The 71360-nt window shown below is 39.9% G+C and overlaps 8 non-coding genes across 8 annotated transcripts; all 8 read right to left on the bottom strand.

The window, feature by feature from the left end:
* Positions 1-32102: 32102 nt before the first annotated feature.
* trnar-ccu (transfer RNA arginine (anticodon CCU)) lies at positions 32103-32175 on the bottom strand. Its single transcript has one exon. It is a non-coding gene; the product is annotated as a tRNA-Arg (tRNA).
* Positions 32176-37151: 4976 nt separating this feature from the next.
* Positions 37152-37224, bottom strand: trnar-ccu (transfer RNA arginine (anticodon CCU)). The gene has a single exon. It is a non-coding gene; the product is annotated as a tRNA-Arg (tRNA).
* A 4976-nt stretch (positions 37225-42200) lies between these two features.
* trnar-ccu (transfer RNA arginine (anticodon CCU)) lies at positions 42201-42273 on the bottom strand. Its single transcript has one exon. It is a non-coding gene; the product is annotated as a tRNA-Arg (tRNA).
* A 7017-nt stretch (positions 42274-49290) lies between these two features.
* On the bottom strand, positions 49291-49362 carry trnal-caa (transfer RNA leucine (anticodon CAA)). The gene has a single exon. It is a non-coding gene; the product is annotated as a tRNA-Leu (tRNA).
* A 1219-nt stretch (positions 49363-50581) lies between these two features.
* On the bottom strand, positions 50582-50654 carry trnar-ccu (transfer RNA arginine (anticodon CCU)). Its single transcript has one exon. It is a non-coding gene; the product is annotated as a tRNA-Arg (tRNA).
* A 1131-nt stretch (positions 50655-51785) lies between these two features.
* On the bottom strand, positions 51786-51858 carry trnar-ccu (transfer RNA arginine (anticodon CCU)). The gene has a single exon. It is a non-coding gene; the product is annotated as a tRNA-Arg (tRNA).
* An 8645-nt stretch (positions 51859-60503) lies between these two features.
* trnar-ccu (transfer RNA arginine (anticodon CCU)) lies at positions 60504-60576 on the bottom strand. Its single transcript has one exon. It is a non-coding gene; the product is annotated as a tRNA-Arg (tRNA).
* A 7333-nt stretch (positions 60577-67909) lies between these two features.
* On the bottom strand, positions 67910-67981 carry trnal-caa (transfer RNA leucine (anticodon CAA)). The gene has a single exon. It is a non-coding gene; the product is annotated as a tRNA-Leu (tRNA).
* Positions 67982-71360: the final 3379 nt, after the last annotated feature.

The following is a 71360-nucleotide window of genomic DNA, read 5'->3' as shown; positions in this document are numbered from 1 at the left end:
ACTAGCTTCTCTTCATTGGCTTCCCATAAAATCTAGAATAGAGTTCAAAACCCTCCTCCTTACATACAAAGCTCTTAATGGTCAAGCTCCATCATATTTAAAAGATCTCATAGTCCTGTATCGCCCAATTAGACCACTTTGATCCCAAAATACTGGCCTACTTGTGGTTCCCAGAGTTTGCAAAAGTAGAATGGGAGGCAGAGCCTTTAGCTATCAAGCTCCTCTCCTGTGGAACCAGCTTCCAATCCAAATTCGGGGAGCAGACACCCTCTCTACTTTTAAGACTAGGCTTAAAACTTTCCTTTTTGATAAAGCTTATAGTTAAAAATCCTCACTCAACGCCAGTGCCTTATCCATTAGGCCACTGGGGCATCTCAAACACCTTTACTCATCAGTTCTTCCACCAAACAGTTGCTTCCTAGACAGAGCATAATGTGAGACATGCCATGTTGGCTTTGGGTAACACAATAATGGCCCCAAATGCAGTAGATATAGTGAGTAGAAGGGAAATTTTTAAAAGTGCAAAGAAAAAGATGTGAAACACGTAGAAACTAGATTGCCATGCTGATATGAAACTGGCATTGTACCCCAGATTGGACTCGAACCCTTTGGGTAGCACAATAATGACAATAAAAGCAGTTAGTATAGTAAGATGGAGGAAAGCATTTGAAAGAGCAGAGAAAAGAATGTGAAATATACAAAAATTGCATTCCCAAGCTGATATGCATCTGGAATTGTACAGTAGGTGAATATGTACTTTCTGTATCTGGTTCACTTTACTAAAAGGTTGTAAAGGCCCTAAGTCAGCTTACAAAACACAGTTAGCAGAGGATGGTTTCGATCCATCGACCTCTGGGTTATGGGCCCAGCACGCTTCCGCTGCGCCACTCTGCTGTCAACCACTCCAGATGGGACTCGAACCCTTTGGGTAACACAATAATGACAATAAAAGCAGTTAGTATAGTAAGATGGAGGAAAGCATTTGAAAGAGCAGAGAAAAGAATGTGAAATATACAAAAATTGCATTCCCAAGCTCATATGCATCTGGAATTGTACAGTAGGTGAATATGTACTTTCTGTATCTGGTTCACTTTACTAAAAGGTTGTAAAGGCCCTAAGTCAGCTTACAAAACACAGTTAGCAGAGGATGGTTTCGATCCATCGACCTCTGGGTTATGGGCCCAGCACGCTTCCGCTGCGCCACTCTGCTTTGAACCACACCAGATTGGACTCGAACCCTTTGGGTAATACAACTGCTCATACTGAACCAAAACCCAAAACTTTCAAATGTGGATTATTAAATATCAGATCTCTCTCTTCTAAATCTTTGTTAGTAAATGACTTGATAAATGATCATCAAATTGGTTTATTTTGTCTCACTGAAACGCGGTTGCAGCAGGAAGAATATGTCAGTTTAAATGAGTCAACCCCCCAAAGTCATATTAATTATCATGTTCCTAGATGCACAGGCCGAGGTGGAGGAGTAGCAGCAATATTTCACTCTAGCTTATCAATAATTCCTAGACCTAAACATAGTTATACCTCATTTGAGAGTCTTACTCTTAGCCTTTCACACCCAAACTGGAAAACTCAAAAACCACTATTATTTGTTATCGTGTACCGTCCTCCAGTCCCTTATTCAGAGTTTTTGATTGAATTTTCTGATTTTCTATCTGATTTAGTGCTTAGTACAGATAAAGTCATTATAGTGGGTGACTTTAACATTCATGTAGATGCTGACAGTAACTGTCTGAGCACTGCGTTTAAGTCATTATTAGATTCAATTGGTTTTTCCCAAAATGTAAATAAACCCACTCATTGTTTTAGTCACACGTTAGACCTTGTCCTTACATATGGCATTGAAACTGATAATTTAATAGTATTTCCTCATAATTCTCTTCTGTCTGACCATTTTCTAATAACATTTGAATTTACAATAACGGACTATACAGCAGTTAGGAAAAAATTCCACTACAGCAGATGTTTATCTGAAAATGCTGTGAATACATTTAAAGAAATTATTTCTTCATCTTTTTCACCACCATGTGTCAATACTATGGTGAGTAGCCATCTTACTCCTGTGCAAATTGATTATTTAGTTGACGATTCTGCCGCCTCACTGCATACTAGATACAGTTGCCCCTTTGAAATAGAAGGCAGTGAATCAGAGGAGCCGACCTCCATGGTACAATTCACAAATGCACAGCTTAAAGCAGACAACACGAAAGTTAGAGAGGAAGTGGCGTTCCACTAATTTAGAAGAATCCCGGTTAGCCTGGAAAAACAGTTTAAAAACATACAAAAAAGCTCTCCGTGATGCCAGAACAGCATATTATTCCGCATTAATAGAGGAAAACAAGAACAACCCCCGGTTTCTGTTCAGCACTGTAGCCAGGCTGACTAAGAGCCATAGTTCTGTTGAGCCTAGTATTCCCTTAACTTTGAGCAGCAATGACTTTATGACTTTCTTTACTAGTAAAATTGTAGCCATTAGGGAAAAGATTCACCAGATCCTCCCTACAAATATTACGGCTAGATCTTCATGTACAACAGCTATAGAATCCTCAATAAGGCCCCAATCCATCTTAGACTGCTTTTCACCCATAGATCTCACTGAGCTAAGTTCAACTACCGCCTCCTCAAAACTAACAACATGTCTTTTAGACCCTGTTCCAACCAAATTGCTTAAAGATGTTCTACCTTTAATAGACACTTTCATATTAGATTTGATTAACCTATCTTTAGAAACTGGCTATGTACCAAAGGCCTATAAAGTTGCTGTAATCAAACCATTACTTAAAAAACCTTGTCTTGATCCAGGTGATTTAGCCAACTATAGACCAATATCAAATCTCCCGTTTATTTCTAAAATCCTTGAAAAAGTAGTTGCAAAACAATTATGTGATCACCTTTACAGGAATAATTTGTATGAAGACTTTCAGTCAGGATTTAGAGCTCATCACAGTACAGAAACAGCACTGGTAAAAGTCTCCAATGATCTTCTCCTGGCTTCAGATAATGGACTTGTGTCTGTACTCGTCTTACTAGACCTTAGTGCCGCATTTGACACCATTGACCACAACATTTTATTACAGAGACTAGAACATGGATTTGGGATTAAAGGAACCACATTATATTGGTTTAAATCTTATCTGTCAGACAGATTCCAACTTGTTCATGTTAATGATGACTCTTCTTTATGCACCAAAGTCAGCTATGGAGTTCCACAGGGCTCTGTGTTAGGACCAATACTTTTTAATCTCTACATGTCACCTTTAGGCAAAATCATTAGGAAACATTCCATAAACTTCCACTGATATGCAGATGATACCCAGCTCTATTTATCTGTGAAACCAGAAGATACTAACCAATTAGTCAAATTTGAAGCATGTCTAAAAGACATAAAGAACTGGATGTCCTACAATTTCCTACTTCTAAATTCAGACAAAACTGAAATCATCCTCTTTGGGCCTAAAAACATGAGAAATATGCTGTCTAACAATATAGTTACTCTAGATGACATAACTTTGGCCTCTAGTACTACGGTGAGGAACCTTGGAGTTATCTTTGACCAAGATTTGGCGTTTACGTCACATAAAAGACAAATGTCTAGAACAGCCTTCTTCCACCTACGGAACATTGCTAAAATTAGAAGCATCCTGTCTCAAAGTGATGCCGAAAAACTGGTCCATGCATTTGTTACTTCTAGGTTGGACTACTGTAATTGCCTACTTCTGGGGTGTCCTAATAACTCTCTAAAAAGCCTTCAATTAATCCAAAATGCTGCAGCAAGAGTGCTGACTGGATTAGGAAAGAGAGATCATATTTCACCTTCACTAGCTTCTCTTCATTGGCTTCCCATAAAATCTAGAATAGAGTTCAAAACCCTCCTCCTTACATACAAAGCTCTTAATGGTCAAGCTCCATCATATTTAAAAGATCTCATAGTCCTGTATCGCCCAATTAGACCACTTTGATCCCAAAATACTGGCCTACTTGTGGTTCCCAGAGTTTGCAAAAGTAGAATGGGAGGCAGAGCCTTTAGCTATCAAGCTCCTCTCCTGTGGAACCAGCTTCCAATCCAAATTCGGGGAGCAGACACCCTCTCTACTTTTAAGACTAGGCTTAAAACTTTCCTTTTTGATAAAGCTTATAGTTAAAAATCCTCACTCAACGCCAGTGCCTTTTCCATTAGGCCACTGGGGCATCTCAAACACCTTTACTCATCAGTTCTTCCACCAAACAGTTGCTTCCTAGACAGAGCATAATGTGAGACATGCCATGTTGGCTTTGGGTAACACAATAATGGCCCCAAATGCAGTAGATATAGTGAGTAGAAGGGAAATTTTTAAAAGTGCAAAGAAAAAGATGTGAAACACGTAGAAACTAGATTGCCATGCTGATATGAAACTGGCATTGTACCCCAGATTGGACTCGAACCCTTTGGGTAGCACAATAATGACAATAAAAGCAGTTAGTATAGTAAGATGGAGGAAAGCATTTGAAAGAGCAGAGAAAAGAATGTGAAATATACAAAAATTGCATTCCCAAGCTGATATGCATCTGGAATTGTACAGTAGGTGAATATGTACTTTCTGTATCTGGTTCACTTTACTAAAAGGTTGTAAAGGCCCTAAGTCAGCTTACAAAACACAGTTAGCAGAGGATGGTTTCGATCCATCGACCTCTGGGTTATGGGCCCAGCACACTTCTGCTGCGCCACTCTGCTGTCAACCACCCCAGATGGGACTCTAACCCTTTGGGTAACACAATAATCACAATAAAAGCAGTTAGTATAGTAAGATGGAGGAAAGCATTTGAAAGAGCAGAGAAAAGAATGTGAAATATACAAAAATTGCATTCCCAAGCTGATATGCATCTGGAATTGTACAGTAGGTGAATATGTACTTTCTGTATCTGGTTCACTTTACTAAAAGGTTGTAAAGGCCCTAAGTCAGCTTACAAAACACAGTTAGCAGAGGATGGTTTCGATCCATCGACCTCTGGGTTATGGGCCCAGCACGCTTCCGCTGCGCCACTCTGCTGTCAACCACTCCAGATGGGACTCGAACCCTTTGGGTAACACAATAATGACAATAAACGCAGTTAGTATAGTAAGATGGAGGAAAGCATTTGAAAGAGCAGAGAAAAGAATGTGAAATATACAAAAATTGCATTCCCAAGCTCATATGCATCTGGAATTGTACAGTAGGTGAATATGTACTTTCTGTATCTGGTTCACTTTACTAAAAGGTTGTAAAGGCCCTAAGTCAGCTTACAAAACACAGTTAGCAGAGGATGGTTTCGATCCATCGACCTCTGGGTTATGGGCCCAGCACGCTTCCGCTGCGCCACTCTGCTTTGAACCACACCAGATTGGACTCGAACCCTTTGGGTAATACAACTGCTCATACTGAACCAAAACCCAAAACTTTCAAATGTGGATTATTAAATATCAGATCTCTCTCTTCTAAATCTTTGTTAGTAAATGACTTGATAAATGATCATCAAATTGGTTTATTTTGTCTCACTGAAACGTGGTTGCAGCAGGAAGAATATGTCAGTTTAAATGAGTCAACCCCCCAAAGTCATATTAATTATCATGTTCCTAGATGCACAGGCCGAGGTGGAGGAGTAGCAGCAATATTTCACTCTAGCTTATCAATAATTCCTAGACCTAAACATAGTTATACCTCATTTGAGAGTCTTACTCTTAGCCTTTCACACCCAAACTGGAAAACTCAAAAACCACTATTATTTGTTATCGTGTACCGTCCTCCAGTCCCTTATTCAGAGTTTTTGATTGAATTTTCTGATTTTCTATCTGATTTAGTGCTTAGTACAGATAAAGTCATTATAGTGGGTGACTTTAACATTCATGTAGATGCTGACAGTAACTGTCTGAGCACTGCGTTTAATTCATTATTAGATTCAATTGGTTTTTCCCAAAATGTAAATAAACCCACTCATTGTTTTAGTCACACGTTAGACCTTGTCCTTACATATGGCATTGAAACTGATAATTTAATAGTATTTCCTCATAATTCTCTTCTGTCTGACCATTTTCTAATAACATTTGAATTTACAATAACGGACTATACAGCAGTTAGGAAAAAATTCCACTACAGCAGATGTTTATCTGAAAATGCTGTGAATACATTTAAAGAAATTATTTCTTCATCTTTTTCACCACCATGTGTCAATACTATGGTGAGTAGCCATCTTACTCCTGTGCAAATTGATTATTTAGTTGACGATTCTGCCGCCTCACTGCATACTAGATACAGTTGCCCCTTTGAAATAGAAGGCAGTGAATCAGAGGAGCCGACCTCCATGGTACAATTCACAAATGCACAGCTTAAAGCAGACAACACGAAAGTTAGAGAGGAAGTGGCGTTCCACTAATTTAGAAGAATCCCGGTTAGCCTGGAAAAACAGTTTAAAAACATACAAAAAAGCTCTCCGTGATGCCAGAACAGCATATTATTCCGCATTAATAGAGGAAAACAAGAACAACCCCCGGTTTCTGTTCAGCACTGTAGCCAGGCTGACTAAGAGCCATAGTTCTGTTGAGCCTAGTATTCCCTTAACTTTGAGCAGCAATGACTTTATGACTTTCTTTACTAGTAAAATTGTAGCCATTAGGGAAAAGATTCACCAGATCCTCCCTACAAATATTACGGCTAGATCTTCATGTACAACAGCTATAGAATCCTCAATAAGGCCCCAATCCATCTTAGACTGCTTTTCACCCATAGATCTCACTGAGCTAAGTTCAACTACCGCCTCCTCAAAACTAACAACATGTCTTTTAGACCCTGTTCCAACCAAATTGCTTAAAGATGTTCTACCTTTAATAGACACTTTCATATTAGATTTGATTAACCTATCTTTAGAAACTGGCTATGTACCAAAGGCCTATAAAGTTGCTGTAATCAAACCATTACTTAAAAAACCTTGTCTTGATCCAGGTGATTTAGCCAACTATAGACCAATATCAAATCTCCCGTTTATTTCTAAAATCCTTGAAAAAGTAGTTGCAAAACAATTATGTGATCACCTTTACAGGAATAATTTGTATGAAGACTTTCAGTCAGGATTTAGAGCTCATCACAGTACAGAAACAGCACTGGTAAAAGTCTCCAATGATCTTCTCCTGGCTTCAGATAATGGACTTGTGTCTGTACTCGTCTTACTAGACCTTAGTGCCGCATTTGACACCATTGACCACAACATTTTATTACAGAGACTAGAACATGGATTTGGGATTAAAGGAACCACATTACATTGGTTTAAATCTTATCTGTCAGACAGATTCCAACTTGTTCATGTTAATGATGACTCTTCTTTATGCACCAAAGTCAGCTATGGAGTTCCACAGGGCTCTGTGTTAGGACCAATACTTTTTAATCTCTACATGTCACCTTTAGGCAAAATCATTAGGAAACATTCCATAAACTTCCACTGATATGCAGATGATACCCAGCTCTATTTATCTGTGAAACCAGAAGATACTAACCAATTAGTCAAATTTGAAGCATGTCTAAAAGACATAAAGAACTGGATGTCCTACAATTTCCTACTTCTAAATTCAGACAAAACTGAAATCATCCTCTTTGGGCCTAAAAACATGAGAAATATGCTGTCTAACAATATAGTTACTCTAGATGACATAACTTTGGCCTCTAGTACTACGGTGAGGAACCTTGGAGTTATCTTTGACCAAGATTTGGCGTTTACGTCACATAAAAGACAAATGTCTAGAACAGCCTTCTTCCACCTACGGAACATTGCTAAAATTAGAAGCATCCTGTCTCAAAGTGATGCCGAAAAACTGGTCCATGCATTTGTTACTTCTAGGTTGGACTACTGTAATTGCCTACTTCTGGGGTGTCCTAATAACTCTCTAAAAAGCCTTCAATTAATCCAAAATGCTGCAGCAAGAGTGCTGACTGGATTAGGAAAGAGAGATCATATTTCACCTTCACTAGCTTCTCTTCATTGGCTTCCCATAAAATCTAGAATAGAGTTCAAAACCCTCCTCCTTACATACAAAGCTCTTAATGGTCAAGCTCCATCATATTTAAAAGATCTCATAGTCCTGTATCGCCCAATTAGACCACTTTGATCCCAAAATACTGGCCTACTTGTGGTTCCCAGAGTTTGCAAAAGTAGAATGGGAGGCAGAGCCTTTAGCTATCAAGCTCCTCTCCTGTGGAACCAGCTTCCAATCCAAATTCGGGGAGCAGACACCCTCTCTACTTTTAAGACTAGGCTTAAAACTTTCCTTTTTGATAAAGCTTATAGTTAAAAATCCTCACTCAACGCCAGTGCCTTTTCCATTAGGCCACTGGGGCATCTCAAACACCTTTACTCATCAGTTCTTCCACCAAACAGTTGCTTCCTAGACAGAGCATAATGTGAGACATGCCATGTTGGCTTTGGGTAACACAATAATGGCCCCAAATGCAGTAGATATAGTGAGTAGAAGGGAAATTTTTAAAAGTGCAAAGAAAAAGATGTGAAACACGTAGAAACTAGATTGCCATGCTGATATGAAACTGGCATTGTACCCCAGATTGGACTCGAACCCTTTGGGTAGCACAATAATGACAATAAAAGCAGTTAGTATAGTAAGATGGAGGAAAGCATTTGAAAGAGCAGAGAAAAGAATGTGAAATATACAAAAATTGCATTCCCAAGCTGATATGCATCTGGAATTGTACAGTAGGTGAATATGTACTTTCTGTATCTGGTTCACTTTACTAAAAGGTTGTAAAGGCCCTAAGTCAGCTTACAAAACACAGTTAGCAGAGGATGGTTTCGATCCATCGACCTCTGGGTTATGGGCCCAGCACGCTTCCGCTGCGCCACTCTGCTGTCAACCACCCCAGATGGGACTCTAACCCTTTGGGTAACACAATAATGACAATAAAAGCAGTTAGTATAGTAAGATGGAGGAAAGCATTTGAAAGAGCAGAGAAAAGAATGTGAAATATACAAAAATTGCATTCCCAAGCTGATATGCATCTGGAATTGTACAGTAGGTGAATATGTACTTTCTGTATCTGGTTCACTTTACTAAAAGATTGTAAAGGCCCTAAGTCAGCTTACAAAACACAGTTAGCAGAGGATGGTTTCGATCCATCGACCTCTGGGTTATGGGCCCAGCACGCTTCCGCTGCGCCACTCTGCTGTCAACCACTCCAGATGGGACTCGAACCCTTTGGGTAACACAATAATGACAATAAACGCAGTTAGTATAGTAAGATGGAGGAAAGCATTTGAAAGAGCAGAGAAAAGAATGTGAAATATACAAAAATTGCATTCCCAAGCTCATATGCATCTGGAATTGTACAGTAGGTGAATATGTACTTTCTGTATCTGGTTCACTTTACTAAAAGGTTGTAAAGGCCCTAAGTCAGCTTACAAAACACAGTTAGCAGAGGATGGTTTCGATCCATCGACCTCTGGGTTATGGGCCCAGCACGCTTCCGCTGCGCCACTCTGCTTTGAACCACACCAGATTGGACTCGAACCCTTTGGGTAATACAACTGCTCATACTGAACCAAAACCCAAAACTTTCAAATGTGGATTATTAAATATCAGATCTCTCTCTTCTAAATCTTTGTTAGTAAATGACTTGATAAATGATCATCAAATTGGTTTATTTTGTCTCACTGAAACGCGGTTGCAGCAGGAAGAATATGTCAGTTTAAATGAGTCAACCCCCCAAAGTCATATTAATTATCATGTTCCTAGATGCACAGGCCGAGGTGGAGGAGTAGCAGCAATATTTCACTCTAGCTTATCAATAATTCCTAGACCTAAACATAGTTATACCTCATTTGAGAGTCTTACTCTTAGCCTTTCACACCCAAACTGGAAAACTCAAAAACCACTATTATTTGTTATCGTGTACCGTCCTCCAGTCCCTTATTCAGAGTTTTTGATTGAATTTTCTGATTTTCTATCTGATTTAGTGCTTAGTACAGATAAAGTCATTATAGTGGGTGACTTTAACATTCATGTAGATGCTGACAGTAACTGTCTGAGCACTGCGTTTAATTCATTATTAGATTCAATTGGTTTTTCCCAAAATGTAAATAAACCCACTCATTGTTTTAGTCACACGTTAGACCTTGTCCTTACATATGGCATTGAAACTGATAATTTAATAGTATTTCCTCATAATTCTCTTCTGTCTGACCATTTTCTAATAACATTTGAATTTACAATAACGGACTATACAGCAGTTAGGAAAAAATTCCACTACAGCAGATGTTTATCTGAAAATGCTGTGAATACATTTAAAGAAATTATTTCTTCATCTTTTTCACCACCATGTGTCAATACTATGGTGAGTAGCCATCTTACTCCTGTGCAAATTGATTATTTAGTTGACGATTCTGCCGCCTCACTGCATACTAGATACAGTTGCCCCTTTGAAATAGAAGGCAGTGAATCAGAGGAGCCGACCTCCATGGTACAATTCACAAATGCACAGCTTAAAGCAGACAACACGAAAGTTAGAGAGGAAGTGGCGTTCCACTAATTTAGAAGAATCCCGGTTAGCCTGGAAAAACAGTTTAAAAACATACAAAAAAGCTCTCCGTGATGCCAGAACAGCATATTATTCCGCATTAATAGAGGAAAACAAGAACAACCCCCGGTTTCTGTTCAGCACTGTAGCCAGGCTGACTAAGAGCCATAGTTCTGTTGAGCCTAGTATTCCCTTAACTTTGAGCAGCAATGACTTTATGACTTTCTTTACTAGTAAAATTGTAGCCATTAGGGAAAAGATTCACCAGATCCTCCCTACAAATATTACGGCTAGATCTTCATGTACAACAGCTATAGAATCCTCAATAAGGCCCCAATCCATCTTAGACTGCTTTTCACCCATAGATCTCACTGAGCTAAGTTCAACTACCGCCTCCTCAAAACTAACAACATGTCTTTTAGACCCTGTTCCAACCAAATTGCTTAAAGATGTTCTACCTTTAATAGACACTTTCATATTAGATTTGATTAACCTATCTTTAGAAACTGGCTATGTACCAAAGGCCTATAAAGTTGCTGTAATCAAACCATTACTTAAAAAACCTTGTCTTGATCCAGGTGATTTAGCCAACTATAGACCAATATCAAATCTCCCGTTTATTTCTAAAATCCTTGAAAAAGTAGTTGCAAAACAATTATGTGATCACCTTTACAGGAATAATTTGTATGAAGACTTTCAGTCAGGATTTAGAGCTCATCACAGTACAGAAACAGCACTGGTAAAAGTCTCCAATGATCTTCTCCTGGCTTCAGATAATGGACTTGTGTCTGTACTCGTCTTACTAGACCTTAGTGCCGCATTTGACACCATTGACCACAACATTTTATTACAGAGACTAGAACATGGATTTGGGATTAAAGGAACCACATTATATTGGTTTAAATCTTATCTGTCAGACAGATTCCAACTTGTTCATGTTAATGATGACTCTTCTTTATGCACCAAAGTCAGCTATGGAGTTCCACAGGGCTCTGTGTTAGGACCAATACTTTTTAATCTCTACATGTCACCTTTAGGCAAAATCATTAGGAAACATTCCATAAACTTCCACTGATATGCAGATGATACCCAGCTCTATTTATCTGTGAAACCAGAAGATACTAACCAATTAGTCAAATTTGAAGCATGTCTAAAAGACATAAAGAACTGGATGTCCTACAATTTCCTACTTCTAAATTCAGACAAAACTGAAATCATCCTCTTTGGGCCTAAAAACATGAGAAATATGCTGTCTAACAATATAGTTACTCTAGATGACATAACTTTGGCCTCTAGTACTACGGTGAGGAACTTTGGAGTTATCTTTGACCAAGATTTGGCGTTTACGTCACATAAAAGACAAATGTCTAGAACAGCCTTCTTCCACCTACGGAACATTGCTAAAATTAGAAGCATCCTGTCTCAAAGTGATGCCGAAAAACTGGTCCATGCATTTGTTACTTCTAGGTTGGACTACTGTAATTGCCTACTTCTGGGGTGTCCTAATAACTCTCTAAAAAGCCTTCAATTAATCCAAAATGCTGCAGCAAGAGTGCTGACTGGATTAGGAAAGAGAGATCATATTTCACCTTCACTAGCTTCTCTTCATTGGCTTCCCATAAAATCTAGAATAGAGTTCAAAACCCTCCTCCTTACATACAAAGCTCTTAATGGTCAAGCTCCATCATATTTAAAAGATCTCATAGTCCTGTATCGCCCAATTAGACCACTTTGATCCCAAAATACTGGCCTACTTGTGGTTCCCAGAGTTTGCAAAAGTAGAATGGGAGGCAGAGCCTTTAGCTATCAAGCTCCTCTCCTGTGGAACCAGCTTCCAATCCAAATTCGGGGAGCAGACACCCTCTCTACTTTTAAGACTAGGCTTAAAACTTTCCTTTTTGATAAAGCTTATAGTTAAAAATCCTCACTCAACGCCAGTGCCTTTTCCATTAGGCCACTGGGGCATCTCAAACACCTTTACTCATCAGTTCTTCCACCAAACAGTTGCTTCCTAGACAGAGCATAATGTGAGACATGCCATGTTGGCTTTGGGTAACACAATAATGGCCCCAAATGCAGTAGATATAGTGAGTAGAAGGGAAATTTTTAAAAGTGCAAAGAAAAAGATGTGAAACACGTAGAAACTAGATTGCCATGCTGATATGAAACTGGCATTGTACCCCAGATTGGACTCGAACCCTTTGGGTAGCACAATAATGACAATAAAAGCAGTTAGTATAGTAAGATGGAGGAAAGCATTTGAAAGAGCAGAGAAAAGAATGTGAAATATACAAAAATTGCATTCCCAAGCTGATATGCATCTGGAATTGTACAGTAGGTGAATATGTACTTTCTGTATCTGGTTCACTTTACTAAAAGGTTGTAAAGGCCCTAAGTCAGCTTACAAAACACAGTTAGCAGAGGATGGTTTCGATCCATCGACCTCTGGGTTATGGGCCCAGCACGCTTCCGCTGCGCCACTCTGCTGTCAACCACCCCAGATGGGACTCTAACCCTTTGGGTAACACAATAATCACAATAAAAGCAGTTAGTATAGTAAGATGGAGGAAAGCATTTGAAAGAGCAGAGAAAAGAATGTGAAATATACAAAAATTGCATTCCCAAGCTGATATGCATCTGGAATTGTACAGTAGGTGAATATGTACTTTCTGTATCTGGTTCACTTTACTAAAAGGTTGTAAAGGCCCTAAGTCAGCTTACAAAACACAGTTAGCAGAGGATGGTTTCGATCCATCGACCTCTGGGTTATGGGCCCAGCACGCTTCCGCTGCGCCACTCTGCTGTCAACCACTCCAGATGGGACTCGAACCCTTTGGGTAACACAATAATGACAATAAACGCAGTTAGTATAGTAAGATGGAGGAAAGCATTTGAAAGAGCAGAGAAAAGAATGTGAAATATACAAAAATTGCATTCCCAAGCTCATATGCATCTGGAATTGTACAGTAGGTGAATATGTACTTTCTGTATCTGGTTCACTTTACTAAAAGGTTGTAAAGGCCCTAAGTCAGCTTACAAAACACAGTTAGCAGAGGATGGTTTCGATCCATCGACCTCTGGGTTATGGGCCCAGCACGCTTCCGCTGCGCCACTCTGCTTTGAACCACACCAGATTGGACTCGAACCCTTTGGGTAATACAACTGCTCATACTGAACCAAAACCCAAAACTTTCAAATGTGGATTATTAAATATCAGATCTCTCTCTTCTAAATCTTTGTTAGTAAATGACTTGATAAATGATCATCAAATTGGTTTATTTTGTCTCACTGAAACGTGGTTGCAGCAGGAAGAATATGTCAGTTTAAATGAGTCAACCCCCCAAAGTCATATTAATTATCATGTTCCTAGATGCACAGGCCGAGGTGGAGGAGTAGCAGCAATATTTCACTCTAGCTTATCAATAATTCCTAGACCTAAACATAGTTATACCTCATTTGAGAGTCTTACTCTTAGCCTTTCACACCCAAACTGGAAAACTCAAAAACCACTATTATTTGTTATCGTGTACCGTCCTCCAGTCCCTTATTCAGAGTTTTTGATTGAATTTTCTGATTTTCTATCTGATTTAGTGCTTAGTACAGATAAAGTCATTATAGTGGGTGACTTTAACATTCATGTAGATGCTGACAGTAACTGTCTGAGCACTGCGTTTAATTCATTATTAGATTCAATTGGTTTTTCCCAAAATGTAAATAAACCCACTCATTGTTTTAGTCACACGTTAGACCTTGTCATTACATATGGCATTGAAACTGATAATTTAATAGTATTTCCTCATAATTCTCTTCTGTCTGACCATTTTCTAATAACATTTGAATTTACAATAACGGACTATACAGCAGTTAGGAAAAAATTCCACTACAGCAGATGTTTATCTGAAAATGCTGTGAATACATTTAAAGAAATTATTTCTTCATCTTTTTCACCACCATGTGTCAATACTATGGTGAGTAGCCATCTTACTCCTGTGCAAATTGATTATTTAGTTGACGATTCTGCCGCCTCACTGCATACTAGATACAGTTGCCCCTTTGAAATAGAAGGCAGTGAATCAGAGGAGCCGACCTCCATGGTACAATTCACAAATGCACAGCTTAAAGCAGACAACACGAAAGTTAGAGAGGAAGTGGCGTTCCACTAATTTAGAAGAATCCCGGTTAGCCTGGAAAAACAGTTTAAAAACATACAAAAAAGCTCTCCGTGATGCCAGAACAGCATATTATTCCGCATTAATAGAGGAAAAAAGAACAACCCCCGGTTTCTGTTCAGCACTGTAGCCAGGCTGACTAAGAGCCATAGTTCTGTTGAGCCTAGTATTCCCTTAACTTTGAGCAGCAATGACTTTATGACTTTCTTTACTAGTAAAATTGTAGCCATTAGGGAAAAGATTCACCAGATCCTCCCTACAAATATTACGGCTAGATCTTCATGTACAACAGCTATAGAATCCTCAATAAGGCCCCAATCCATCTTAGACTGCTTTTCACCCATAGATCTCACTGAGCTAAGTTCAACTACCGCCTCCTCAAAACTAACAACATGTCTTTTAGACCCTGTTCCAACCAAATTGCTTAAAGATGTTCTACCTTTAATAGACACTTTCATATTAGATTTGATTAACCTATCTTTAGAAACTGGCTATGTACCAAAGGCCTATAAAGTTGCTGTAATCAAACCATTACTTAAAAAACCTTGTCTTGATCCAGGTGATTTAGCCAACTATAGACCAATATCAAATCTCCCGTTTATTTCTAAAATCCTTGAAAAAGTAGTTGCAAAACAATTATGTGATCACCTTTACAGGAATAATTTGTATGAAGACTTTCAGTCAGGATTTAGAGCTCATCACAGTACAGAAACAGCACTGGTAAAAGTCTCCAATGATCTTCTCCTGGCTTCAGATAATGGACTTGTGTCTGTACTCGTCTTACTAGACCTTAGTGCCGCATTTGACACCATTGACCACAACATTTTATTACAGAGACTAGAACATGGATTTGGGATTAAAGGAACCACATTACATTGGTTTAAATCTTATCTGTCAGACAGATTCCAACTTGTTCATGTTAATGATGACTCTTCTTTATGCACCAAAGTCAGCTATGGAGTTCCACAGGGCTCTGTGTTAGGACCAATACTTTTTAATCTCTACATGTCACCTTTAGGCAAAATCATTAGGAAACATTCCATAAACTTCCACTGATATGCAGATGATACCCAGCTCTATTTATCTGTGAAACCAGAAGATACTAACCAATTAGTCAAATTTGAAGCATGTCTAAAAGACATAAAGAACTGGATGTCCTACAATTTCCTACTTCTAAATTCAGACAAAACTGAAATCATCCTCTTTGGGCCTAAAAACATGAGAAATATGCTGTCTAACAATATAGTTACTCTAGATGACATAACTTTGGCCTCTAGTACTACGGTGAGGAACCTTGGAGTTATCTTTGACCAAGATTTGGCGTTTACGTCACATAAAAGACAAATGTCTAGAACAGCCTTCTTCCACCTACGGAACATTGCTAAAATTAGAAGCATCCTGTCTCAAAGTGATGCCGAAAAACTGGTCCATGCATTTGTTACTTCTAGGTTGGACTACTGTAATTGCCTACTTCTGGGGTGTCCTAATAACTCTCTAAAAAGCCTTCAATTAATCCAAAATGCTGCAGCAAGAGTGCTGACTGGATTAGGAAAGAGAGATCATATTTCACCTTCACTAGCTTCTCTTCATTGGCTTCCCATAAAATCTAGAATAGAGTTCAAAACCCTCCTCCTTACATACAAAGCTCTTAATGGTCAAGCTCCATCATATTTAAAAGATCTCATAGTCCTGTATCGCCCAATTAGACCACTTCGATCCCAAAATACTGGCCTACTTGTGGTTCCCAGAGTTTGCAAAAGTAGAATGGGAGGCAGAGCCTTTAGCTATCAAGCTCCTCTCCTGTGGAACCAGCTTCCAATCCAAATTCGGGGAGCAGACACCCTCTCTACTTTTAAGACTAGGCTTAAAACTTTCCTTTTTGATAAAGCTTATAGTTAAAAATCCTCACTCAACGCCAGTGCCTTATCCATTAGGCCACTGGGGCATCTCAAACACCTTTACTCATCAGTTCTTCCACCAAACAGTTGCTTCCTAGACAGAGCATAATGTGAGACATGCCATGTTGGCTTTGGGTAACACAATAATGGCCCCAAATGCAGTAGATATAGTGAGTAGAAGGGAAATTTTTAAAAGTGCAAAGAAAAAGATGTGAAACACGTAGAAACTAGATTGCCATGCTGATATGAAACTGGCATTGTACCCCAGATTGGACTCGAACCCTTTGGGTAGCACAATAATGACAATAAAAGCAGTTAGTATAGTAAGATGGAGGAAAGCATTTGAAAGAGCAGAGAAAAGAATGTGAAATATACAATAATTGCATTCCCAAGCTGATATGCATCTGGAATTGTATAGTAGGTGAATATGTACTTTCTGTATCTGGTTCACTTTACTAAGAGGTTGTAAAGGCCCTAAGTCAGCTTACAAAACACAGTTAGCAGAGGATGGTTTCGATCCATCGACCTCTGGGTTATGGACCCAGCACGCTTCCGCTGCTCCACTCTGCTGTCAACCACCCCAGATGGTACTCGAACCCTTTGGGTAACACAATAATGACAATAAAAGCAGTTAGTATAGTAAGATGGAGGAAAGCATTTGAAAGAGCAGAGAAAAGAATGTGAAATATACAAAAATTGCATTCCCAAGCTGATATACAACTGGAATTGTACAGTAGGTGAATATGTACTTTCTGTATCTGGTTCACTTTACTAAAAGGTTGTAAAGGCCCTAAGTCAGCTTACAAAACACAGTTAGCAGAGGATGGTTTCGATCCATCGACCTCTGGGTTAGGGGCCCAGCACGCTTCCGCTGCACCACTCTGCTTTGAACCACACCAGATTGGACTTGAACCCTTTGGGTAATACAATAATGACAATAAAAGCAGTTAGTATAGTAAGATGGAGGAAAGCATTTGAAAGAGCAGAGAAAAGAATGTGAAATATAAAAAAATTGCATTCCCAAGCTGATATGCATCTGGAATTGTACAGTAGGTGAATATGTACTTTCTGTATCTGGTTCACTTTACTAAAAGGTTGTAAAGGCCCTAAGTCAGCTTACAAAACACAGTTAGCAGAGGATGTTTTCAATCCATCGACCTCTGGGTTATGGGCCCAGCACGCTTCCGCTGCGCCACTCTGCTGTCAACGACCCCAGATGGGACTCTAACCCTTTGGGTAACACAATAATGACAATAAAAGCAGTTAGTATAGTAAGATGGAGGAAAGCATTTGAAAGAGCAGAGAAAAGAATGTGAAATATACAAAAATTGCATTCCCAAACTGATATGCATCTGGAATTGTACAGTAGGCGAATATGTATTTTCTGTATCTGGTTCACTTTACTAAAAGGTTGTAAAGGCCCTAAGTCAGCTTACAAAACACAGTTAGCAGAGGATGGTTTCGATCCATCGACCTCTGGGTTATGGGCCCAGCACGCTTCCGCTGCTCCACTCTGCTTTCAACCACCCCAGATGGGACTCAAACCCACAATCCCTCGCTTAGAAGGCCAGTACCTTAGCCATTAGGCCACTGGGGCATCACAAACACCTTTACTCCTCAGTTCTTCCAACTAACAGTTGCTTCCTATACAGAGCATAATGTGAGACATGCCATGTTGGCTTTGGGTAACACAATAATGGCCCCAAATGCAGTAGATATAGTGAGTAGAAGGGAAAAGATGTGAAATACGTAGAAACTAGATTGCCATGCTGAGATGAAACTGGCATTGTACACCAGATTGGACTCGAACCCTTTGGGTAACACAATAATCACAATAAAAGCAGTTAGTATAGTAAGATGGACGAAAGCATTTGAAAGAGCAGAGAAAGGAATTTGTAATATACAAAAATTGCATTCCCAAGCTGATATGCATCTGGAATTGTATATTAGGTGAATATGTACTTTCTGTATCTGGTTCACTTTACTAAGAGGTTGTAAAGGCCCTAAGTCAGCTTACAAAACACAGTTAGCAGAGGATGGTTTTGATCCATCGACCTCTGGGTTATGGGCCCAGCGCGCTTCCGCTGCGCCACTCTGCTGTCAACCACTCCAGATGGGACTCGAACCCTTTGGGTAACACAATAATGACAATAAAAGCAGTTAGTATAGTAAGATGGAGGAAAGCATTTGAAAGAGCAGAGAAAAGAATGTGAAATATACAAAAATTGCATTCCCAAGCTCATATGCATCTGGAATTGTACAGTAGGTGAATATGTACTTTCTGTATCTGGTTCACTTTACTAAAAGGTTGTAAAGGCCCTAAGTCAGCTTACAAAACACAGTTAGCAGAGGATGGTTTCGATCCATCGACTTCTGGGTTATGGGCCCAGCACGCTTCCGCTGCGCCACTCTGCTTTGAACCACAGCAGATTGGACTCGAACCCTTTGGGTAATACAACTGCTCATACTGAACCAAAACCCAAAACTTTCAAATGTGGATTATTAAATATCAGATCTCTCTCTTCTAAATCTTTGTTAGTAAATGACTTGATAAATGATCATCAAATTGGTTTATTTTGTCTCACTGAAACGTGGTTGCAGCAGGAAGAACATGTCAGTTTAAATGAGTCAACCCCCCAAAGTCATATTAATTATCATGTTCCTAGATGCACAGGCCGAGGTGGAGGAGTAGCAGCAATATTTCACTCTAGCTTATCAATAATTCCTAGACCTAAACATAGTTATACCTCATTTGAGAGTCTTACTCTTAGCCTTTCACACCCAAACTGGAAAACTCAAAAACCACTATTATTTGTTATCGTGTACCGTCCTCCAGTCCCTTATTCAGAGTTTTTGATTGAATTTTCTGATTTTCTATCTAATTTAGTGCTTAGTACAGATAAAGTCATTATAGTGGGTGACTTTAACATTCATGTAGATGCTGACAGTAACTGTCTGAGCACTGCGTTTAAGTCATTATTAGATTCAATTGGTTTTTCCCAAAATGTAAATAAACCCACTCATTGTTTTAGTCACACGTTAGACCTTGTCCTTACATATGGCATTGAAACTGATAATTTAATAGTATTTCCTCATAATTCTCTTCTGTCTGACCATTTTCTAATAACATTTGAATTTACAATAACGGACTATACAGCAGTTAGGAAAAAATTCCACTACAGCAGATGTTTATCTGAAAATGCTGTGAATACATTTAAAGAAATTATTTCTTCATCTTTTTCACCACCATGTGTCAATACTATGGTGAGTAGCCATCTTACTCCTGTGCAAATTGATTATTTAGTTGACGATTCTGCCGCCTCACTGCATACTAGATACAGTTGCCCCTTTGAAATAGAAGGCAGTGAATCAGAGGAGCCGACCTCCATGGTACAATTCACAAATGCACAGCTTAAAGCAGACAACACGAAAGTTAGAGAGGAAGTGGCGTTCCACTAATTTAGAAGAATCCCGGTTAGCCTGGAAAAACAGTTTAAAAACATACAAAAAAGCTCTCCGTGATGCCAGAACAGCATATTATTCCGCATTAATAGAGGAAAACAAGAACAACCCCCGGTTTCTGTTCAGCACTGTAGCCAGGCTGACTAAGAGCCATAGTTCTGTTGAGCCTAGTATTCCCTTAACTTTGAGCAGCAATGACTTTATGACTTTCTTTACTAGTAAAATTGTAGCCATTAGGGAAAAGATTCACCAGATCCTCCCTACAAATATTACGGCTAGATCTTCATGTACAACAGCTATAGAATCCTCAATAAGGCCCCAATCCATCTTAGACTGCTTTTCACCCATAGATCTCACTGAGCTAAGTTCAACTACCGCCTCCTCAAAACTAACAACATGTCTTTTAGACCCTGTTCCAACCAAATTGCTTAAAGATGTTCTACCTTTAATAGACACTTTCATATTAGATTTGATTAACCTATCTTTAGAAACTGGCTATGTACCAAAGGCCTATAAAGTTGCTGTAATCAAACCATTACTTAAAAAACCTTGTCTTGATCCAGGTGATTTAGCCAACTATAGACCAATATCAAATCTCCCGTTTATTTCTAAAATCCTTGAAAAAGTAGTTGCAAAACAATTATGTGATCACCTTTACAGGAATAATTTGTATGAAGACTTTCAGTCAGGATTTAGAGCTCATCACAGTACAGAAACAGCACTGGTAAAAGTCTCCAATGATCTTCTCCTGGCTTCAGATAATGGACTTGTGTCTGTACTCGTCTTACTAGACCTTAGTGCCGCATTTGACACCATTGACCACAACATTTTATTACAGAGACTAGAACATGGATTTGGGATTAAAGGAACCACATTACATTGGTTTAAATCTTATCTGTCAGACAGATTCCAACTTGTTCATGTTAATGATGACTCTTCTTTATGCACCAAAGTCAGCTATGGAGTTCCACAGGGCTCTGTGTTAGGACCAATACTTTTTAATCTCTACATGTCACCTTTAGGCAAAATCATTAGGAAACATTCCATAAACTTCCACTGATATGCAGATGATACCCAGCTCTATTTATCTGTGAAACCAGAAGATACTAACCAATTAGTCAAATTTGAAGCATGTCTAAAAGACATAAAGAACTGGATGTCCTACAATTTCCTACTTCTAAATTCAGACAAAACTGAAATCCTCCTCTTTGGGCCTAAAAACATGAGAAATATGCTGTCTAACAATATAGTTACTCTAGATGACATAACTTTGGCCTCTAGTACTACGGTGAGGAACCTTGGAGTTATCTTTGACCAAGATTTGGCGTTTACGTCACATAAAAGACAAATGTCTAGAACAGCCTTCTTCCACCTACGGAACATTGCTAAAATTAGAAGCATCCTGTCTCAAAGTGATGCCGAAAAACTGGTCCATGCATTTGTTACTTCTAGGTTGGACTACTGTAATTCCCTACTTCTGGGGTGTCCTAATAACTCTCTAAAAAGCCTTCAATTAATCCAAAATGCTGCAGCAAGAGTGCTGACTGGATTAGGAAAGAGAGATCATATTTCACCTTCACTAGCTTCTCTTCATTGGCTTCCCATAAAATCTAGAATAGAGTTCAAAACCCTCCTCCTTACATACAAAGCTCTTAATGGTCAAGCTCCATCATATTTAAAAGATCTCATAGTCCTGTATCGCCCAATTAGACCACTTCGATCCCAAAATACTGGCCTACTTGTGGTTCCCAGAGTTTGCAAAAGTAGAATGGGAGGCAGAGCCTTTAGCTATCAAGCTCCTCTCCTGTGGAACCAGCTTCCAATCCAAATTCGGGGAGCAGACACCCTCTCTACTTTTAAGACTAGGCTTAAAACTTTCCTTTTTGATAAAGCTTATAGTTAAAAATCCTCACTCAACGCCAGTGCCTTATCCATTAGGCCACTGGGGCATCTCAAACACCTTTACTCATCAGTTCTTCCACCAAACAGTTGCTTCCTAGACAGAGCATAATGTGAGACATGCCATGTTGGCTTTGGGTAACACAATAATGGCCCCAAATGCAGTAGATATAGTGAGTAGAAAGGAAATTTTTAAAAGTGCAAAGAAAAAGATGTGAAACACGTAGAAACTAGATTGCCATGCTGATATGAAACTGGCATTTTACCCCAGATTGGACTCGAACCCTTTAGGTAGCACAATAATGACAATAAAAGCAGTTAGTATAGTAAGATGGAGGAAAGCATTTGAAAGAGCAGAGAAAAGAATGTGAAATATACAATAATTGCATTCCCAAGCTGATATGCATCTGGAATTGTATAGTAGGTGAATATGTACTTTCTGTATCTGGTTCACTTTACTAAGAGGTTGTAAAGGCCCTAAGTCAGCTTACAAAACACAGTTAGCAGAGGATGGTTACGATCCATCGACCTCTGGGTTATGGGCCCAGCACGCTTCCGCTGCGCCACTCTGCTGTCAACCACCCCAGATGGTACTCGAACCCTTTGGGTAACACAATAATGACAATAAAAGCAGTTAGTATAGTAAGATGGAGGAAAGCATTTGAAAGAGCAGAGAAAAGAATGTGAAATATACAAAAATTGCATTCCCAAGCTGATATGCAACTGGAATTGTACAGTAGGTGAATATGTACTTTCTGTATCTGGTTCACTTTACTAAAAGGTTGTAAAGGCCCTAAGTCAGCTTACAAAACACAGTTAGCAGAGGATGGTTTCGATCCATCGACCTCTGGGTTAGGGGCCCAGCACGCTTCCGCTGCACCACTCTGCTTTGAACCACACCAGATTGGACTCGAACCCTTTGGGTAATACAATAATGACAATAAAAGCAGTTAGTATAGTAAGATGGAGGAAAGCATTTGAAAGAGCAGAGAAAAGAATGTGAAATATAAAAATATTGCATTCCCAAGCTGATATGCATCTGGAATTGTACAGTAGGTGAATATGTACTTTCTGTATCTGGTTCACTTTACTAAAAGGTTGTAAAGGCCCTAAGTCAGCTTACAAAACACAGTTAGCAGAGGATGGTTTCGATCCATCGACCTCTGGGTTATGGGCCCAGCACGCTTCCGCTGCGCCACTCTGCTGTCAACCACCCCAGATGGGACTCTAACCCTTTGGGTAACACAATAATGACAATAAAAGCAGTTAGTATAGTAAGATGGAGGAAAGCATTTGAAAGAGCAGAGAAAAGAATATGAAATATACAAAAATTGCATTCCCAAGCTGATATGCATCTGGAATTGTACAGTAGGCGAATATGTATTTTCTGTATCTGGTTCACTTTACTAAAAGGTTGTAAAGGCCCTAAGTCAGCTTACAAAACACAGTTAGCAGAGGATGGTTTCGATCCATCGACCTCTGGGTTATGGGCCCAGCACGCTTCCGCTGCGCCACTCTGCTGTCAACCCCCCCAGATGGGACTCTAACCCTTTGGGTAACACAATAATGACAATAAAAGCAGTTAGTATAGTAAGATGGAGGAAAGCATTTGAAAGAGCAGAGAAAAGAATGTGAAATATACAAAAATTGCATTCCCAAGCTCATATGCATCTGGAATTGTACAGTAGGTGAATATGTACTTTCTGTATCTGGTTCACTTTACTAAAAGGTTGTAAAGGCCCTAAGTCAGCTTACAAAACACAGTTAGCAGAGGATGGTTTCGATCCATCGACCTCTGGGTTATGGGCCCAGCGCGCTTCCGCTGCGCCACTCTGCTGTCAACCACCCCAGATGGGACTCTAACCCTTTGGGTAACACAATAATGACAATAAAAGCAGTTAGTATAGTAAGATGGAGGAAAGCATTTGAAAGAGCAGAGAAAAGAATGTGAAATATACAAAAATTGCATTCCCAAGCTCATATGCATCTGGAATTGTACAGTAGGTGAATATGTACTTTCTGTATCTGGTTCACTTTACTAAAAGGTTGTAAAGGCCCTAAGTCAGCTTACAAAACACAGTTAGCAGAGGATGGTTTCGATCCATCGACCTCTGGGTTATGGGCCCAGCACGCTTCCGCTGCGCCACTCTGCTGTCAACCACTCCAGATGGGACTCGAACCCTTTGGGTAATACAACTGCTCATACTGAACCAAAACCCAAAACTTTCAAATGTGGATTATTAAATATCAGATCTCTCTCTTCTAAATCTTTGTTAGTAAATGACTTGATAAATGATCATCAAATTGGTTTATTTTGTCTCACTGAAACGTGGTTGCAGCAGGAAGAACATGTCAGTTTAAATGAGTCAACCCCCCAAAGTCATATTAATTATCATGTTCCTAGATGCACAGGCCGAGGTGGAGGAGTAGCAGCAATATTTCACTCTAGCTTATCAATAATTCCTAGACCTAAACATAGTTATACCTCATTTGAGAGTCTTACTCTTAGCCTTTCACACCCAAACTGGAAAACTCAAAAACCACTATTATTTGTTATCGTGTACCGTCCTCCAGTCCCTTATTCAGAGTTTTTGATTGAATTTTCTGATTTTCTATCTGATTTAGTGCTTAGTACAGATAAAGTCATTATAGTGGGTGACTTTAACATTCATGTAGATGCTGACAGTAACTGTCTGAGCACTGCGTTTAAGTCATTATTAGATTCAATTGGTTTTTCCCAAAATGTAAATAAACCCACTCATTGTTTTAGTCACACGTTAGACCTTGTCCTTACATATGGCATTGAAACTGATAATTTAATAGTATTTCCTCATAATTCTCTTCTGTCTGACCATTTTCTAATAACATTTGAATTTACAATAACGGACTATACAGCAGTTAGGAAAAAATTCCACTACAGCAGATGTTTATCTGAAAATGCTGTGAATACATTTAAAGAAATTATTTCTTCATCTTTTTCACCACCATGTGTCAATACTATGGTGAGTAGCCATCTTACTCCTGTGCAAATTGATTATTTAGTTGACGATTCTGCCGCCTCACTGCATACTAGATACAGTTGCCCCTTTGAAATAGAAGGCAGTGAATCAGAGGAGCCGACCTCCATGGTACAATTCACAAATGCACAGCTTAAAGCAGACAACACGAAAGTTAGAGAGGAAGTGGCGTTCCACTAATTTAGAAGAATCCCGGTTAGCCTGGAAAAACAGTTTAAAAACATACAAAAAAGCTCTCCGTGATGCCAGAACAGCATATTATTCCGCATTAATAGAGGAAAACAAGAACAACCCCCGGTTTCTGTTCAGCACTGTAGCCAGGCTGACTAAGAGCCATAGTTCTGTTGAGCCTAGTATTCCCTTAACTTTGAGCAGCAATGACTTTATGACTTTCTTTACTAGTAAAATTGTAGCCATTAGGGAAAAGATTCACCAGATCCTCCCTACAAATATTACGGCTAGATCTTCATGTACAACAGCTATAGAATCCTCAATAAGGCCCCAATCCATCTTAGACTGCTTTTCACCCATAGATCTCACTGAGCTAAGTTCAACTACCGCCTCCTCAAAACTAACAACATGTCTTTTAGACCCTGTTCCAACCAAATTGCTTAAAGATGTTCTACCTTTAATAGACACTTTCATATTAGATTTGATTAACCTATCTTTAGAAACTGGCTATGTACCAAAGGCCTATAAAGTTGCTGTAATCAAACCATTACTTAAAAAACCTTGTCTTGATCCAGGTGATTTAGCCAACTATAGACCAATATCAAATCTCCCGTTTATTTCTAAAATCCTTGAAAAAGTAGTTGCAAAACAATTATGTGATCACCTTTACAGGAATAATTTGTATGAAGACTTTCAGTCAGCATTTAGAGCTCATCACAGTACAGAAACAGCACTGGTAAAAGTCTCCAATGATCTTCTCCTGGCTTCAGATAATGGACTTGTGTCTGTACTCGTCTTACTAGACCTTAGTGCCGCATTTGACACCATTGACCACAACATTTTATTACAGAGACTAGAACATGGATTTGGGATTAAAGGAACCACATTACATTGGTTTAAATCTTATCTGTCAGACAGATTCCAACTTGTTCATGTTAATGATGACTCTTCTTTATGCACCAAAGTCAGCTATGGAGTTCCACAGGGCTCTGTGTTAGGACCAATACTTTTTAATCTCTACATGTCACCTTTAGGCAAAATCATTAGGAAACATTCCATAAACTTCCACTGATATGCAGATGATACCCAGCTCTATTTATCTGTGAAACCAGAAGATACTAACCAATTAGTCAAATTTGAAGCATGTCTAAAAGACATAAAGAACTGGATGTCCTACAATTTCTTACTTCTAAATTCAGACAAAACTGAAATCATCCTCTTTGGGCCTAAAAACATGAGAAATATGCTGTCTAACAATATAGTTACTCTAGATGACATAACTTTGGCCTCTAGTACTACGGTGAGGAACCTTGGAGTTATCTTTGACCAAGATTTGGCGTTTACGTCACATAAAAGACAAATGTCTAGAACAGCCTTCTTCCACCTACGGAACATTGCTAAAATTAGAAGCATCCTGTCTCAAAGTGATGCCGAAAAACTGGTCCATGCATTTGTTACTTCTAGGTTGGACTACTGTAATTCCCTACTTCTGGGGTGTCCTAATAACTCTCTAAAAAGCCTTCAATTAATCCAAAATGCTGCAGCAAGAGTGCTGACTGGATTAGGAAAGAGAGATCATATTTCACCTTCACTAGCTTCTCTTCATTGGCTTCCCATAAAATCTAGAATAGAGTTCAAAACCCTCCTCCTTACATACAAAGCTCTTAATGGTCAAGCTCCATCATATTTAAAAGATCTCATAGTCCTGTATCGCCCAATTAGACCACTTCGATCCCAAAATACTGGCCTACTTGTGGTTCCCAGAGTTTGCAAAAGTAGAATGGGAGGCAGAGCCTTTAGCTATCAAGCTCCTCTCCTGTGGAACCAGCTTCCAATCCAAATTCGGGGAGCAGACACCCTCTCTACTTTTAAGACTAGGCTTAAAACTTTCCTTTTTGATAAAGCTTATAGTTAAAAATCCTCACTCAACGCCAGTGCCTTATCCATTAGGCCACTGGGGCATCTCAAACACCTTTACTCATCAGTTCTTCCACCAAACAGTTGCTTCCTAGACAGAGCATAATGTGAGACATGCCATGTTGGCTTTGGGTAACACAATAATGGCCCCAAATGCAGTAGATATAGTGAGTAGAAGGGAAATTTTTAAAAGTGCAAAGAAAAAGATGTGAAACACGTAGAAACTAGATTGCCATGCTGATATGAAACTGGCATTGTACCCCAGATTGGACTCGAACCCTTTGGGTAGCACAATAATGACAATAAAAGCAGTTAGTATAGTAAGATGGAGGAAAGCATTTGAAAGAGCAGAGAAAAGAATGTGAAATATACAATAATTGCATTCCCAAGCTGATATGCATCTGTAATTGTATAGTAGGTGAATATGTACTTTCTGTATCTGGTTCACTTTACTAAAAGGTTGTAAAGGCCCTAAGTCAGCTTACAAAACACAGTTAGCAGAGGATGGTTTCGATCCATCGACCTCTGGGTTATGGGCCCAGCACGCTTCCGCTGCGCCACTCTGCTGTCAACCACCCCAGATGGGACTCTAACCCTTTGGGTAACACAATAATGACAATAAAAGCAGTTAGTATAGTAAGATGGAGGAAAGCATTTGAAAGAGCAGAGAAAAGAATGTGAAATATACATAAATTGCATTCCCAAGCTCATATGCATCTGGAATTGTACAGTAGGTGAATATGTACTTTCTGTATCTGGTTCACTTTACTAAAAGGTTGTAAAGGCCCTAAGTCAGCTTACAAAACACAGTTAGCAGAGGATGGTTTTGATCCATCAACCTCTGGGTTATGGGCCCAGCACGCTTCCGCTGCGCCACTCTGCTTTGAACCACACCAGATTGGACTCGAACCCTTTGGGTAATACAACTGCTCATACTGAACCAAAACCCAAAACTTTCAAATGTGGATTATTAAATATCAGATCTCTCTCTTCTAAATCTTTGTTAGTAAATGACTTGATAAATGATCATCAAATTGGTTTATTTTGTCTCACTGAAACGTGGTTGCAGCAGGAAGAATATGTCAGTTTAAATGAGTCAACCCCCCAAAGTCATATTAATTATCATGTTCATAGATGCACAGGCCGAGGTGGAGGAGTAGCAGCAATATTTCACTCTAGCTTATCAATAATTCCTAGACCTAAACATAGTTATACCTCATTTGAGAGTCTTACTCTTAGCCTTTCACACCCAAACTGGAAAACTCAAAAACCACTATTATTTGTTATCGTGTACCGTCCTCCAGTCCCTTATTCAGAGTTTTTGATTGAATTTTCTGATTTTCTATCTGATTTAGTGCTTAGTACAGATAAAGTCATTATAGTATATATATATGCTGACAGTAACTGTCTGAGCACTGCGTTTAATTCATTATTAGATTCAATTGGTTTTTCCCAAAATGTAAATAAACCCACTCATTGTTTTAGTCACACGTTAGACCTTGTCCTTACATATGGCATTGAAACTGATAATTTAATAGTATTTCCTCATAATTCTCTTCTGTCTGACCATTTTCTAATAACATTTGAATTTACAATAACGGACTATACAGCAGTTAGGAAAAAATTCCACTACAGCAGATGTTTATCTGAAAATGCTGTGAATACATTTAAAGAAATTATTTCTTCATCTTTTTCACCACCATGTGTCAATACTATGGTGAGTAGCCATCTTACTCCTGTGCAAATTGATTATTTAGTTGACAATTCTGCCGCCTCACTGCATACTAGATACAGTTGCCCCTTTGAAATAGAAGGCAGTGAATCAGAGGAGCCGACCTCCATGGTACAATTCACAAATGCACAGCTTAAAGCAGACAACACGAAAGTTAGAGAGGAAGTGGCGTTCCACTAATTTAGAAGAATCCCGGTTAGCCTGGAAAAACAGTTTAAAAACATACAAAAAAGCTCTCCGTGATGCCAGAACAGCATATTATTCCGCATTAATAGAGGAAAACAAGAACAACCCCCGGTTTCTGTTCAGCACTGTAGCCAGGCTGACTAAGAGCCATAGTTCTGTTGAGCCTAGTATTCCCTTAACTTTGAGCAGCAATGACTTTATGACTTTCTTTACTAGTAAAATTGTAGCCATTAGGGAAAAGATTCACCAGATCCTCCCTACAAATATTACGGCTAGATCTTCATGTACAACAGCTATAGAATCCTCAATAAGGCCCCAATCCATCTTAGACTGCTTTTCACCCATAGATCTCACTGAGCTAAGTTCAACTACCGCCTCCTCAAAACTAACAACATGTCTTTTAGACCCTGTTCCAACCAAATTGCTTAAAGATGTTCTACCTTTAATAGACACTTTCATATTAGATTTGATTAACCTATCTTTAGAAACTGGCTATGTACCAAAGGCCTATAAAGTTGCTGTAATCAAACCATTACTTAAAAAACCTTGTCTTGATCCAGGTGATTTAGCCAACTATAGACCAATATCAAATCTCCCGTTTATTTCTAAAATCCTTGAAAAAGTAGTTGCAAAACAATTATGTGATCACCTTTACAGGAATAATTTGTATGAAGACTTTCAGTCAGGATTTAGAGCTCATCACAGTACAGAAACAGCACTGGTAAAAGTCTCCAATGATCTTCTCCTGGCTTCAGATAATGGACTTGTGTCTGTACTCGTCTTACTAGACCTTAGTGCCGCATTTGACACCATTGACCACAACATTTTATTACAGAGACTAGAACATGGATTTGGGATTAAAGGAACCACATTACATTGGTTTAAATCTTATCTGTCAGACAGATTCCAACTTGTTCATGTTAATGATGACTCTTCTTTATGCACCAAAGTCAGCTATGGAGTTCCACAGGGCTCTGTGTTAGGACCAATACTTTTTAATCTCTACATGTCACCTTTAGGCAAAATCATTAGGAAACATTCCATAAACTTCCACTGATATACAGATGATACCCAGCTCTATTTATCTGTGAAACCAGAAGATACTAACCAATTAGTCAAATTTGAAGCATGTCTAAAAGACATAAAGAACTGGATGTCCTACAATTTCCTACTTCTAAATTCAGACAAAACTGAAATCATCCTCTTTGGGCCTAAAAACATGAGAAATATGCTGTCTAACAATATAGTTACTCTAGATGACATAACTTTGGCCTCTAGTACTACGGTGAGGAACCTTGGAGTTATCTTTGACCAAGATTTGGCGTTTACGTCACATAAAAGACAAATGTCTAGAACAGCCTTCTTCCACCTACGGAACATTGCTAAAATTAGAAGCATCCTGTCTCAAAGTGATGCCGAAAAACTGGTCCATGCATTTGTTACTTCTAGGTTGGACTACTGTAATTCCCTACTTCTGGGGTGTCCTAATAACTCTCTAAAAAGCCTTCAATTAATCCAAAATGCTGCAGCAAGAGTGCTGACTGGATTAGGAAAGAGAGATCATATTTCACCTTCACTAGCTTCTCTTCATTGGCTTCCCATAAAATCTAGAATAGAGTTCAAAACCCTCCTCCTTACATACAAAGCTCTTAATGGTCAAGCTCCATCATATTTAAAAGATCTCATAGTCCTGTATCGCCCAATTAGACCACTTCGATCCCAAAATACTGGCCTACTTGTGGTTCCCAGAGTTTGCAAAAGTAGAATGGGAGGCAGAGCCTTTAGCTATCAAGATCCTCTCCTGTGGAACCAGCTTCCAATCTAAATTCGGGGAGCAGACACCCTCTCTACTTTTAAGACTAGGCTTAAAACTTTCCTTTTTGATAAAGCTTATAGTTAAAAATCCTCACTCAACGCCAGTGCCTTATCCATTAGGCCACTGGGGCATCTCAAACACCTTTACTCATCAGTTCTTCCACCAAACAGTTGCTTCCTAGACAGAGCATAATGTGAGACATGCCATGTTGGCTTTGGGTAACACAATAATGGCCCCAAATGCAGTAGATATAGTGAGTAGAAGGGAAATTTTTAAAAGTGCAAAGAAAAAGATGTGAAACACGTAGAAACTAGATTGCCATGCTGATATGAAACTGGCATTGTACCCCAGATTGGACTCGAACCCTTTGGGTAGCACAATAATGACAATAAAAGCAGTTAGTATAGTAAGATGGAGGAAAGCATTTGAAAGAGCAGAGAAAAGAATGTGAAATATACAAAAATTGCATTCCCAAGCTGATATGCATCTGGAATTGTACAGTAGGTGAATATGTACTTTCTGTATCTGGTTCACTTTACTAAAAGGTTGTAAAGGCCCTAAGTCAGCTTACAAAATACAGTTAGCAGAGGATGGTTTCGATCCATCGACCTCTGGGTTATGGGCCCAGCACGCTTCCGCTGCGCCACTCTGCTGTCAACCACCCCAGATGGGACTCTAACCCTTTGGGTAACACAATAATGACAATAAAAGCAGTTAGTATAGTAAGATGGAGGAAAGCATTTGAAAGAGCAGAGAAAAGAATGTGAAATATACAAAAATTGCATTCCCAAGCTGATATGCATCTGGAATTGTACAGTAGGCGAATATGTATTTTCTGTATCTGGTTCACTTTACTAAAAGGTTGTAAAGGCCCTAAGTCAGCTTACAAAACACAGTTAGCAGAGGATGGTTTCGATCCATCGACCTCTGGGTTATGGGCCCAGCACGCTTCCGCTGCGCCACTCTGCTTTCAACCATGCCAGATAGGACTCGAACCCTTTGGGTAACACAATAATGACAATAAAAGCAGTTAGTATAGTAAGATGGAGGAAAGCATTTGAAAGAGCAGAGAAAAGAATGTGAAATATACAAAAATTGCATTCCCAAGCTGATATGCATCTGGAATATTACAGTAGGTGAATATGTACTTTCAGTATCTGGATCACTTTACTTAAAGGTTGTAAAGGACCTAAGTCAGCTTACAAAACACAGTTAGCAAAGGATGGTTTCGATCTATTGACCTCTGGGTTATGGGCCCAGCACGCTTCTGCTGCGCCACTCTGCTGTCAACCACCCCAGATGGGACTCAAACCCACAATCCCTGGCTTAGGAGGCCAGTGCCTTATCCATTAGGCCACTGGGGCATCACAAACACCTTTACTCCTCAGTTCTTCCAACTAACAGTTGCTTCCTATACAGAGCATAATGTGAGACATGCCATGTTGGCTTTGGGTAACACAATAATGGCCCCAAATGCAGTAGATATAGTGAGTAGAAGGGAAAAGATGTGAAATACGTAGAAACTAGATTACCATGCTGAGCTGAAACTGGCATTGTACACCAGATTGGACTCGAACCCTTTGGGTAACACAATAATGACAATAAAAGCAGTTAGTATAGTAAGATGGACGAAAGCATTTGAAAGAGCAGAGAAAGGAATTTGAAATATACAAAAATTGCATTCCCAAGTTGATATGCATCTGGAATTGTACAGTAGATGAATATGTACTGTCTGTATCTGGTTCATTTTACTAAGACGTTGTAAAGGCCCTAAATCACTTTACAAAACACAGTGAGCAGAGGATGGATTCGATCCATCGACCTCTGGGTTATGGGCCCAGCACGCTTCTGCTGCGCCACTCTGCTTTCAACCACGCCAGATTGGACTCGAACCCTTTGGGTAACACAATAATGACAATAAAAGCAGTTAGTATAGTAAGATTGAGGAAAGCATTTGAAAGAGCAGAGAAAAGAATGTGAAATATACAAAAATTGCATTCCCAAGCTGATATGCATCTGGAATTGTACAGTAGGTGAATATGTACATTCTGTATCTGGTTCACTTTACTAAAAAGTTGTAAAGGCCCTAAGTCAGCTTACAAAACGCAGTTAGCAGAGGATGGTTTCGATCCATCGACCTCTGGGTTATGGGCCCAGCGCGCTTCCGCTGCGCCACTCTGCTGTCAACCACCCCAGATGGGACTCTAACCCTTTGGGTAACACAATAATGACAATAAAAGCAGTTAGTATAGTAAGATGGAGGAAAGCATTTGAAAGAGCAGAGAAAAGAATGTGAAATATACAAAAATTGCATTCCCAAGCTCATATGCATCTGGAATTGTACAGTAGGTGAATATGTACTTTCTGTATCTGGTTCACTTTACTAAAAGGTTGTAAAGGCCCTAAGTCAGCTTACAAAACACAGTTAGCAGAGGATGGTTTCGATCCATCGACCTCTGGGTTATGGGCCCAGCACGCTTCCGCTGCGCCACTCTGCTTTGAACCACAGCAGATTGGACTCGAACCCTTTGGGTAATACAACTGCTCATACTGAACCAAAACCCAAAACTTTCAAATGTGGATTATTAAATATCAGATCTCTCTCTGCTAAATCTTTGTTAGTAAATGACTTGATAAATGATCATCAAATTGGTTTATTTTGTCTCACTGAAACGTGGTTGCAGCAGGAAGAACATGTCAGTTTAAATGAGTCAACCCCCCAAAGTCATATTAATTATCATGTTCCTAGATGCACAGGCCGAGGTGGAGGAGTAGCAGCAATATTTCACTCTAGCTTATCAATAATTCCTAGACCTAAACATAGTTATACCTCATTTGAGAGTCTTACTCTTACCCTTTCACACCCAAACTGGAAAACTCAAAAACCACTATTATTTGTTATCGTGTACCGTCCTCCAGTCCCTTATTCAGAGTTTTTGATTGAATTTTCTGATTTTCTATGTGATTTAGTGCTTAGTACAGATAAAGTCATTATAGTGGGTGACTTTAACATTCATGTAGATGCTGACAGTAACTGTCTGAGCACTGCGTTTAAGTCATTATTAGATTCAATTGGTTTTTCCCAAAATGTAAATAAACCCACTCATTGTTTTAGTCACACGTTAGACCTTGTCCTTACATATGGCATTGAAACTGATAATTTAATAGTATTTCCTCATAATTCTCTTCTGTCTGACCATTTTCTAATAACATTTGAATTTACAATAACGGACTATACAGCAGTTAGGAAAAAATTCCACTACAGCAGATGTTTATCTGAAAATGCTGTGAATACATTTAAAGAAATTATTTCTTCATCTTTTTCACCACCATGTGTCAATACTATGGTGAGTAGCCATCTTACTCCTGTGCAAATTGATTATTTAGTTGACGATTCTGCCGCCTCACTGCATACTAGATACAGTTGCCCCTTTGAAATAGAAGGCAGTGAATCAGAGGAGCCGACCTCCATGGTACAATTCACAAATGCACAGCTTAAAGCAGACAACACGAAAGTTAGAGAGGAAGTGGCGTTCCACTAATTTAGAAGAATCCCGGTTAGCCTGGAAAAACAGTTTAAAAACATACAAAAAAAGCTCTCCGTGATGCCAGAACAGCATATTATTCCGCATTAATAGAGGAAAACAAGAACAACCCCCGGTTTCTGTTCAGCACTGTAGCCAGGCTGACTAAGAGCCATAGTTCTGTTGAGCCTAGTATTCCCTTAACTTTGAGCAGCAATGACTTTATGACTTTCTTTACTAGTAAAATTGTAGCCATTAGGGAAAAGATTCACCAGATCCTCCCTACAAATATTACGGCTAGATCTTCATGTACAACAGCTATAGAATCCTCAATAAGGCCCCAATCCATCTTAGACTGCTTTTCACCCATAGATCTCACTGAGCTAAGTTCAACTACCGCCTCCTCAAAACTAACAACATGTCTTTTAGACCCTGTTCCAACCAAATTGCTTAAAGATGTTCTACCTTTAATAGACACTTTCATATTAGATTTGATTAACCTATCTTTAGAAACTGGCTATGTACCAAAGGCCTATAAAGTTGCTGTAATCAAACCATTACTTAAAAAACCTTGTCTTGATCCAGGTGATTTAGCCAACTATAGACCAATATCAAATCTCCCGTTTATTTCTAAAATCCTTGAAAAAGTAGTTGCAAAACAATTATGTGATCACCTTTACAGGTATAATTTGTATGAAGACTTTCAGTCAGCATTTAGAGCTCATCACAGTACAGAAACAGCACTGGTAAAAGTCTCCAATGATCTTCTCCTGGCTTCAGATAATGGACTTGTGTCTGTACTCGTCTTACTAGACCTTAGTGCCGCATTTGACACCATTGACCACAACATTTTATTACAGAGACTAGAACATGGATTTGGGATTAAAGGAACCACATTACATTGGTTTAAATCTTATCTGTCAGACAGATTCCAACTTGTTCATGTTAATGATGACTCTTCTTTATGCACCAAAGTCAGCTATGGAGTTCCACAGGGCTCTGTGTTAGGACCAATACTTTTTAATCTCTACATGTCACCTTTAGGCAAAATCATTAGGAAACATTCCATAAACTTCCACTGATATGCAGATGATACCCAGCTCTATTTATCTGTGAAACCAGAAGATACTAACCAATTAGTCAAATTTGAAGCATGTCTAAAAGACATAAAGAACTGGATGTCCTACAATTTCTTACTTCTAAATTCAGACAAAACTGAAATCATCCTCTTTGGGCCTAAAAACATGAGAAATATGCTGTCTAACAATATAGTTACTCTAGATGACATAACTTTGGCCTCTAGTACTACGGTGAGGAACCTTGGAGTTATCTTTGACCAAGATTTGGCGTTTACGTCACATAAAAGACAAATGTCTAGAACAGCCTTCTTCCACCTACGGAACATTGCTAAAATTAGAAGCATCCTGTCTCAAAGTGATGCCGAAAAACTGGTCCATGCATTTGTTACTTCTAGGTTGGACTACTGTAATTCCCTACTTCTGGGGTGTCCTAATAACTCTCTAAAAAGCCTTCAATTAATCCAAAATGCTGCAGCAAGAGTGCTGACTGGATTAGGAAAGAGAGATCATATTTCACCTTCACTAGCTTCTCTTCATTGGCTTCCCATAAAATCTAGAATAGAGTTCAAAACCCTCCTCCTTACATACAAAGCTCTTAATGGTCAAGCTCCATCATATTTAAAAGATCTCATAGTCCTGTATCGCCCAATTAGACCACTTCGATCCCAAAATACTGGCCTACTTGTGGTTCCCAGAGTTTGCAAAAGTAGAATGGGAGGCAGAGCCTTTAGCTATCAAGCTCCTCTCCTGTGGAACCAGCTTCCAATCCAAATTCGGGGAGCAGACACCCTCTCTACTTTTAAGACTAGGCTTAAAACTTTCCTTTTTGATAAAGCTTATAGTTAAAAATCCTCACTCAACGCCAGTGCCTTATCCATTAGGCCACTGGGGCATCTCAAACACCTTTACTCATCAGTTCTTCCACCAAACAGTTGCTTCCTAGACAGAGCATAATGTGAGACATGCCATGTTGGCTTTGGGTAACACAATAATGGCCCCAAATGCAGTAGATATAGTGAGTAGAAGGGAAATTTTTAAAAGTGCAAAGAAAAAGATGTGAAACACGTAGAAACTAGATTGCCATGCTGATATGAAACTGGCATTGTACCCCAGATTGGACTCGAACCCTTTGGGTAGCACAATAATGACAATAAAAGCAGTTAGTATAGTAAGATGGAGGAAAGCATTTGAAAGAGCAGAGAAAAGAATGTGAAATATACAATAATTGCATTCCCAAGCTGATATGCATCTGTAATTGTATAGTAGGTGAATATGTACTTTCTGTATCTGGTTCACTTTACTAAAAGGTTGTAAAGGCCCTAAGTCAGCTTACAAAACACAGTTAGCAGAGGATGGTTTCGATCCATCGACCTCTGGGTTATGGGCCCAGCACGCTTCCGCTGCGCCACTCTGCTGTCAACCACCCCAGATGGGACTCTAACCCTTTGGGTAACACAATAATGACAATAAAAGCAGTTAGTATAGTAAGATGGAGGAAAGCATTTGAAAGAGCAGAGAAAAGAATGTGAAATATACAAAAATTGCATTCCCAAGCTCATATGCATCTGGAATTGTACAGTAGGTGAATATGTACTTTCTGTATCTGGTTCACTTTACTAAAAGGTTGTAAAGGCCCTAAGTCAGCTTACAAAACACAGTTAGCAGAGGATGGTTTTGATCCATCGACCTCTGGGTTATGGGCCCAGCACGCTTCCGCTGCGCCACTCTGCTGTCAACCACCCCAGATGGGACTTGAACCCACAATCCCTGGCTTAGGAGGCCAGTGCCTTATCCATTAGGCCACTGGGGCATCTCAATCACCTTTACTCATCAGTTCTTCCACCAAACAGTTGCTTCCTATACAGAGCATAATGTGAGACATGCCATGTTGGCTTTGGGTAACACAATAATGGCCCCAAATGCAGTAGATATAGTGAGTAGAAGGGAAAAGATGTGAAATACGTAGAAACTAGATTACCATGCTGAGCTGAAACTGGCATTGTACACCAGATTGGACTCGAACCCTTTGGGTAACACAATAATGACAATAAAAGCAGTTAGTATAGTAAGATGGACGAAAGCATTTGAAAGAGCAGAGAAAGGAATTTGAAATATACAAAAATTGCATTCCCAAGTTGATATGCATCTGGAATTGTACAGTAGATGAATATGTACTGTCTGTATCTGGTTCATTTTACTAAGACGTTGTAAAGGCCCTAAATCACTTTACAAAACACAGTGAGCAGAGGATGGATTCGATCCATCGACCTCTGGGTTATGGGCCCAGCACGCTTCTGCTGCGCCACTCTGCTTTCAACCACGCCAGATTGGACTCGAACCCTTTGGGTAACACAATAATGACAATAAAAGCAGTTAGTATAGTAAGATTGAGGAAAGCATTTGAAAGAGCAGAGAAAAGAATGTGAAATATACAAAAATTGCATTCCCAAGCTGATATGCATCTGGAATTGTACAGTAGGTGAATATGTACATTCTGTATCTGGTTCACTTTACTAAAAAGTTGTAAAGGCCCTAAGTCAGCTTACAAAACGCAGTTAGCAGAGGATGGTTTCGATCCATCGACCTCTGGGTTATGGGCCCAGCGCGCTTCCGCTGCGCCACTCTGCTGTCAACCACCCCAGATGGGACTCTAACCCTTTGGGTAACACAATAATGACAATAAAAGCAGTTAGTATAGTAAGATGGAGGAAAGCATTTGAAAGAGCAGAGAAAAGAATGTGAAATATACAAAAATTGCATTCCCAAGCTCATATGCATCTGGAATTGTACAGTAGGTGAATATGTACTTTCTGTATCTGGTTCACTTTACTAAAAGGTTGTAAAGGCCCTAAGTCAGCTTACAAAACACAGTTAGCAGAGGATGGTTTCGATCCATCGACCTCTGGGTTATGGGCCCAGCACGCTTCCGCTGCGCCACTCTGCTTTGAACCACAGCAGATTGGACTCGAACCCTTTGGGTAATACAACTGCTCATACTGAACCAAAACCCAAAACTTTCAAATGTGGATTATTAAATATCAGATCTCTCTCTGCTAAATCTTTGTTAGTAAATGACTTGATAAATGATCATCAAATTGGTTTATTTTGTCTCACTGAAACGTGGTTGCAGCAGGAAGAACATGTCAGTTTAAATGAGTCAACCCCCCAAAGTCATATTAATTATCATGTTCCTAGATGCACAGGCCGAGGTGGAGGAGTAGCAGCAATATTTCACTCTAGCTTATCAATAATTCCTAGACCTAAACATAGTTATACCTCATTTGAGAGTCTTACTCTTACCCTTTCACACCCAAACTGGAAAACTCAAAAACCACTATTATTTGTTATCGTGTACCGTCCTCCAGTCCCTTATTCAGAGTTTTTGATTGAATTTTCTGATTTTCTATGTGATTTAGTGCTTAGTACAGATAAAGTCATTATAGTGGGTGACTTTAACATTCATGTAGATGCTGACAGTAACTGTCTGAGCACTGCGTTTAAGTCATTATTAGATTCAATTGGTTTTTCCCAAAATGTAAATAAACCCACTCATTGTTTTAGTCACACGTTAGACCTTGTCCTTACATATGGCATTGAAACTGATAATTTAATAGTATTTCCTCATAATTCTCTTCTGTCTGACCATTTTCTAATAACATTTGAATTTACAATAACGGACTATACAGCAGTTAGGAAAAAATTCCACTACAGCAGATGTTTATCTGAAAATGCTGTGAATACATTTAAAGAAATTATTTCTTCATCTTTTTCACCACCATGTGTCAATACTATGGTGAGTAGCCATCTTACTCCTGTGCAAATTGATTATTTAGTTGACGATTCTGCCGCCTCACTGCATACTAGATACAGTTGCCCCTTTGAAATAGAAGGCAGTGAATCAGAGGAGCCGACCTCCATGGTACAATTCACAAATGCACAGCTTAAAGCAGACAACACGAAAGTTAGAGAGGAAGTGGCGTTCCACTAATTTAGAAGAATCCCGGTTAGCCTGGAAAAACAGTTTAAAAACATACAAAAAAAGCTCTCCGTGATGCCAGAACAGCATATTATTCCGCATTAATAGAGGAAAACAAGAACAACCCCCGGTTTCTGTTCAGCACTGTAGCCAGGCTGACTAAGAGCCATAGTTCTGTTGAGCCTAGTATTCCCTTAACTTTGAGCAGCAATGACTTTATGACTTTCTTTACTAGTAAAATTGTAGCCATTAGGGAAAAGATTCACCAGATCCTCCCTACAAATATTACGGCTAGATCTTCATGTACAACAGCTATAGAATCCTCAATAAGGCCCCAATCCATCTTAGACTGCTTTTCACCCATAGATCTCACTGAGCTAAGTTCAACTACCGCCTCCTCAAAACTAACAACATGTCTTTTAGACCCTGTTCCAACCAAATTGCTTAAAGATGTTCTACCTTTAATAGACACTTTCATATTAGATTTGATTAACCTATCTTTAGAAACTGGCTATGTACCAAAGGCCTATAAAGTTGCTGTAATCAAACCATTACTTAAAAAACCTTGTCTTGATCCAGGTGATTTAGCCAACTATAGACCAATATCAAATCTCCCGTTTATTTCTAAAATCCTTGAAAAAGTAGTTGCAAAACAATTATGTGATCACCTTTACAGGTATAATTTGTATGAAGACTTTCAGTCAGCATTTAGAGCTCATCACAGTACAGAAACAGCACTGGTAAAAGTCTCCAATGATCTTCTCCTGGCTTCAGATAATGGACTTGTGTCTGTACTCGTCTTACTAGACCTTAGTGCCGCATTTGACACCATTGACCACAACATTTTATTACAGAGACTAGAACATGGATTTGGGATTAAAGGAACCACATTACATTGGTTTAAATCTTATCTGTCAGACAGATTCCAACTTGTTCATGTTAATGATGACTCTTCTTTATGCACCAAAGTCAGCTATGGAGTTCCACAGGGCTCTGTGTTAGGACCAATACTTTTTAATCTCTACATGTCACCTTTAGGCAAAATCATTAGGAAACATTCCATAAACTTCCACTGATATGCAGATGATACCCAGCTCTATTTATCTGTGAAACCAGAAGATACTAACCAATTAGTCAAATTTGAAGCATGTCTAAAAGACATAAAGAACTGGATGTCCTACAATTTCTTACTTCTAAATTCAGACAAAACTGAAATCATCCTCTTTGGGCCTAAAAACATGAGAAATATGCTGTCTAACAATATAGTTACTCTAGATGACATAACTTTGGCCTCTAGTACTACGGTGAGGAACCTTGGAGTTATCTTTGACCAAGATTTGGCGTTTACGTCACATAAAAGACAAATGTCTAGAACAGCCTTCTTCCACCTACGGAACATTGCTAAAATTAGAAGCATCCTGTCTCAAAGTGATGCCGAAAAACTGGTCCATGCATTTGTTACTTCTAGGTTGGACTACTGTAATTCCCTACTTCTGGGGTGTCCTAATAACTCTCTAAAAAGCCTTCAATTAATCCAAAATGCTGCAGCAAGAGTGCTGACTGGATTAGGAAAGAGAGATCATATTTCACCTTCACTAGCTTCTCTTCATTGGCTTCCCATAAAATCTAGAATAGAGTTCAAAACCCTCCTCCTTACATACAAAGCTCTTAATGGTCAAGCTCCATCATATTTAAAAGATCTCATAGTCCTGTATCGCCCAATTAGACCACTTCGATCCCAAAATACTGGCCTACTTGTGGTTCCCAGAGTTTGCAAAAGTAGAATGGGAGGCAGAGCCTTTAGCTATCAAGCTCCTCTCCTGTGGAACCAGCTTCCAATCCAAATTCGGGGAGCAGACACCCTCTCTACTTTTAAGACTAGGCTTAAAACTTTCCTTTTTGATAAAGCTTATAGTTAAAAATCCTCACTCAACGCCAGTGCCTTATCCATTAGGCCACTGGGGCATCTCAAACACCTTTACTCATCAGTTCTTCCACCAAACAGTTGCTTCCTAGACAGAGCATAATGTGAGACATGCCATGTTGGCTTTGGGTAACACAATAATGGCCCCAAATGCAGTAGATATAGTGAGTAGAAGGGAAATTTTTAAAAGTGCAAAGAAAAAGATGTGAAACACGTAGAAACTAGATTGCCATGCTGATATGAAACTGGCATTGTACCCCAGATTGGACTCGAACCCTTTGGGTAGCACAATAATGACAATAAAAGCAGTTAGTATAGTAAGATGGAGGAAAGCATTTGAAAGAGCAGAGAAAAGAATGTGAAATATACAATAATTGCATTCCCAAGCTGATATGCATCTGTAATTGTATAGTAGGTGAATATGTACTTTCTGTATCTGGTTCACTTTACTAAAAGGTTGTAAAGGCCCTAAGTCAGCTTACAAAACACAGTTAGCAGAGGATGGTTTCGATCCATCGACCTCTGGGTTATGGGCCCAGCACGCTTCCGCTGCGCCACTCTGCTGTCAACCACCCCAGATGGGACTCTAACCCTTTGGGTAACACAATAATGACAATAAAAGCAGTTAGTATAGTAAGATGGAGGAAAGCATTTGAAAGAGCAGAGAAAAGAATGTGAAATATACAAAAATTGCATTCCCAAGCTCATATGCATCTGGAATTGTACAGTAGGTGAATATGTACTTTCTGTATCTGGTTCACTTTACTAAAAGGTTGTAAAGGCCCTAAGTCAGCTTACAAAACACAGTTAGCAGAGGATGGTTTTGATCCATCGACCTCTGGGTTATGGGCCCAGCACGCTTCCGCTGCGCCACTCTGCTGTCAACCACCCCAGATGGGACTTGAACCCACAATCCCTGGCTTAGGAGGCCAGTGCCTTATCCATTAGGCCACTGGGGCATCTCAATCACCTTTACTCATCAGTTCTTCCACCAAACAGTTGCTTCCTATACAGAGCATAATGTGAGACATGCCATGTTGGCTTTGGGTAACACAATAATGGCCCCATATGCAGTAGATATAGTGAGTTCAATTCAATTCAACTTTATTTATATAGTGCCAATTCACAACAAAGTCATCTCAGGGCACTTTACAGAATAAAGTCAAGATTATAAAGATATATAAAGAGAACCCAACAATTCCCCCTGGAGCAAGCCATAGGCAACAGTGGAGAGGAAAAACTCCCTTTAACGGAAGAAACCTCCAGCAGAACCAGGCTCAGGGTGGACGGCCATTTGCCTCGACCGGTTGGGGTGAGTGGAAAGGGGAGAGGGAAAAGAACAGAGCAACAAAAAGCAAAAACAAAACATTGGGCAGATTGGTAGGACCAGTAGCTTCACGCTGGAAGACACACAGCTTCAAAGCCGGGGGACACCTGCAGAAAGGGACAGAGAGAAGGGGACAGAGGATGACAAAGACAACTACGGGAGAGAACACACAGAGTTAATGACATACAGTGGTGACAATTGCGGGATGAGAGGAGAGGAGAGATGGTCAAAAGGAGGAAAGGAGCTCAGTGCATTGGGGGGTGGGTCCCCCAGCAGTCTAAGCCTATGGCAGCATAACTATAAATAACTATATGCTTTATTAAAAAGGAAGGTTTTAAGCCTAGACTTAAAAGTAGAGAGGCTGTCTGCTTCCCGAATCTGAACTGGGAGCTGGTTTCACAAGAGAGGAGCTTGATAGCTAAAGGCTCTACCTCCCATTCTACTTTTGGAAATTCTGGGAACCACAAGTAGGCCTGCATTCTGAGAGCAAAGTGGTCTACTGGGATGATATGGTGCTATGAGGTCTTCTAAATATGATGGAGCCTGACCATTCAGAGCTTTATATGTAAGAAGCAGGGTTTCAAATTCTATTCTACATTTAATTGGAAGCCAATGGAGAGAAGCTAGTGAAGGTGAAATATGATCTCTCTTGCTAGTTCCAGTCAGCACTCTTGCTGCAGCATTTTGGATTAATTGCAGGCTCTTTAGGGAGTTACTGGGGCATCCTGAAAGTAGGGAATTACAGTAGTCAAACCTAGAGGTAACAAATGCATGGACCAGTTTTTCGGCATCACTTTGAGACAGGATGCTCCTAATTTTGGCAATGTTCCGTAGGTGGAAGAAGGCTGTTCTAGAGATTTGTTTTATATGTGAGTTAAAGGACAGATCCTGATCAAACATAACTCCAAGGTTCCTTGCAGTAGTACTGGAGGCCAGGCTTATGCCATCTAGTGTAACAATATGGTTGGACATCATATCTCTGAGATTTTTGGGCCCAAATACTATGAATTCAGTTTTGTCTGAGTTTAAAAGTAAAAAATTGTGGGACATCCAGGCCTTTATGTCTTGTAGGCATGCTTGAAGCTTTATTAACTGATTATTTTCATCTGGTTCCATATATAAATATAGCTGGGTATCATCAGCATAACAGTGGAAGGGATATTTTTAAAAGTGCAAAGAAAAAGATGTGAAACACGTAGAAACTAGATTGCCATGCTGATATGAAACTGGCATTGTACCCCAGATTGGACTCGAACCCTTTGGGTAACACAATAATGACAATAAAAGCAGTTAGTATAGTAAGATGGAGGAAAGCATTTGAAAGAGCAGAGAAAAGAATGTGAAATATACAAAAATTGCATTCCCAAGCTGATATGCATCTGGAATATTACAGTAGGTGAATATGTACTTTCTGTATCTGGATCACTTTACTTAAAGGTTGTAAAGGCCCTAAGTCAGCTTACAAAACACAGTTAGCAAAGGATGGTTTCAATCTATTGACCTCTGGGTTATGGGCCCAGCACGCTTTTGCTGCGCCACTCTGCTGTCAACCACCCCAGATGGGACTCGAACCCACAATCCCTGGCTTAGGAGGCCAGTGCATTATCCATTAGGCCACTGGGGCATCACAAACACCTTTACTCCTCAGTTCTTCCAACTAACAGTTGCTTCCTATACAGAGCATAATGTGAGACATGCCATGTTGGCTTTGGGTAACACAGTAATGGCCCCAAATGCAGTAGATATAGTGAGTAGAAGGGAAAAGATGTGAAATACGTAGAAACTAGATTGCCATGCTGAGATGAAACTGGCATTGTACACCAGATTGGACTCGAACCCTTTGGGTAACACAATAATGGCCCCAAATGTAGTAGATATAGTGAGTAGAAGGGAAATTTTTAAAAGTGCAAAGAAAAAGATGTGAAACACATAGAAACTAGTTTCCAATGCTGATATGAAACTGGCATTGTACCCCAGATTGTACTCGAACCCTTTGGGTAACACAATAATGACAATAAAAGCAGTTAGTATAGTAAGATGGAGGAAACCATTTAAAAGAGCAGAGAAAGGAATTTGAAATATACAAAAATTGCATTCCCAAGCTGATATGCATCTGGAATTGTACAGGAGGTGAATATTTACTTTCTGTATCTGGTTCAGTTTACTAAAAGGTTGTAAAGGCCCTAAGTCAGCTTACAAAACACAGTTAGCAGAGGATGGTTTCGATCCATCGACCTCTGGGTTATGGGTCCAGCACGCTTCCGCTGTACCACTCTGCTGTCAACCACCCCAGATAGGACTTGAACCCACAATCCCTGGCTTAGGAGGCCAGTGCCTTATCCAATTGGCCACTGGGGCATCTCAAACACCTTTACTCATCAGTTCTTCCACCAAACAGTTGCTTCCTATACAGAGCATAATGTGAGCCATGCCATGTTGGCTTTGGGTAACACAATAATGGCCCCAAATGCAGTAGATATAGTGAGTAGAAGGGAAATTTTTAAAAGTGCAAAGAAAAAGATGTGAAACACGTAGAAACTAGAATGCCATGCTGATATGAAACTGGCATTGTACCCCAGATTGGACTCGAACCCTTTGGGTAACACAATAATGACAATAAAAGCAGTTAGTATAGTAAGATGGAGGAAAGCATTTGAAAGAGCAGAGAAAAGAATGTGAAATATACAAAAATTGCATTCCCAAGCTGATATGCATCTGGAATATTACAGTAGGTGAATATGTACTTTCTGTATCTGGTTCACTTTACTAAAAGGTTGTAAAGGCCCTAAGTCAGCTTACAAAACACAGTTAGCAGAGGATAGTTTCGAACCATCGACCTTTGGGTTATGGGCCCAGCACGCTTCCGCTGAGCCACTCTGCTGTCAACCACCCCACATGGGACTCGAACCCTTTGGGTAACACAATAATGACAATAAAAGCAGTTAGTATAGTAAGATGGAGGAAAGCATTTGAAAGAGCAGAGAAAAGAATGTGAAATATACATAAATTGTATTCCCAAGCTCATATGCATCTGGAATTGTACAGTAGGTGAATATGTACTTTCTGTATCTGGTTCACTTTACTAAAAGGTTGTAAAGGCCCTAAGTCAGCTTACAAAACACAGTTAGCAGAGGATGGTTTCGATCCATCGACCTCTGGGTTATGGGCCCAGCACGCTTCCGCTGCGCCACTCTGCTTTGAACCACACCAGATTGGACTCGAACCCTTTGGGTAATACAACTGCTCATACTGAACCAAAACCCAAAACTTTTAAATGTGGATTATTAAACATCAGATCTCTCTCTTCTAAATCTTTGTTAGTAAATGACTTGATAAATGATCATCAAATTGGTTTATTTTGTCTCACTGAAACGTGGTTGCAGCAGGAAGAATATGTCAGTTTAAATGAGTCAACCCCCCAAAGTCATATTAATTATCATGTTCCTAGATGCACAGGCCGAGGTGGAGGAGTAGCAGCAATATTTCACTCTAGCTTATCAATAATTCCTAGACCTAAACATAGTTATACCTCATTTGAGAGTCTTACTCTTAGCCTTTCACACCCAAACTGGAAAACTCAAAAACCACTATTATTTGTTATCGTGTACCGTCCTCCAGTCCCTTATTCAGAGTTTTTGATTGAATTTTCTGATTTTCTATCTGATTTAGTGCTTAGTACAGATAAAGTCATTATAGTGGGTGACTTTAACATTCATGTAGATGCTGACAGTAACTGTCTGAGCACTGCGTTTAATTCATTATTAGATTCAATTGGTTTTTCCCAAAATGTAAATAAACCCACTCATTGTTTTAGTCACACGTTAGACCTTGTCCTTACATATGGCATTGAAACTGATAATTTAATAGTATTTCCTCATAATTCTCTTCTGTCTGACCATTTTCTAATAACATTTGAATTTACAATAACGGACTATACAGCAGTTAGGAAAAAATTCCACTACAGCAGATGTTTATCTGAAAATGCTGTGAATACATTTAAAGAAATTATTTCTTCATCTTTTTCACCACCATGTGTCAATACTATGGTGAGTAGCCATCTTACTCCTGTGCAAATTGATTATTTAGTTGACGATTCTGCCGCCTCACTGCGTAGGATACTAGATACAGTTGCCCCTTTGAAATAGAAGGCAGTGAATCAGAGGAGCCGACCTCCATGGTACAATTCACAAATGCACAGCTTAAAGCAGGCAACACGAAAGCTAGAGAGGAAGTGGTGTTCCACTAATTTAGAAGAATCCCGGTTAGCCTGGAAAAACAGTTTAAAAACATACAAAAAAGCTCTCCGTGATGCCAGAACAGCATATTATTCCGCATTAATAGAGGAAAACAAGAACAACCCCCGGTTTCTGTTCAGCACTGTAGCCAGGCTGACTAAGAGCCATAGTTCTGTTGAGCCTAGTATTCCCTTAACTTTGAGCAGCAATGACTTTATGACTTTCTTTACTAGTAAAATTGTAGCCATTAGGGAAAAGATTCACCAGATCCTCCCTACAAATATTACGGCTAGATCTTCATGTACAACAGCTATAGAATCCTCAATAAGGCCCCAATCCATCTTAGACTGCTTTTCACCCATAGATCTCACTGAGCTAAGTTCAACTACCGCCTCCTCAAAACTAACAACATGTCTTTTAGACCCTGTTCCAACCAAATTGCTTAAAGATGTTCTACCTTTAATAGACACTTTCATATTAGATTTGATTAACCTATCTTTAGAAACTGGCTATGTACCAAAGGCCTATAAAGTTGCTGTAATCAAACCATTACTTAAAAAACCTTGTCTTGATCCAGGGGATTTAGCCAACTATAGACCAATATCAAATCTCCCGTTTATTTCTAAAATCCTTGAAAAAGTAGTTGCAAAACAATTATGTGATCACCTTTACAGGAATAATTTGTATGAAGACTTTCAGTCAGGATTTAGAGCTCATCACAGTACAGAAACAGCACTGGTAAAAGTCTCCAATGATCTTCTCCTGGCTTCAGATAATGGACTTGTGTCTGTACTCGTCTTACTAGACCTTAGTGCCGCATTTGACACCATTGACCACAACATTTTATTACAGAGACTAGAACATGGATTTGGGATTAAAGGAACCACATTACATTGGTTTAAATCTTATCTGTCAGACAGATTCCAACTTGTTCATGTTAATGATGACTCTTCTTTATGCACCAAAGTCAGCTATGGAGTTCCACAGGGCTCTGTGTTAGGACCAATACTTTTTAATCTCTACATGTCACCTTTAGGCAAAATCATTAGGAAACATTCCATAAACTTCCACTGATATGCAGATGATACCCAGCTCTATTTATCTGTGAAACCAGAAGATACTAACCAATTAGTCAAATTTGAAGCATGTCTAAAAGACATAAAGAACTGGATGTCCTACAATTTCCTACTTCTAAATTCAGACAAAACTGAAATCATCCTCTTTGGGCCTAAAAACATGAGAAATATGCTGTCTAACAATATAGTTACTCTAGATGACATAACTTTGGCCTCTAGTACTACGGTGAGGAACCTAGGAGTTATCTTTGACCAAGATTTGGCGTTTACGTCACATAAAAGACAAATGTCTAGAACAGACTTCTTCCACCTACGGAACATTGCTAAAATTAGAAGCATCCTGTCTCAAAGTGATGCCGAAAAACTTGTCCATGCATTTGTTACTTCTAGGTTGGACTACTGTAATTCCCTACTTCTGGGGTGTCCTAATAACTCTCTAAAAAGCCTTCAATTAATCCAAAATGCTGCAGCAAGAGTGCTGACTGGATTAGGAAAGAGAGATCATATTTCACCTTCACTAGCTTCTCTTCATTGGCTTCCCATAAAATCTAGAATAGAGTTCAAAACCCTCCTCCTTACATACAAAGCTCTTAATGGTCAAGCTCCATCATATTTAATAGATCTCATAGTCCTGTATCGCCCAATTAGACCACTTCGATCCCAAAATACTGGCCTACTTGTGGTTCCCAGAGTTTGCAAAAGTAGAATGGGAGGCAGAGCCTTTAGCTATCAAGCTCCTCTCCTGTGGAACCAGCTTCCAATCCAAATTCGGGGAGCAGACACCCTCTCTACTTTTAAGACTAGGCTTAAAACTTTCCTTTTTGATAAAGCTTATAGTTAAAAATCCTCACTCAACGCCAGTGCCTTATCCATTAGGCCACTGGGGCATCTCAAACACCTTTACTCATCAGTTCTTCCACCAAACAGTTGCTTCCTAGACAGAGCATAATGTGAGACATGCCATGTTGGCTTTGGGTAACACAATAATGGCCCCAAATGCAGTAGATATAGTGAGTAGAAGGGAAATTTTTAAAAGTGCAAAGAAAAAGATGTGAAACACGTAGAAACTAGATTGCCATGCTGATATGAAACTGGCATTGTACCCCAGATTGGACTCGAACCCTTTGGGTAGCACAATAATGACAATAAAAGCAGTTAGTATAGTAAGATGGAGGAAAGCATTTGAAAGAGCAGAGAAAAGAATGTGAAATATACAAAAATTGCATTCCCAAGCGGATATGCATCTGGAATTGTACAGTAGGTGAATATGTACTTTCTGTATCTGGTTCACTTTACTAAGAGGTTGTAAAGGCCCTAAGTCAGCTTACAAAACACAGTTAGCAGAGGATGGTTTCGATCCATCGACCTCTGGGTTTTGGGCCCAGCACGCTTCCGCTGCGCCACTCTGCTTTCAACCACACCAGATTGGAGTCGAACCCTTTGGGTAACACAATAATGACAATAAAAGCAGTTAGTATAGTAAGATGGAGGAAAGCATTTGAAAGAGCAGAGAAAAGAATGTGAAATATACAAAAATTGCATTCCCAAGCTGATATGCATCTGGAATTGTACAGTAGGCGAATATGTATTTTCTGTATCTGGTTCACTTTACTAAAAGGTTGTAAAGGCCCTAAGTCAGCTTACAAAACACAGTTAGCAGAGGATGGTTTCGATCCATCGACCTCTGGGTTATGGGCCCAGCACGCTTCCGCTGCGCCACTCTGCTTTCAACCACCCCAGATGGGACTCGAACCCACAATCCCTGGCTTAGGAGGCCAGTGCATTATCCATTAGGCCACTGGGGCATCACAAACACCTTTACTCCTCAGTTCTTCCAACTAACAGTTGCTTCCTATATAGAGCATAATGTGAGACATGCCATGTTGGCTTTGGGTAACACAGTAATGGCCCCAAATGCAGTAGATATAGTGAGTAGAAGGGAAAAGATGTGAAATACGTAGAAACTAGATTGCCATGCTGAGATGAAACTGGCATTGTACACCAGATTGGACTCGAACCCTTTGGGTAACACAATAATGACAATAAAAGCAGTTAGTATAGTAAGATGGACGAAAGCATTTGAAAGAGCAGAGAAAGGAATTTGAAATATACAAAAATTGCATTCCCAAGCTGATATGCATCTGGAATTGTACAGTAGATGAATATGTACTGTCTGTATCTGGTTCATTTTACTAAGACATTGTAAAGGCTCTAAATCACTTTACAAAACACAGTTAGCAGAGGATGGATTCGATCCATCGACCTCTGGGTTATGGGCCCAGCACACTTCTGCTGCGCCACTCTGCTTTCAACCAAACCAGATTGGACTCGAACCCTTTGGGTAACACAATAATGACAATAAAAGCAGTTAGTATAGTAAGATTGAGGAAAGCATTTGAAAGAGCAGAGAAAAGAATGTGAAATATACAAAAATTGCATTCCCAAGCTGATATGCATCTGGAATTGTACAGTAGGTGAATATGTACATTCTGTATCTGGTTCACTTTACTAAAAAGTTGCAAAGGCCCTAAGTCAGCTTACAAAACACAGTTAGCAGAGGATGGTTTCGATCCATCGACCTCTGGGTTATGGGCCCAGCACGCTTCCGCTGCGCCACTCTGCTGTCAACCACCCCAGATGGGACTTGAACCCACAATCCCTGGCTTAGGAGGCCAGTGCCTTATCCATTAGGCCACTGGGGCCTCTCAAACACCTTTACTCATCAGTTCTTCCACCAAACAGTTGCTTCCTAGACAGAGCATAATGTGAGACATGCCATGTTGGCTTTGGGTAACACAATAATGGCCCCAAATGCAGTAGATATAGTGAGTAGAAGGGAAATTTTTAAAAGTGCAAAGAAAAAGATGTGAAACACGTAGAAACTAGATTGCCATGCTGATATGAAACTGGCATTGTACCCCAGATTGGACTCGAACCCTTTGGGTAGACCAATAATGACAATAAAAGCAGTTAGTATAGTAAGATGGAGGAAAGCATTTGAAAGAGCAGAGAAAAGAATGTGAAATATACAATAATTGCATTCCCAAGCTGATATGCATCTGGAATTGTATAGTAGGTGAATATGTACTTTCTGTATCTGGTTCACTTTACTAAGAGGTTGTAAAGGCCCTAAGTCAGCTTACAAAACACAGTTAGCAGAGGATGGTTTCGATCCATCGACCTCTGGGTTATGGGCCCAGCACGCTTCCGCTGCGCCACTCTGCTGTCAACCACCCCAGATGGGACTTGAACCGACAATCCCTGGCTTAAGAGGCCAGTGCCTTAGCCATTAGGCCACTGGGGCCTCTCAAACACCTTTACTCATCAGTTCTTCCACCAAACAGTTGCTTCCTAGACAGAGCATAATGTGAGACATGCCATGTTGGCTTTGGGTAACACAATAATGGCCCCAAATGCAGTAGATATAGTGAGTAGAAGGGAAATTTTTAAAAGTGCAAAGAAAAAGATGTGAAACACGTAGAAACTAGATTGCCATGCTGATATGAAACTGGCATTGTACCCCAGATTGGACTCGAACCCTTTGGGTAGCACAATAATGACAATAAAAGCAGTTAGTATAGTAAGATGGAGGAAAGCATTTGAAAGAGCAGAGAAAAGAATGTGAAATATACAATAATTGCATTCCCAAGCTGATATGCATCTGGAATTGTATAGTAGGTGAATATGTACTTTCTGTATCTGGTTCACTTTACTAAGAGGTTGTAAAGGCCCTAAGTCAGCTTACAAAACACAGTTAGCAGAGGATGGTTTCGATCCATCGACCTCTGGGTTATGGGCCCAGCACGCTTCCGCTGCGCCACTCTGCTGTCAACCACCCCAGATGGGACTTGAACCCACAATCCCTGGCTTAGGAGGCCAGTGCCTTATCCATTAGGCCACTGGGGCATCTCAATCACCTTTACTCATCAGTTCTTCCACCAAACAGTTGCTTCCTATACAGAGCATAATGTGAGACATGCCATGTTGGCTTTGGGTAACACAATAATGGCCCCATATGCAGTAGATATAGTGAGTTCAATTCAATTCAACTTTATTTATATAGTGCCAATTCACAACAAAGTCATCTCAGGGCACTTTACAGAATAAAGTCAAGATTATAAAGATATATAAAGAGAACCCAACAATTCCCCCTGGAGCAAGCCATAGGCAACAGTGGAGAGGAAAAACTCCCTTTAACGGAAGAAACCTCCAGCAGAACCAGGCTCAGGGTGGACGGCCATTTGCCTCGACCGGTTGGGGTGAGTGGAAAGGGGAGAGGGAAAAGAACAGAGCAACAAAAAGCAACAACAAAACATTGGGCAGATTGGTAGGACCAGTAGCTTCACGCTGGAAGACACACAGCTTCAAAGCCGGGGGACACCTGCAGAAAGGGACAGAGAGAAGGGGACAGAGGATGACAAAGACAACTACGGGAGAGAACACACAGAGTTAATGACATACAGTGGTGACAATTGCGGGATGAGAGGAGAGGAGAGATGGTCAAGAGGAGGAAAGGAGCTCAGTGCATTGGGGGGTGGGTCCCCCAGCAGTCTAAGCCTATGGCAGCATAACTATAAATAACTATATGCTTTATTAAAAAGGAAGGTTTTAAGCCTAGACTTAAAAGTAGAGAGGCTGTCTGCTTCCCGAATCTGAACTGGGAGCTGGTTTCACAAGAGAGGAGCTTGATAGCTAAAGGCTCTACCTCCCATTCTACTTTTGGAAATTCTGGGAACCACAAGTAGGCCTGCATTCTGAGAGCAAAGTGGTCTACTGGGATGATATGGTGCTATGAGGTCTTCTAAATATGATGGAGCCTGACCATTCAGAGCTTTATATGTAAGAAGCAGGGTTTCAAATTCTATTCTACATTTAATTGGAAGCCAATGGAGAGAAGCTAGTGAAGGTGAAATATGATCTCTCTTGCTAGTTCCAGTCAGCACTCTTGCTGCAGCATTTTGGATTAATTGCAGGCTCTTTAGGGAGTTACTGGGGCATCCTGAAAGTAGGGAATTACAGTGGTCAAACCTAGAGGTAACAAATGCATGGACCAGTTTTTCGGCATCACTTTGAGACAGGATGCTCCTAATTTTGGCAATGTTCCGTAGGTGGAAGAAGGCTGTTCTAGAGATTTGTTTTATATGTGAGTTAAAGGACAGATCCTGATCAAACATAACTCCAAGGTTCCTTGCAGTAGTACTGGAGGCCAGGCTTATGCCATCTAGTGTAACAATATGGTTGGACATCATATCTCTGAGATTTTTGGGCCCAAATACTATGAATTCAGTTTTGTCTGAGTTTAAAAGTAAAAAATTGTGGGACATCCAGGCCTTTATGTCTTGTAGGCATGCTTGAAGCTTTATTAACTGATTATTTTCATCTGGTTCCATATATAAATATAGCTGGGTATCATCAGCATAACAGTGGAAGGGATATTTTTAAAAGTGCAAAGAAAAAGATGTGAAACACGTAGAAACTAGATTGCCATGCTGATATGAAACTGGCATTGTACCCCAGATTGGACTCGAACCCTTTGGGTAACACAATAATGACAATAAAAGCAGTTAGTATAGTAAGATGGAGGAAAGCATTTGAAAGAGCAGAGAAAAGAATGTGAAATATACAAAAATTGCATTCCCAAGCTGATATGCATCTGGAATATTACAGTAGGTGAATATGTACTTTCTGTATCTGGATCACTTTACTTAAAGGTTGTAAAGGCCCTAAGTCAGCTTACAAAACACAGTTAGCAAAGGATGGTTTCAATCTATTGACCTCTGGGTTATGGGCCCAGCACGCTTCCGCTGCGCCACTCTGCTTTCAACCACGCCAGATTGGACTCGAACCCTTTGGGTAACACAATAATGACAATAAAAGCAGTTAGTATAGTAAGATGGAGGAAAGCATTTGAAAGAGCAGAGAAAAGAATGTGAAATATACAAAAATTGCATTCCCAAGCTGATATGCATCTGGAATATTACAGTAGGTGAATATGTACTTTCTGTATCTGGATCACTTTACTTAAAGGTTGTAAAGGCCCTAAGTCAGCTTACAAAACACAGTTAGCAAAGGATGGTTTCAATCTATTGACCTCTGGGTTATGGGCCCAGCACGCTTTTGCTGCGCTACTCTGCTGTCAACCACCCCAGATGGGACTCGAACCCACAATCCCTGGCTTAGGAGGCCAGTGCATTATCCATTAGGCCACTGGGGCATCACAAACACCTTTACTCCTCAGTTCTTCCAACTAACAGTTGCTTCCTATACAGAGCATAATGTGAGACATGCCATGTTGGCTTTGGGTAACACAGTAATGGCCCCAAATGCAGTAGATATAGTGAGTAGAAGGGAAAAGATGTGAAATACGTAGAAACTAGATTGCCATGCTGAGATGAAACTGGCATTGTACACCAGATTGGACTCGAACCCTTTGGGTAACACAATAATGGCCCCAAATGTAGTAGATATAGTGAGTAGAAGGGAAATTTTTAAAAGTGCAAAGAAAAAGATGTGAAACACATAGAAACTAGTTTCCAATGCTGATATGAAACTGGCATTGTACCCCAGATTGGACTCGAACCCTTTGGGTAACAAAATAATGACAATAAAAGCAGTTAGTATAGTAAGATGGAGGAAACCATTTAAAAGAGCAGAGAAAGGAATTTGAAATATACAAAAATTGCATTCCCAAGCTGATATGCATCTGGAATTGTACAGGAGGTGAATATTTACTTTCTGTATCTGGTTCAGTTTACTAAAAGGTTGTAAAGGCCCTAAGTCAGCTTACAAAACACAGTTAGCAGAGGATGGTTTCGATCCATCGACCTCTGGGTTATGGGTCCAGCACGCTTCCGCTGTACCACTCTGCTGTCAACCACCCCAGATAGGACTTGAACCCACAATCCCTGGCTTAGGAGGCCAGTGCCTTATCCAATAGGCCACTGGGGCATCTCAAACACCTTTACTCATCAGTTCTTCCACCAAACAGTTGCTTCCTATACAGAGCATAATGTGAGCCATGCCATGTTGGCTTTGGGTAACACAATAATGGCCCCAAATGCAGTAGATATAGTGAGTAGAAGGGAAATTTTTAAAAGTGCAAAGAAAAAGATGTGAAACACGTAGAAACTAGAATGCCATGCTGATATGAAACTGGCATTGTACCCCAGATTGGACTCGAACCCTTTGGGTAACACAATAATGACAATAAAAGCAGTTAGTATAGTAAGATGGAGGAAAGCATTTGAAAGAGCAGAGAAAAGAATGTGAAATATACAAAAATTGCATTCCCAAGCTGATATGCATCTGGAATATTACAGTAGGTGAATATGTACTTTCTGTATCTGGTTCACTTTACTAAAAGGTTGTAAAGGCCCTAAGTCAGCTTACAAAACACAGTTAGCAGAGGATAGTTTCGAACCATCGACCTTTGGGTTATGGGCCCAGCAAGCTTCCGCTGAGCCACTCTGCTGTCAACCACCCCAGATGGGACTCGAACCCTTTGGGTAACACAATAATGACAATAAAAGCAGTTAGTATAGTAAGATGGAGGAAAGCATTTGAAAGAGCAGAGAAAAGAATGTGAAATATACATAAATTGCATTCCCAAGCTCATATGCATCTGGAATTGTACAGTAGGTGAATATGTACTTTCTGTATCTGGTTCACTTTACTAAAAGGTTGTAAAGGCCCTAAGTCAGCTTACAAAACACAGTTAGCAGAGGATGGTTTCGATCCATCGACCTCTGGGTTATGGGCCCAGCACGCTTCCGCTGCGCCACTCTGCTTTGAACCACACCAGATTGGACTCGAACCCTTTGGGTAATACAACTGCTCATACTGAACCAAAACCCAAAACTTTTAAATGTGGATTATTAAACATCAGATCTCTCTCTTCTAAATCTTTGTTAGTAAATGACTTGATAAATGATCATCAAATTGGTTTATTTTGTCTCACTGAAACGTGGTTGCAGCAGGAAGAATATGTCAGTTTAAATGAGTCAACCCCCCAAAGTCATATTAATTATCATGTTCCTAGATGCACAGGCCGAGGTGGAGGAGTAGCAGCAATATTTCACTCTAGCTTATCAATAATTCCTAGACCTAAACATAGTTATACCTCATTTGAGAGTCTTACTCTTAGCCTTTCACACCCAAACTGGAAAACTCAAAAACCACTATTATTTGTTATCGTGTACCGTCCTCCAGTCCCTTATTCAGAGTTTTTGATTGAATTTTCTGATTTTCTATCTGATTTAGTGCTTAGTACAGATAAAGTCATTATAGTGGGTGACTTTAACATTCATGTAGATGCTGACAGTAACTGTCTGAGCACTGCGTTTAATTCATTATTAGATTCAATTGGTTTTTCCCAAAATGTAAATAAACCCACTCATTGTTTTAGTCACACGTTAGACCTTGTCCTTACATATGGCATTGAAACTGATAATTTAATAGTATTTCCTCATAATTCTCTTCTGTCTGACCATTTTCTAATAACATTTGAATTTACAATAACGGACTATACAGCAGTTAGGAAAAAATTCCACTACAGCAGATGTTTATCTGAAAATGCTGTGAATACATTTAAAGAAATTATTTCTTCATCTTTTTCACCACCATGTGTCAATACTATGGTGAGTAGCCATCTTACTCCTGTGCAAATTGATTATTTAGTTGACGATTCTGCCGCCTCACTGCGTAGGATACTAGATACAGTTGCCCCTTTGAAATAGAAGGCAGTGAATCAGAGGAGCCGACCTCCATGGTACAATTCACAAATGCACAGCTTAAAGCAGGCAACACGAAAGCTAGAGAGGAAGTGGCGTTCCACTAATTTAGAAGAATCCCGGTTAGCCTGGAAAAACAGTTTAAAAACATACAAAAAAGCTCTCCGTGATGCCAGAACAGCATATTATTCCGCATTAATAGAGGAAAACAAGAACAACCCCCGGTTTCTGTTCAGCACTGTAGCCAGGCTGACTAAGAGCCATAGTTCTGTTGAGCCTAGTATTCCCTTAACTTTGAGCAGCAATGACTTTATGACTTTCTTTACTAGTAAAATTGTAGCCATTAGGGAAAAGATTCACCAGATCCTCCCTACAAATATTACGGCTAGATCTTCATGTACAACAGCTATAGAATCCTCAATAAGGCCCCAATCCATCTTAGACTGCTTTTCACCCATAGATCTCACTGAGCTAAGTTCAACTACCGCCTCCTCAAAACTAACAACATGTCTTTTAGACCCTGTTCCAACCAAATTGCTTAAAGATGTTCTACCTTTAATAGACACTTTCATATTAGATTTGATTAACCTATCTTTAGAAACTGGCTATGTACCAAAGGCCTATAAAGTTGCTGTAATCAAACCATTACTTAAAAAACCTTGTCTTGATCCAGGGGATTTAGCCAACTATAGACCAATATCAAATCTCCCGTTTATTTCTAAAATCCTTGAAAAAGTAGTTGCAAAACAATTATGTGATCACCTTTACAGGAATAATTTGTATGAAGACTTTCAGTCAGGATTTAGAGCTCATCACAGTACAGAAACAGCACTGGTAAAAGTCTCCAATGATCTTCTCCTGGCTTCAGATAATGGACTTGTGTCTGTACTCGTCTTACTAGACCTTAGTGCCGCATTTGACACCATTGACCACAACATTTTATTACAGAGACTAGAACATGGATTTGGGATTAAAGGAACCACATTACATTGGTTTAAATCTTATCTGTCAGACAGATTCCAACTTGTTCATGTTAATGATGACTCTTCTTTATGCACCAAAGTCAGCTATGGAGTTCCACAGGGCTCTGTGTTAGGACCAATACTTTTTAATCTCTACATGTCACCTTTAGGCAAAATCATTAGGAAACATTCCATAAACTTCCACTGATATGCAGATGATACCCAGCTCTATTTATCTGTGAAACCAGAAGATACTAACCAATTAGTCAAATTTGAAGCATGTCTAAAAGACATAAAGAACTGGATGTCCTACAATTTCCTACTTCTAAATTCAGACAAAACTGAAATCATCCTCTTTGGGCCTAAAAACATGAGAAATATGCTGTCTAACAATATAGTTACTCTAGATGACATAACTTTGGCCTCTAGTACTACGGTGAGGAACCTTGGAGTTATCTTTGACCAAGATTTGGCGTTTACGTCACATAAAAGACAAATGTCTAGAACAGCCTTCTTCCACCTACGGAACATTGCTAAAATTAGAAGCATCCTGTCTCAAAGTGATGCCGAAAAACTTGTCCATGCATTTGTTACTTCTAGGTTGGACTACTGTAATTCCCTACTTCTGGGGTGTCCTAATAACTCTCTAAAAAGCCTTCAATTAATCCAAAATGCTGCAGCAAGAGTGCTGACTGGATTAGGAAAGAGAGATCATATTTCACCTTCACTAGCTTCTCTTCATTGGCTTCCCATAAAATCTAGAATAGAGTTCAAAACCCTCCTCCTTACATACAAAGCTCTTAATGGTCAAGCTCCATCATATTTAATAGATCTCATAGTCCTGTATCGCCCAATTAGACCACTTCGATCCCAAAATACTGGCCTACTTGTGGTTCCCAGAGTTTGCAAAAGTAGAATGGGAGGCAGAGCCTTTAGCTATCAAGCTCCTCTCCTGTGGAACCAGCTTCCAATCCAAATTCGGGGAGCAGACACCCTCTCTACTTTTAAGACTAGGCTTAAAACTTTCCTTTTTGATAAAGCTTATAGTTAAAAATCCTCACTCAACGCCAGTGCCTTATCCATTAGGCCACTGGGGCATCTCAAACACCTTTACTCATCAGTTCTTCCACCAAACAGTTGCTTCCTAGACAGAGCATAATGTGAGACATGCCATGTTGGCTTTGGGTAACACAATAATGGCCCCAAATGCAGTAGATATAGTGAGTAGAAGGGAAATTTTTAAAAGTGCAAAGAAAAAGATGTGAAACACGTAGAAACTAGATTGCCATGCTGATATGAAACTGGCATTGTACCCCAGATTGGACTCGAACCCTTTGGGTAGCACAATAATGACAATAAAAGCAGTTAGTATAGTAAGATGGAGGAAAGCATTTGAAAGAGCAGAGAAAAGAATGTGAAATATACAATAATTGCATTCCCAAGCGGATATGCATCTGGAATTGTACAGTAGGTGAATATGTACTTTCTGTATCTGGTTCACTTTACTAAGAGGTTGTAAAGGCCCTAAGTCAGCTTACAAAACACAGTTAGCAGAGGATGGTTTCGACCCATCGACCTCTGGGTTTTGGGCCCAGCACGCTTCCGCTGCGCCACTCTGCTTTCAACGACACCAGATTGGAGTCGAACCCTTTGGGTAACACAATAATGACAATAAAAGCAGTTAGTATAGTAAGATGGAGGAAAGCATTTGAAAGAGCAGAGAAAAGAATGTGAAATATACAATAATTGCATTCCCAAGCTGATATGCATCTGGAATTGTACAGTAGGTGAATATGTACTTTCTGTATCTGGTTCACTTTACTAAAATGTTGTAAAAGCCCTAAGTCAGCTTACAAAACACAGTTAGCAGAGGATAGTTTCGAACCGTCGACCTTTGGGTTATGGGCCCAGCACGCTTCCGCTGCGCCACTCTGCTGTCAACCACTCCAGATGGGACTCGAACCCTTTGGGTAACACAATAATGACAATAAAAGCAGTTAGTATAGTAAGATGGAGGAAAGCATTTGAAAGAGCAGAGAAAAGAATGTGAAATATACAAAAATTGCATTCCCAAGCTCATATGCATCTGGAATTGTACAGTAGGTGAATATGTACTTTCTGTATCTGGTTCACTTTACTAAAAGGTTGTAAAGGCCCTAAGTCAGCTTACAAAACACAGTTAGCAGAGGATGGTTTCGATCCATCGACCTCTGGGTTATGGGCCCAGCACGCTTCCGCTGCGCCACTCTGCTGTCAACCACCCCAGATGGGACTTGAACCGACAATCCCTGGCTTAAGAGGCCAGTGCCTTAGCCATTAGGCCACTGGGGCCTCTCAAACACCTTTACTCATCAGTTCTTCCACCAAACAGTTGCTTCCTAGACAGAGCATAATGTGAGACATGCCATGTTGGCTTTGGGTAACACAATAATGGCCCCAAATGCAGTAGATATAGTGAGTAGAAGGGAAATTTTTAAAAGTGCAAAGAAAAAGATGTGAAACACGTAGAAACTAGATTGCCATGCTGATATGAAACTGGCATTGTACCCCATATTGGACTCGAACCCTTTGGGTAGCACAATAATGACAATAAAAGCAGTTAGTATAGTAAGATGGAGGAAAGCATTTGAAAGAGCAGAGAAAAGAATGTGAAATATACAATAATTGCTTTCCCAAGCTGATATGCATCTGGAATTGTATAGTAGGTGAATATGTACTTTCTGTATCTGGTTCACTTTACTAAGAGGTTGTAAAGGCCCTAAGTCAGCTTACAAAACACAGTTAGCAGAGGATGGTTTCGATCCATCGACCTCTGGGTTATGGGCCCAGCACGCTTCCGCTGCGCCACTCTGCTGTCAACCACCCCAGATGGGACTTGAACCCACAATCCCTGGCTTAGGAGGCCAGTGCCTTATCCATTAGGCCACTGGGGCATCTCAATCACCTTTACTCATCAGTTCTTCCACCAAACAGTTGCTTCCTATACAGAGCATAATGTGAGACATGCCATGTTGGCTTTGGGTAACACAATAATGGCCCCATATGCAGTAGATATAGTGAGTTCAATTCAATTCAACTTTATTTATATAGTGCCAATTCACAACAAAGTCATCTCAGGGCACTTTACAGAATAAAGTCAAGATTATAAAGATATATAAAGAGAACCCAACAATTCCCCCTGGAGCAAGCCATAGGCAACAGTGGAGAGGAAAAACTCCCTTTAACGGAAGAAACCTCCAGCAGAACCAGGCTCAGGGTGGACGGCCATTTGCCTCGACCGGTTGGGGTGAGTGGAAAGGGGAGAGGGAAAAGAACAGAGCAACAAAAAGCAACAACAAAACATTGGGCAGATTGGTAGGACCAGTAGCTTCACGCTGGAAGACACACAGCTTCAAAGCCGGGGGACACCTGCAGAAAGGGACAGAGAGAAGGGGACAGAGGATGACAAAGACAACTACGGGAGAGAACACACAGAGTTAATGACATACAGTGGTGACAATTGCGGGATGAGAGGAGAGGAGAGATGGTCAAGAGGAGGAAAGGAGCTCAGTGCATTGGGGGGTGGGTCCCCCAGCAGTCTAAGCCTATGGCAGCATAACTATAAATAACTATATGCTTTATTAAAAAGGAAGGTTTTAAGCCTAGACTTAAAAGTAGAGAGGCTGTCTGCTTCCCGAATCTGAACTGGGAGCTGGTTTCACAAGAGAGGAGCTTGATAGCTAAAGGCTCTACCTCCCATTCTACTTTTGGAAATTCTGGGAACCACAAGTAGGCCTGCATTCTGAGAGCAAAGTGGTCTACTGGGATGATATGGTGCTATGAGGTCTTCTAAATATGATGGAGCCTGACCATTCAGAGCTTTATATGTAAGAAGCAGGGTTTCAAATTCTATTCTACATTTAATTGGAAGCCAATGGAGAGAAGCTAGTGAAGGTGAAATATGATCTCTCTTGCTAGTTCCAGTCAGCACTCTTGCTGCAGCATTTTGGATTAATTGCAGGCTCTTTAGGGAGTTACTGGGGCATCCTGAAAGTAGGGAATTACAGTGGTCAAACCTAGAGGTAACAAATGCATGGACCAGTTTTTCGGCATCACTTTGAGACAGGATGCTCCTAATTTTGGCAATGTTCCGTAGGTGGAAGAAGGCTGTTCTAGAGATTTGTTTTATATGTGAGTTAAAGGACAGATCCTGATCAAACATAACTCCAAGGTTCCTTGCAGTAGTACTGGAGGCCAGGCTTATGCCATCTAGTGTAACAATATGGTTGGACATCATATCTCTGAGATTTTTGGGCCCAAATACTATGAATTCAGTTTTGTCTGAGTTTAAAAGTAAAAAATTGTGGGACATCCAGGCCTTTATGTCTTGTAGGCATGCTTGAAGCTTTATTAACTGATTATTTTCATCTGGTTCCATATATAAATATAGCTGGGTATCATCAGCATAACAGTGGAAGGGATATTTTTAAAAGTGCAAAGAAAAAGATGTGAAACACGTAGAAACTAGATTGCCATGCTGATATGAAACTGGCATTGTACCCCAGATTGGACTCGAACCCTTTGGGTAACACAATAATGACAATAAAAGCAGTTAGTATAGTAAGATGGAGGAAAGCATTTGAAAGAGCAGAGAAAAGAATGTGAAATATACAAAAATTGCATTCCCAAGCTGATATGCATCTGGAATATTACAGTAGGTGAATATGTACTTTCTGTATCTGGATCACTTTACTTAAAGGTTGTAAAGGCCCTAAGTCAGCTTACAAAACACAGTTAGCAAAGGATGGTTTCAATCTATTGACCTCTGGGTTATGGGCCCAGCACGCTTCCGCTGCGCCACTCTGCTTTCAACCACGCCAGATTGGACTCGAACCCTTTGGGTAACACAATAATGACAATAAAAGCAGTTAGTATAGTAAGATGGAGGAAAGCATTTGAAAGAGCAGAGAAAAGAATGTGAAATATACAAAAATTGCATTCCCAAGCTGATATGCATCTGGAATATTACAGTAGGTGAATATGTACTTTCTGTATCTGGATCACTTTACTTAAAGGTTGTAAAGGCCCTAAGTCAGCTTACAAAACACAGTTAGCAAAGGATGGTTTCAATTTATTGACCTCTGGGTTATGGGCCCAGCACGCTTTTGCTGCGCTACTCTGCTGTCAACCACCCCAGATGGGACTCGAACCCACAATCCCTGGCTTAGGAGGCCAGTGCATTATCCATTAGGCCACTGGGGCATCACAAACACCTTTACTCCTCAGTTCTTCCAACTAACAGTTGCTTCCTATACAGAGCATAATGTGAGACATGCCATGTTGGCTTTGGGTAACACAGTAATGGCCCCAAATGCAGTAGATATAGTGAGTAGAAGGGAAAAGATGTGAAATACGTAGAAACTAGATTGCCATGCTGAGATGAAACTGGCATTGTACACCAGATTGGACTCGAACCCTTTGGGTAACACAATAATGGCCCCAAATGTAGTAGATATAGTGAGTAGAAGGGAAATTTTTAAAAGTGCAAAGAAAAAGATGTGAAACACATAGAAACTAGTTTCCAATGCTGATATGAAACTGGCATTGTACCCCAGATTGGACTCGAACCCTTTGGGTAACAAAATAATGACAATAAAAGCAGTTAGTATAGTAAGATGGAGGAAACCATTTAAAAGAGCAGAGAAAGGAATTTGAAATATACAAAAATTGCATTCCCAAGCTGATATGCATCTGGAATTGTACAGGAGGTGAATATTTACTTTCTGTATCTGGTTCAGTTTACTAAAAGGTTGTAAAGGCCCTAAGTCAGCTTACAAAACACAGTTAGCAGAGGATGGTTTCGATCCATCGACCTCTGGGTTATGGGTCCAGCACGCTTCCGCTGTACCACTCTGCTGTCAACCACCCCAGATAGGACTTGAACCCACAATCCCTGGCTTAGGAGGCCAGTGCCTTATCCAATAGGCCACTGGGGCATCTCAAACACCTTTACTCATCAGTTCTTCCACCAAACAGTTGCTTCCTATACAGAGCATAATGTGAGCCATGCCATGTTGGCTTTGGGTAACACAATAATGGCCCCAAATGCAGTAGATATAGTGAGTAGAAGGGAAATTTTTAAAAGTGCAAAGAAAAAGATGTGAAACACGTAGAAACTAGAATGCCATGCTGATATGAAACTGGCATTGTACCCCAGATTGGACTCGAACCCTTTGGGTAACACAATAATGACAATAAAAGCAGTTAGTATAGTAAGATGGAGGAAAGCATTTGAAAGAGCAGAGAAAAGAATGTGAAATATACAAAAATTGCATTCCCAAGCTGATATGCATCTGGAATATTACAGTAGGTGAATATGTACTTTCTGTATCTGGTTCACTTTACTAAAAGGTTGTAAAGGCCCTAAGTCAGCTTACAAAACACAGTTAGCAGAGGATAGTTTCGAACCATCGACCTTTGGGTTATGGGCCCAGCAAGCTTCCGCTGAGCCACTCTGCTGTCAACCACCCCAGATGGGACTCGAACCCTTTGGGTAACACAATAATGACAATAAAAGCAGTTAGTATAGTAAGATGGAGGAAAGCATTTGAAAGAGCAGAGAAAAGAATGTGAAATATACATAAATTGCATTCCCAAGCTCATATGCATCTGGAATTGTACAGTAGGTGAATATGTACTTTCTGTATCTGGTTCACTTTACTAAAAGGTTGTAAAGGCCCTAAGTCAGCTTACAAAACACAGTTAGCAGAGGATGGTTTCGATCCATCGACCTCTGGGTTATGGGCCCAGCACGCTTCCGCTGCGCCACTCTGCTTTGAACCACACCAGATTGGACTCGAACCCTTTGGGTAATACAACTGCTCATACTGAACCAAAACCCAAAACTTTTAAATGTGGATTATTAAACATCAGATCTCTCTCTTCTAAATCTTTGTTAGTAAATGACTTGATAAATGATCATCAAATTGGTTTATTTTGTCTCACTGAAACGTGGTTGCAGCAGGAAGAATATGTCAGTTTAAATGAGTCAACCCCCCAAAGTCATATTAATTATCATGTTCCTAGATGCACAGGCCGAGGTGGAGGAGTAGCAGCAATATTTCACTCTAGCTTATCAATAATTCCTAGACCTAAACATAGTTATACCTCATTTGAGAGTCTTACTCTTAGCCTTTCACACCCAAACTGGAAAACTCAAAAACCACTATTATTTGTTATCGTGTACCGTCCTCCAGTCCCTTATTCAGAGTTTTTGATTGAATTTTCTGATTTTCTATCTGATTTAGTGCTTAGTACAGATAAAGTCATTATAGTGGGTGACTTTAACATTCATGTAGATGCTGACAGTAACTGTCTGAGCACTGCGTTTAATTCATTATTAGATTCAATTGGTTTTTCCCAAAATGTAAATAAACCCACTCATTGTTTTAGTCACACGTTAGACCTTGTCCTTACATATGGCATTGAAACTGATAATTTAATAGTATTTCCTCATAATTCTCTTCTGTCTGACCATTTTCTAATAACATTTGAATTTACAATAACGGACTATACAGCAGTTAGGAAAAAATTCCACTACAGCAGATGTTTATCTGAAAATGCTGTGAATACATTTAAAGAAATTATTTCTTCATCTTTTTCACCACCATGTGTCAATACTATGGTGAGTAGCCATCTTACTCCTGTGCAAATTGATTATTTAGTTGACGATTCTGCCGCCTCACTGCGTAGGATACTAGATACAGTTGCCCCTTTGAAATAGAAGGCAGTGAATCAGAGGAGCCGACCTCCATGGTACAATTCACAAATGCACAGCTTAAAGCAGGCAACACGAAAGCTAGAGAGGAAGTGGCGTTCCACTAATTTAGAAGAATCCCGGTTAGCCTGGAAAAACAGTTTAAAAACATACAAAAAAGCTCTCCGTGATGCCAGAACAGCATATTATTCCGCATTAATAGAGGAAAACAAGAACAACCCCCGGTTTCTGTTCAGCACTGTAGCCAGGCTGACTAAGAGCCATAGTTCTGTTGAGCCTAGTATTCCCTTAACTTTGAGCAGCAATGACTTTATGACTTTCTTTACTAGTAAAATTGTAGCCATTAGGGAAAAGATTCACCAGATCCTCCCTACAAATATTACGGCTAGATCTTCATGTACAACAGCTATAGAATCCTCAATAAGGCCCCAATCCATCTTAGACTGCTTTTCACCCATAGATCTCACTGAGCTAAGTTCAACTACCGCCTCCTCAAAACTAACAACATGTCTTTTAGACCCTGTTCCAACCAAATTGCTTAAAGATGTTCTACCTTTAATAGACACTTTCATATTAGATTTGATTAACCTATCTTTAGAAACTGGCTATGTACCAAAGGCCTATAAAGTTGCTGTAATCAAACCATTACTTAAAAAACCTTGTCTTGATCCAGGGGATTTAGCCAACTATAGACCAATATCAAATCTCCCGTTTATTTCTAAAATCCTTGAAAAAGTAGTTGCAAAACAATTATGTGATCACCTTTACAGGAATAATTTGTATGAAGACTTTCAGTCAGGATTTAGAGCTCATCACAGTACAGAAACAGCACTGGTAAAAGTCTCCAATGATCTTCTCCTGGCTTCAGATAATGGACTTGTGTCTGTACTCGTCTTACTAGACCTTAGTGCCGCATTTGACACCATTGACCACAACATTTTATTACAGAGACTAGAACATGGATTTGGGATTAAAGGAACCACATTACATTGGTTTAAATCTTATCTGTCAGACAGATTCCAACTTGTTCATGTTAATGATGACTCTTCTTTATGCACCAAAGTCAGCTATGGAGTTCCACAGGGCTCTGTGTTAGGACCAATACTTTTTAATCTCTACATGTCACCTTTAGGCAAAATCATTAGGAAACATTCCATAAACTTCCACTGATATGCAGATGATACCCAGCTCTATTTATCTGTGAAACCAGAAGATACTAACCAATTAGTCAAATTTGAAGCATGTCTAAAAGACATAAAGAACTGGATGTCCTACAATTTCCTACTTCTAAATTCAGACAAAACTGAAATCATCCTCTTTGGGCCTAAAAACATGAGAAATATGCTGTCTAACAATATAGTTACTCTAGATGACATAACTTTGGCCTCTAGTACTACGGTGAGGAACCTTGGAGTTATCTTTGACCAAGATTTGGCGTTTACGTCACATAAAAGACAAATGTCTAGAACAGCCTTCTTCCACCTACGGAACATTGCTAAAATTAGAAGCATCCTGTCTCAAAGTGATGCCGAAAAACTTGTCCATGCATTTGTTACTTCTAGGTTGGACTACTGTAATTCCCTACTTCTGGGGTGTCCTAATAACTCTCTAAAAAGCCTTCAATTAATCCAAAATGCTGCAGCAAGAGTGCTGACTGGATTAGGAAAGAGAGATCATATTTCACCTTCACTAGCTTCTCTTCATTGGCTTCCCATAAAATCTAGAATAGAGTTCAAAACCCTCCTCCTTACATACAAAGCTCTTAATGGTCAAGCTCCATCATATTTAATAGATCTCATAGTCCTGTATCGCCCAATTAGACCACTTCGATCCCAAAATACTGGCCTACTTGTGGTTCCCAGAGTTTGCAAAAGTAGAATGGGAGGCAGAGCCTTTAGCTATCAAGCTCCTCTCCTGTGGAACCAGCTTCCAATCCAAATTCGGGGAGCAGACACCCTCTCTACTTTTAAGACTAGGCTTAAAACTTTCCTTTTTGATAAAGCTTATAGTTAAAAATCCTCACTCAACGCCAGTGCCTTATCCATTAGGCCACTGGGGCATCTCAAACACCTTTACTCATCAGTTCTTCCACCAAACAGTTGCTTCCTAGACAGAGCATAATGTGAGACATGCCATGTTGGCTTTGGGTAACACAATAATGGCCCCAAATGCAGTAGATATAGTGAGTAGAAGGGAAATTTTTAAAAGTGCAAAGAAAAAGATGTGAAACACGTAGAAACTAGATTGCCATGCTGATATGAAACTGGCATTGTACCCCAGATTGGACTCGAACCCTTTGGGTAGCACAATAATGACAATAAAAGCAGTTAGTATAGTAAGATGGAGGAAAGCATTTGAAAGAGCAGAGAAAAGAATGTGAAATATACAATAATTGCATTCCCAAGCGGATATGCATCTGGAATTGTACAGTAGGTGAATATGTACTTTCTGTATCTGGTTCACTTTACTAAGAGGTTGTAAAGGCCCTAAGTCAGCTTACAAAACACAGTTAGCAGAGGATGGTTTCGATCCATCGACCTCTGGGTTTTGGGCCCAGCACGCTTCCGCTGCGCCACTCTGCTTTCAACCACACCAGATTGGAGTCGAACCCTTTGGGTAACACAATAATGACAATAAAAGCAGTTAGTATAGTAAGATGGAGGAAAGCATTTGAAAGAGCAGAGAAAAGAATGTGAAATATACAAAAATTGCATTCCCAAGCTGATATGCATCTGGAATTGTACAGTAGGCGAATATGTATTTTCTGTATCTGGTTCACTTTACTAAAAGGTTGTAAAGGCCCTAAGTCAGCTTACAAAACACAGTTAGCAGAGGATGGTTTCGATCCATCGACCTCTGGGTTATGGGCCCAGCACGCTTCCGCTGCGCCACTCTGCTTTCAACCACCCCAGATGGGACTCGAACCCACAATCCCTGGCTTAGGAGGCCAGTGCATTATCCATTAGGCCACTGGGGCATCACAAACACCTTTACTCCTCAGTTCTTCCAACTAACAGTTGCTTCCTATATAGAGCATAATGTGAGACATGCCATGTTGGCTTTGGGTAACACAGTAATGGCCCCAAATGCAGTAGATATAGTGAGTAGAAGGGAAAAGATGTGAAATACGTAGAAACTAGATTGCCATGCTGAGATGAAACTGGCATTGTACACCAGATTGGACTCGAACCCTTTGGGTAACACAATAATGACAATAAAAGCAGTTAGTATAGTAAGATGGACGAAAGCATTTGAAAGAGCAGAGAAAGGAATTTGAAATATACAAAAATTGCATTCCCAAGCTGATATGCATCTGGAATTGTACAGTAGATGAATATGTACTGTCTGTATCTGGTTCATTTTACTAAGACATTGTAAAGGCTCTAAATCACTTTACAAAACACAGTTAGCAGAGGATGGATTCGATCCATCGACCTCTGGGTTATGGGCCCAGCACACTTCTGCTGCGCCACTCTGCTTTCAACCAAACCAGATGGGACTTGAACCCACAATCCCTGGCTTAGGAGGCCAGTGCCTTATCCATTAGGCCACTGGGGCATCTCAATCACCTTTACTCATCAGTTCTTCCACCAAACAGTTGCTTCCTATACAGAGCATAATGTGAGACATGCCATGTTGGCTTTGGGTAACACAATAATGGCCCCATATGCAGTAGATATAGTGAGTTCAATTCAATTCAACTTTATTTATATAGTGCCAATTCACAACAAAGTCATCTCAGGGCACTTTACAGAATAAAGTCAAGATTATAAAGATATATAAAGAGAACCCAACAATTCCCCCTGGAGCAAGCCATAGGCAACAGTGGAGAGGAAAAACTCCCTTTAACGGAAGAAACCTCCAGCAGAACCAGGCTCAGGGTGGACGGCCATTTGCCTCGACCGGTTGGGGTGAGTGGAAAGGGGAGAGGGAAAAGAACAGAGCAACAAAAAGCAACAACAAAACATTGGGCAGATTGGTAGGACCAGTAGCTTCACGCTGGAAGACACACAGCTTCAAAGCCGGGGGACACCTGCAGAAAGGGACAGAGAGAAGGGGACAGAGGATGACAAAGACAACTACGGGAGAGAACACACAGAGTTAATGACATACAGTGGTGACAATTGCGGGATGAGAGGAGAGGAGAGATGGTCAAGAGGAGGAAAGGAGCTCAGTGCATTGGGGGGTGGGTCCCCCAGCAGTCTAAGCCTATGGCAGCATAACTATAAATAACTATATGCTTTATTAAAAAGGAAGGTTTTAAGCCTAGACTTAAAAGTAGAGAGGCTGTCTGCTTCCCGAATCTGAACTGGGAGCTGGTTTCACAAGAGAGGAGCTTGATAGCTAAAGGCTCTACCTCCCATTCTACTTTTGGAAATTCTGGGAACCACAAGTAGGCCTGCATTCTGAGAGCAAAGTGGTCTACTGGGATGATATGGTGCTATGAGGTCTTCTAAATATGATGGAGCCTGACCATTCAGAGCTTTATATGTAAGAAGCAGGGTTTCAAATTCTATTCTACATTTAATTGGAAGCCAATGGAGAGAAGCTAGTGAAGGTGAAATATGATCTCTCTTGCTAGTTCCAGTCAGCACTCTTGCTGCAGCATTTTGGATTAATTGCAGGCTCTTTAGGGAGTTACTGGGGCATCCTGAAAGTAGGGAATTACAGTAGTCAAACCTAGAGGTAACAAATGCATGGACCAGTTTTTCGGCATCACTTTGAGACAGGATGCTCCTAATTTTGGCAATGTTCCGTAGGTGGAAGAAGGCTGTTCTAGAGATTTGTTTTATATGTGAGTTAAAGGACAGATCCTGATCAAACATAACTCCAAGGTTCCTTGCAGTAGTACTGGAGGCCAGGCTTATGCCATCTAGTGTAACAATATGGTTGGACATCATATCTCTGAGATTTTTGGGCCCAAATACTATGAATTCAGTTTTGTCTGAGTTTAAAAGTAAAAAATTGTGGGACATCCAGGCCTTTATGTCTTGTAGGCATGCTTGAAGCTTTATTAACTGATTATTTTCATCTGGTTCCATATATAAATATAGCTGGGTATCATCAGCATAACAGTGGAAGGGATATTTTTAAAAGTGCAAAGAAAAAGATGTGAAACACGTAGAAACTAGATTGCCATGCTGATATGAAACTGGCATTGTACCCCAGATTGGACTCGAACCCTTTGGGTAACACAATAATGACAATAAAAGCAGTTAGTATAGTAAGATGGAGGAAAGCATTTGAAAGAGCAGAGAAAAGAATGTGAAATATACAAAAATTGCATTCCCAAGCTGATATGCATCTGGAATATTACAGTAGGTGAATATGTACTTTCTGTATCTGGATCACTTTACTTAAAGGTTGTAAAGGCCCTAAGTCAGCTTACAAAACACAGTTAGCAAAGGATGGTTTCAATCTATTGACCTCTGGGTTATGGGCCCAGCACGCTTCCGCTGCGCCACTCTGCTTTCAACCACGCCAGATTGGACTCGAACCCTTTGGGTAACACAATAATGACAATAAAAGCAGTTAGTATAGTAAGATGGAGGAAAGCATTTGAAAGAGCAGAGAAAAGAATGTGAAATATACAAAAATTGCATTCCCAAGCTGATATGCATCTGGAATATTACAGTAGGTGAATATGTACTTTCTGTATCTGGATCACTTTACTTAAAGGTTGTAAAGGCCCTAAGTCAGCTTACAAAACACAGTTAGCAGAGGATGGTTTCGATCCATCGACCTCTGGGTTATGGGCCCAGTACGCTTCCGCTGCGCCACTCTGCTTTGAACCACACCAGATTGGACTCGAACCCTTTGGGTGATACAACTGCTCATACTGAACCAAAACCCAAAACTTTTAAATGTGGATTATTAAACATCAGATCTCTCTCTTCTAAATCTTTGTTAGTAAATGACTTGATAAATGATCATCAAATTGGTTTATTTTGTCTCACTGAA

The sequence above is a fragment of the Channa argus genome, unplaced genomic scaffold (genome assembly GCF_033026475.1).
Source record: "Channa argus isolate prfri unplaced genomic scaffold, Channa argus male v1.0 Contig013, whole genome shotgun sequence".
In the NCBI taxonomy this organism is placed as follows: domain Eukaryota; kingdom Metazoa; phylum Chordata; class Actinopteri; order Anabantiformes; family Channidae; genus Channa; species Channa argus.
The sequence above is the reverse complement of the archived record's forward strand: the minus strand, read 5'-3'. Positions and strand labels throughout refer to the sequence as shown.